The sequence below is a fragment of the Dendrobates tinctorius genome, unplaced genomic scaffold (genome assembly GCF_039654945.1).
Source record: "Dendrobates tinctorius isolate UK_male_01 unplaced genomic scaffold, ASM3965494v1 ptg000151l, whole genome shotgun sequence".
Classification (NCBI taxonomy): Eukaryota; Metazoa; Chordata; class Amphibia; order Anura; family Dendrobatidae; genus Dendrobates; species Dendrobates tinctorius.
Genome location: NW_027361818.1, coordinates 876,296 through 937,243, shown reverse-complemented (window position 1 = coordinate 937,243; position 60,948 = coordinate 876,296). Strand labels below are relative to the sequence as shown.

Here is a 60,948-nt window from a genome sequence, read left to right as displayed (position 1 = left end):
TTGAAAAGATTGGATTTTGCTTATCAAAGATTAGTGAAAAGAAAATATAGTAAAAGTTGGGAATAATAAAAAAAATGCAGATTAATTCCCTGGCAGTGCGCGGTGTCCAACCACAATTTTAACCATGAGAAACATGTGGTCAACAAAATCACTGCGTTTCTTATTATACAATCCATTTATCTCCTTCTACTCTTTGATCTCAGACCAATTCTTTCTCTTCAGTAAGTCAGTCTAGTTTTCATGCACATGGCTTTGTAGTTCAGTAGACATTCAGGTGAACTTAGACCAAAATCTTCTCACAGGCTCTCCCTATGTGCTCACATGGCAAAAACATCTGATAGATTATGCAACAGTTGGCTGTGATGGCCGAGTGGTTAAGGTGTTGGACTTGAAATCCAATGGGGTATCCCCGCACAGGTTCAAATCCTGTTCACAGCACAGTGTTTTACTTGGTCAAAACTTTGGACCTTCTCTAAAAGAGTAAAATAATATATACAGTATATTATTAAAACGGGCCAAGTGATATGAAAATGAGACAACTTAACATGTTTGACTCGAAATCTGCCTCAAGAATGAGATTTAGCAGTATGAAAACTCCAAGAAATATTACTCGATGTCTCCCATGATATTGATGACATCATTTGCAGATAATAGAAATCTATGTATTGGTTGCTGGAAATCCTCTACACCAAATTTCTTTCAGCAATAAAAAGTCAATGAAAGTATTTAAACTGGTTCCAAAAAGACAACTGAGAACCATCAGCAATGCCATATATTTTGATGGCTGCATTTTTAAGACGATGGACATGAAATCTTCATGTTGAATGAAATCGTGTTCACAGTTTATTGTTTTACCTTTGAAAAGATTGGATTTTGCACATGAAAGATTAGTGAAAAGAAAATATAGTAAAAGCTGGGAATAATAAAACAATACAGATTAATTCCCTGACAGTGTGCGGAAACCAAAGACAATTTTAACCATGAGAAACACGTGGTCAACAAAATCTCTGCGTTTCTCAATATACAATCCACTCATCTCCTTCTACTCTTTAATCTCAGACCACTCCTTTCTATTCAGTAAGTCAGTCAAGTTCTCTTGCTCATGGCTGTATCCTACAATAGATATTCATGCGAATTTAGGCCAAAATCTTTTCACAGGCTGTTCTCTGTGTTCACATGGCAAACACATCTGATAAGGTGAGCCTATAATTGGCTGTGATGGCCGCAAATCCCCACACAGGTTCAAATCCTGTTCACAGTGCAGTGTTTTACTTGGTCAAAACTTTGGACCTTCTCGAAAAGAGTAAAATAATATATACAGTATATTATTAAAATGGGCCAAGACATATGAAAATGGGACAATTAAATATATTTGAGTCGAAATCTGTCTCAAGAATGAAATTAACAAGTATGAAAACTTAAAGAAATATTACTATATGTTTCCCATGATATTGATGACATCATTTGCAGATAATAGAAATCTATGTATTGATAGCTGGAAATCCTCTACACCAAATTTCTTTCAGCAATAAAATGTCAATTAAAGTATTTAAACTGGTTCCAAAAAGACAACTGAGAACCATCAGCAATGCCATATATTTTGATGGCTGCATTTTTAAGACGATGGACTTGAATCTTGATGTTGGATGAAATCATGTTCAGTTTATTGTATCAGTTTTGAAAAGATTGCATTTTGCTTATGAAAGATTAGTGAAAAGAAAATATAGTAAAAGTTGGGAATAATAAAAAAATGCAGATTAATTCCCTGGCAGTGCGCGGTGTCCAACCACAATTTTAAGCATGAGAAACATGTGGTCAACAAAATCACTATTTTGATGGCTGCATTTTTAAGACGATGGACTTGAAATCTTCATGTTGGATGAAATCGTGTTCACAGTTTATTGTTTTACCTTTGAAAAGATTGGATTTTGCACATGAAAGATTAGTGAAAAGAAAATATAGTAGACGCTGGGAATAATAAAACAATGCAGATTAATTCCCTGACAGTGTGTGGAAACCAAAGACAATTTTAACCATGAGAAACATGTGGTCAACAAAATCTCTGCGTTTCTCAATATACAATCCATTCATCTCCTTCTACTCTTTGATCTCAGACCACTCCTTTCTCTTCAGTAAGTCAGTCAAGTTCTCTTGCTCATGGCTGTATCCTAAATAGATATTCATGCGAACTTAGGCCAAAATCTTCTCACAGGCTGTTGTATGTGTTCACATGGCAAACACATCTGATAAAGTGAGCCTATAATTGGCTGTGATGGCCGCAAATCCCCACACACGTTCAAATCCTGATCAAAGTGCAATGTTTTACTTGGTCAAAACTTTGGACCTTCTCGAAAAGAGTAAAATAATATATACAGTATATTATTAAAATGGGCCAAGACATATGAAAATGGGACAACTAAATATGTTTGAGTCGAAATCTGTCTCAAGAATGAAATTAACAAGTATGAAAACTTAAAGAAATATTACTAGATGTTTACCATGATATTGATGACATCATTTGCAGATAATAGAAATCTATGTATTGATAGCTGGAAATCCTCTACACCAAATATCTTTCAGCAATAAAATGTCAATTAAAGTATTTAAACTGGTTCCAAAAAGACAACTGAGAACCATCAGCAATGCCATATATTTTGATGGCTGCATTTTTAAGACGATGGACTTGAAATCTTCATGTTGGATGAAATCATGTTCAGTTTATTGTATTAGTTTTGAAAAGATTGGATTTTGCTTATGAAAGATTAGTGAAAAGAAAATATAGTAAAAGTTGGGAATAATAAAAAAAATGCAGATTATTTCCCTGGCAGTGCGCGGTGTCCAACCACAATTTTAAGCATGAGAAACACGTGGTCAACAAAATCTCTGCGTTTCTCAATATACAATCCATTCATCTCCTTCTACTCTTTGATCTCAGACCACTTCTTTCTCTTCAGTAAGTCAGTCTAGTTTTCATGCTCATGGCTGTGTAGTTCAGTAGAGATTCAGGTGAACTTAGACCAAAATCTTCTCACTGGCTCTCCCTCTTTGCTCACATGGCAAAAACATCTGATAAATTATACAACAGATGGCTGTGATGGCCGAGTGGTTAAGGCGTTGGACTTGAAATCCAATGCACAGGTTCAAATCCTGTTCACAGCGCAGTGTTTTACTTGGTCAAAACTTTGGACCTTCTCGAAAAGAGTAAAATAATATATACAGTATATTATTAAAACGGGCCAAGTGATATGAAAATGGGACAACTTAACATGTTTGACTCGAAATCTGCCTCAAGAATGAGATTTATCAGTATGAAAACTCCAAGAAATGTTACTCGATGTTTCCCATGATATTGATGACATCATTTGCAGATAATAGAAATCTATGTATTGGTTGCTGGAAATCCCCTACACCAAATTTTTTTCAGCAATAAAAAGTCAATGAAAGTATTTAAACTGGTTCCAAAAAGACAACTGAGAACCATCAGCAATGCCATATATTTTGATGGCTGCATTTTTAAGACGATGGACTTGAAATCTTCATGTTGGATGAAATCGTGTTCACAGTTTATTGTTTTACCTTTGAAAAGATTGGATTTTGCAAATGAAAGATTAGTGAAAAGAAAATATAGTAGAAGCTGGGAATAATAAAACAATGCAGATTAATTCTCTGACAGTGTGCGGAAACCAAAGACAATTTTAACCATGAGAAACACGTGGTCAACAAAATCTCTGCGTTTCTCAATATACAATCCATTCATCTCCTTCTACTCTTTAATCTCAGACCACTACTTTCTCTTCAGTAAGTCAGTCAAGTTCTCTTGCTCATGGCTGTATCCTACAATAGATATTCATGCGAATTTAGGCCAAAATGTTTTCACAGGCTGTTCTCTGTGTTCACATGGCAAACACATCTGATAAAGTGAGCCTATAATTGGCTGTGATGGCCGCAAATCAACACACAGGTTCAAATCCTGTTCACAGTGCAGTGTTTTACTTGGTCAAAACTTTGGACCTTCTCGAAAAGAGTAAAATAATATATACAGTATATTATTAAAATGGGCCAAGACATATGAAAATGGGACAACTAAATATATTTGAGTCGAAATCTGTGTCAAGAATGAAATTAACAAGTATGAAAACTTAAAGAAATATTACTAGATGTTTCCCATGATATTGATGACATCATTTGCAGATAATAGAAATCTATGTATTGATAGCTGGAAATCCTCTACACCAAATTTCTTTCAGCAATAAAATGTCAATTAAAGTATTTAAACTGGTTCCAAAAAGACAGCTGAGAACCATCAGTAATGCCATATATTTTGATGGCTGCATTTTTAAGACGATGGACTTGAAATCTTCATGTTGGATGAAATCGTGTTCACAGTTTATTGTTTTACCTTTGAAAAGATTGGATTTTGCACATGAAAGATTAGTGAAAAGAAAATATAGTAAAAGCTGGGAATAATAAAACAATACAGATTAATTCCCTGACAGTGTGCGGAAACCAAAGACAATTTTAACCATGAGAAACACGTGGTCAACAAAATCTCTGCGTTTCTCAATATACAATCCACTCATCTCCTTCTACTCTTTAATCTCAGACCACTCCTTTCTATTCAGTAAGTCAGTCAAGTTCTCTTGCTCATGGCTGTATCCTACAATAGATATTCATGCGAATTTAGGCCAAAATCTTTTCACAGGCTGTTCTCTGTGTTCACATGGCAAACACATCTGATAAGGTGAGCCTATAATTGGCTGTGATGGCCGTAAATCCCCACACAGGTTCAAATCCTGTTCACTGTGCAGTGTTTTACTTGGTCAAAACTTTGGACCTTCTCGAAAAGAGTAAAATAATATATACAGTATATTATTAAAATGGGCCAAGACATATGAAAATGGGACAATTAAATATATTTGAGTCGAAATCTGTCTCAAGAATGAAATTAACAAGTATGAAGACTTAAAGAAATATTACTAGATGTTTCCCTTGATATTGATGACATCATTTGCAGATAATAGAAATCTATGTATTGATAGCTGGAAATCCTCTACACCAAATTTCTTTCAGCAATAAAATGTCAATTAAAGTATTTAAACTGGTTCCAAAAAGACAACTGAGAACCATCAGCAATGCCATATATTTTGATGGCTGCATTTTTAAGACGATGGACTTGAAATCTTGATGTTGGATGAAATCATGTTCAGTTTATTGTATCAGTTTTGAAAAGATTGGATTTTGCTTATGAAAGAATAGTGAAAAGAAAATATAGTAAAAGTTGGGAATAATAAAAAAAATGCAGATTAATTCCCTGGCAGTGCGCGGTGTCCAACCACAATTTTAAGCATGAGAAACATGTGGTCAACAAAATCACTATTTTGATGGCTGCATTTTTAAGACGATGGACTTGAAATCTTCATGTTGCATGAAATCGTGTTCACAGTTTATTGTTTTACCTTTGAAAAGATTGGATTTTGCACATGAAAGATTAGTGAAAAGAAAATATAGTAGACGCTGGGAATAATAAAACAATGCAGATTAATTCCCTGACAGTGTGTGGAAACCAAAGACAATTTTAACCATGAGAAACATGTGGTCAACAAAATCTCTGCGTTTCTCAATATACAATCCATTCATCTCCTTCTACTCTTTGATCTCAGACCACTCCTTTCTCTTCAGTAAGTCAGTCAAGTTCTCTTGCTCATGGCTGTATCCTAAATAGATATTCATGTGAACTTAGGCCAAAATCTTCTCACAGGCTGTTCTCTGTGTTCACATGGCAAACACATCTGATAAAGTGAGCCTATAATTGGCTGTGATGGCCGCAAATCCCCACACAGGTTCAAATCCTGATCACAGTGCAATGTTTTACTTGGTCAAAACTTTGGACCTTCTCGAAAAGAGTAAAATAATATATACAGTATATTATTAAAATGGGCCAAGACATATGAAAATGGGACAAATAAATATGATTGACTCGAAATCTGTCTCAAGAATTAAATTAACAAGTATGAAAACTTAAAGAAATATTACTAGATGTTTCCCATGATATTGATGACATCATTTGCAGATAATAGAAATCTATGTATTGATAGCTGGAAATCCTATACACCAAATATCTTTCAGCAATAAAATGTCAATTAAAGTATTTAAACTGGTTCCAAAAAGACAACTGAGAACCATCAGCAATGCCATATATTTTGATGGCTGCATTTTTAAGACGATGGACTTGAAATCTTCATGTTGGATGAAATCATGTTCAGTTTATTGTATTAGTTTTGAAAAGATTGGATTTTGCTTATGAAAGATTAGTGAAAAGAAAATATAGTAAAAGTTGGGAATAATAAAAAAAAATGCAGATTAATTCCCTGGCAGTGCGCGGTGTCCAACCACAATTTTAAGCATGAGAAACATGTGGTCAACAAAATCATTATTTTGATGGCTGCATTTTTAAGACGATGGACTTGAAATCTTCATGTTGGATGAAATCGTGTTCACAGTTTATTGTTTTACCTTTGAAAAGATTGGATTTTGCACATGAAAGATTAGTGAAAAGAAAATATAGTAGACGCTGGGAATAATAAAACAATGCAGATTAATTCCCTGACAGTGTGTGGAAACCAAAGACAATTTTAACCATGAGAAACATGTGGTCAACAAAATCTCTGCGTTTCTCAATATACAATCCATTCATCTCCTTCTACTCTTTAATCTCAGACCACTCCTTTCTATTCAGTAAGTCAGTCAAGTTCTCTTGCTCATGGCTGTATCCTACAATAGATATTCATGCGAATTTAGGCCAAAATCTTTTCACAGGCTGTTCTCTGTGTTCACATGGCAAACACATCTGATAAGGTGAGCCTATAATTGGCTGAGATGGCCGCAAATCCCCACACAGGTTCAAATCCTGTTCACAGTGCAGTATTTTACTTGGTCAAAACTTTGGACCTTCTCGAAAAGAGTAAAATAATATATACAGTATATTATTAAAATGGGCCAAGACATATGAAAATGGGACAATTAAATATATTTGAGTCGAAATCTGTCTCAAGAATGAAATTAACAAGTATGAAAGCTTAAAGAAATATTACTAGATGTTTCCCATGATATTGATTACATCATTTGCAGATAATAGAAATCTATGTATTAATAGCTGGAAATCCTCTACACCAAATTTCTTTCAGCAATAAAATGTCAATTAAAGTATTTAAACTGGTTCCAAAAAGACAACTGAGAACCATCAGCAATGCCATATATTTTGATGGCTGCATTTTTAAGACGATGAACTTGAAATCTTCATGTTGGATGAAATCATGTTCAGTTTATTGTATTAGTTTTGAAAAGATTGGATTTTGCTTATGAAAGATTAGTGAAAAGAAAATATAGTAAAAGTTGGGAATAATAAAATGCAGATTAATTCCCTGGCAGTGCGCGGTGTCCAACCACAATTTTAAGCATAAGAAACATGTGGTCAACAAAATCACTGCGTTTCTTAATATACAATCCATTTATCTCCTTCTCCTCTGTGCTCACATGGCAAAAACATCTGATAGATTATTCAACAGTTGGCTGTGATGGCCAAGTGGTTAAGGCGTTGGACTCGAAATCCAATGTGGTATCCCTGCACAGGTTCAAATCCTGTTCACAGCGCAGTGTTTTACTTGGTCAAAACTTTGGACCTTCTCAAAAAGAGTTAAATAATATATACAGTATATTATTAAAACGGGCCAAGTGATATGAAAATGGGACAACTTAACATGTTTGAATCGAAATCTGCCTCAAGAATGAGATTAAGTAGTATGAAAACGCCAAGAAATATTACTCGATGTTTCCCATGATATTGATGACATCATTTGCAGATAATAGAAATCTATGTATTGGTTGCTGGAAATCCTCTACACCAAATTTCTTTCAGCAATAAAAAGTCAATGAAAGTATTTAAACTGGTTCCAAAAAGACAACTGAGAACCATCAGCAATGACATATATTTTGATGGCTGCATTTTTAAGACGATGGACTTGAAATCTTCATGTTGGATGAAACGTGTTCACAGTTTATTGTTTTACCTTTGAAAAGATTGGATTTTGCACATGAAAGATAAGTGAAAAGAAAATATAGTAAAAGCTGGGAATAATAAAACAATACAGATTAATTCCCTGACAGTGTGCGGAAACCAAAGACAATTTTAACCATGAGAAACATGTGGTCAACAAAATCTCTGCATTTCTCAATATACAATCCATTCATCTCCTTCTACTCTTTAATCTCAGACCACTCCTTTCTATTCAGTAAGTCAGTCTAGTTTTCATGCTCATGGCTGTATCCTACAATAGATATTCATGCGAATTTAGGCCAAAATCTTTTCACAGGCTGTTCTCTGTGTTCACATGGCAAACACATCTGATAAGGTGAGCCTATAATTGGCTGAGATGGCCGCAAATCCCCACACAGGTTCAAATCCTGTTCACAGTGCAGTATTTTACTTGGTCAAAACTTTGGACCTTCTCGAAAAGAGTAAAATAATATATACAGTATATTATTTAAATGGGCCAAGACATATGAAAATGGGACAATTAAATATATTTGAGTCGAAATCTGTCTCAAGAATGAAATTAACAAGTATGAAAACTTAAAGAAATATTACTAGATGTTTCCCATGATATTGATGACATCATTTGCAGACAATAGAAATTTATGTATTGATAGCTGGAAATCCTCTACACCAAATTTCTTTCAGCAATAAAATGTCAATTAAAGTATTTAAACTGGTTCCAAAAAGACAACTGAGAACCATCAGCAATGCCATATATTTTGATGGCTGCATTTTTAAGACGATGGACTTGAAATCTTCATGTTGGATGAAATCATGTTCAGTTTATTGTATTAGTTTTGAAAAGATTGGATTTTGCTTATGAAAGATTAGTGAAAAGAAAATATAGTAAAAGTTGGGAATAATAAAAAAAATGCAGATTAATTCCCTGGCAGTGCGCGGTGTCCAACCACAATTTTAAGCATGAGAAACATGTGGTCAACAAAATCACTGCGTTTCTTAATATACAATCCATTTATCTCCTTCTACTCTTTGATCTCAGACCACTTCTTTCTCTTCAGTAAGTCAGTCTAGTTTTCATGCTCATGGCTTTGTAGTTCAGTAGAGATTCAGGTGAACTTAGAGCAAAATCTTCTCACAGGCTCTCCCTCTGTGCTCACATGGCAAAAACATCTGATAGATTATTCAACAGTTGGCTGTGATGGCCGATTGGTTAAGGCGTTGGACGCGAAATCCAATGGGGTATCCCCGCACAGGTGCAAATCCTGTTCACAGCGCAGTGTTTTACTTGGTCAAAACTTTGGACCTTCTCGAAAAGAGTAAAATAATATATACAGTATATTATTAAAACGGGCCAAGTGATATGAAAATGGGACAACTTAACATGTTTGAATCGAAATCTGCCTCAAGAATGAGATTTAGTAGTATGAAAACGCCAAGAAATATTACTCGATGTTTCCCATGATATTGATGACATCATTTGCAGATAATAGAAATCTATGTATTGGTTGCTGGAAATCCTCTACACCAAATTTCTTTCAGCAATAAAAAGTCAATGAAAGTATTTAAACTGGTTCCAAAAAGACAACTGAGAACCATCAGCAATGCCATATATTTTGATGGCTGCATTTTTAAGACGATGGACTTGAAATCTTCATGTTGGATGAAATCGTGTTCACAGTTTATTGTTTTACCTTTGAAAAGATTGGATTTTGCACATGAAAGATTAGTGAAAAGAAAATATAGTAAAAGCTGGGAATAATAAAACAATACAGATTAATTCCCTGACAGTGTGCGGAAACCAAAGACAATTTTAACCATGAGAAACACGTGGTCAACAAAATCTCTGCATTTCTCAATATACAATCCATTCATCTCCTTCTACTCTTTAATCTCAGACCACTCCTTTCTATTCAGTAAGTCAGTCAAGTTCTCTTGCTCATGGCTGTATCCTACAATAGATATTCATGCGAATTTAGGCCAAAATCTTTTCACAGGCTGTTCTCTGTGTTCACATGGCAAACACATCTGATAAGGTGAGCCTATAATTGGCTTTGATGGCCGCAAATCCCCACACAGGTTCAAATCCTGTTCACAGTGCAGTATTTTACTTGGTCAAATCTTTGGACCTTCTCGAAAAGAGTAAAATAATATATACAGTATATTATTAAAATGGGACAAGACATATGAAAATGGGACAACTAAATATATTTGAGTCGAAATCTGTCTCAAGAATGAAATTAACAAGTATGAAAGCTTAAAGAAATATTACTAGATGTTTCCCATGATATTGATGACATCATTTGCAGATAATAGAAATCTATGTATTGATAGCTGGAAATCCTCTACACCAAATTTCTTTCAGCAATAAAATGTCAATTAAAGTATTTAAACTGGTTCCAAAAAGACAACTGAGAACCATCAGCAATGCCATATATTTTGATGGCTGCATTTTTAAGACGATGGACTTGAAATCTTCATGTTGGATGAAATCATGTTCAGTTTATTGTATTAGTTTTGAAAAGATTGGATTTTGCTTATGAAAGATTAGTGAAAAGAAAATATAGTAAAAGTTGGGAATAATAAAAAAAATGCAGATTAATTCCCTGGCAGTGCGCGGTGTCCAACCACAATTTTAAGCATTATAAACATGTGGTCAACAAAATCACTGCGTTTCTTAATATACAATCCATTTATCTCCTTCTACTCTTTGATCTCAGACCACTTCTTTCTCTTCAGTAAGTCAGTCTAGTTTTCATGCTCATGGCTGTATCCTACAATAGATATTCATGCGAATTTAGGCCAAAATCTTTTCACAGGCTGTTCTCTGTGTTCACATGGCAAACGCATCTGATAAGGTGAGCCTATAATTGGCTGTGATGGCCGCAAATCCCCACACAGGTTCAAATCCTGTTCACAGTGCAGTATTTTACTTGGTCAAAACTTTGGACCTTCTCGAAAAGAGTAAAATAATATATACAGTATATTATTAAAATGGGCCAAGACATATGAAAATGGGACAACTAAATATATTTGAGTCGAAATCTGTCTCAAGAATGAAATCAACAAGTATGAAAACTTAAAGAAATATTACTAGATGTTTCCCATGATATTGATTACATCATTTGCAGATAATAGAAATCTATGTATTGATAGCTGGAAATCCTCTACACCAAATTTCTTTCAGCAATAAAATGTCAATTAAAGTATTTAAACTGGTTCCAAAAAGACAACTGAGAACCATCAGCAATGCCATATATTTTGATGGCTGCATTTTTAAGACGATGGACTTGAAATCTTCATGTTGGATGAAATCATGTTCAGTTTATTGTATTAGTTTTGAAAAGATTGGATTTTGCTTATGAAAGATTAGTGAAAAGAAAATATAGTAAAAGTTGGGAATAATAAAAAAAATGCAGATTAATTCCCTGGCAGTGCGCGGTGTCCAACCACAATTTTAAGCATGAGAAACATGTGGTCAACAAAATCACTGCGTTTCTTAATATACAATCCATTTATCTCCTTCTACTCTTTGATCTCAGACCACTTCTTTCTCTTCAGTAAGTCAGTCTAGTTTTCATGCTCATGGCTTTGTAGTTCAGTAGAGATTCAGGTGAACTTAGAGCAAAATCTTCTCACAGGCTCTCCCTCTGTGCTCACATGGCAAAAACATCTGATAGATTATTCAACAGTTGGCTGTGATGGCCGAGTGGTTAAGGCGTTGGACTCGAAATCCAATGGGGTATCCCCGCACAGGTTCAAATCCTGTTCACAGCGCAGTGTTTTACTTGGTCAAAACTTTGGACCTTCTCGAAAAGAGTAAAATAATATATACAGTATATTATTAAAACGGGCCAAGTGATATGAAAATGGGACAACTTAACATGTTTGAATCGAAATCTGCCTCAAGAATGACATTTAGCAGTATGAAAACGCCAAGAAATATTACTAGATGTTTCCCATGATATTGATGACATCATTTGCAGATAATAGAAATCTATGTATTGATAGCTGGAAATCCTCTACAACAAATTTCTTTCAGCAATAAAATGTCAATTAAAGTATTTAAACTGGTTCCAAAAAGACAACTGAGAACCATCAGCAATGCCATATATTTTGATGGCTGCATTTTTAAGACGATGGACTTGAAATCTTCATGTTGGATGAAATCATGTTCAGCTTATTGTATTAGTTTTGAAAAGATTGGATTTTGCTTATGAAAGATTAGTGAAAAGAAAATATAGTAAAAGTTGGGAATAATAAAAAAAATGCAGATTAATTCCCTGGCAGTGCGCGGTGTCCATCCACAATTTTAAGCATGAGAAACATGTGGTCAACAAAATCACTGCGTTTCTTAATATACAATCCATTTATCTCCTTCTACTCTTTGATCTCAGACCACTTCTTTCTCTTCAGTAAGTCAGTCTAGTTTTCATGCTCATGGCTTTGTAGTTCAGTAGAGATTCAGGTGAACTTAGACCAAAATCTTCTCACAGGCTCTCCCTCTGTGCTCACATGGCAAAAACATCTGATAGTTTATTCAACAGTTGGCTGTGATGGCCGAGTGGTTAAGGCGTTGGACTCGAAATCCAATGGGGTATCCCCGCACAGGTTCAAATCCTGTTCACAGCTCAGTGTTTTACTTGTTCAAAACTTTGGACCTTCTCGAAAACAGTAAAATAATATATACAGTATATTATTAAAATGGGCCAAGACATATGAAAATGGGACAACTAAATATATTTGAGTCGAAATCTGTCTCAAGAATGAAATCAACAAGTATGAAAACTTAAAGAAATATTACTAGATGTTTCCCATGATATTGATGACATCATTTGCAGATAACAGAAATCTATGTATTGATAGCTGGAAATCCTCTACACCAAATTTCTTTCAGCAATAAAATGTCAATTAAAGTATTTAAACTGGTTCCAAAAAGACAACTGAGAACCATCAGCAATGCCATATATTTTGATGGCTGCATTTTTAAGACGATGGACTTGAAATCTTCATGTTGGATGAAATCATGTTCAGTTTATTGTATTAGTTTTGAAAAGATTGGATTTTGCTTATGAAAGATTAGTGAAAAGAAAATATAGTAAAAGTTGGGAATAATAAAAAAAATGCAGGTTAATTCCCTGGCAGTGCACGGTGTCCAACCACAATTTTAAGCATGAGAAACATGTGGTCAACAAAATCACTGCGTTTCTTAATATACAATCCATTTATCTCCTTCTACTCTTTGATCTCAGACCACTTCTTTCTCTTCAGTAAGTCAGTCTAGTTTTCATGCTCATGGCTGTATCCTACAATAGATATTCATGCGAATTTAGGCCAAAATCTTTTCACAGGCTGTTCTCTGTGTTCACATAGCAAACACATCTGATAAGGTGAGCCTATAATTGGCTGTGATGGCCGCAAATCCCCACACAGGTTCAAATCCTGTTCACAGCGCAGTGTTTTACTTGGTCAAAACTTTGGACCTTCTTGAAAAGAGTAAAATAATATATACAGTATATTATTAAAATGGGCCAAGTGATATGAAAATGAGACAACTTAACATGTTTGACTCGAAATCTGCCTCAAGAATAAGATTTAGCAGTATGAAAACGCCAAGAAATATTACTCGATGTTTCCCATGATATTGATTACATCATTTGCAGATAATAGAAATCTATGTATTGGTTGCTGGAAATCCTCTACACCAAATTTCTTTCAGCAATAAAAAGTCAATGAAAGTATTTAAACTGGTTCCAAAAAGACAACTGAGAACCATCAGCAATGCCATATATTTTGATGGCTGCATTTTTAAGACGATGGACTTGAAATCTTCATGTTGGATGAAATCGTGTTCACAGTTTATTGTTTTACCTTTGAAAAGATTGGATTTTGCACATGAAAGATTAGTGAAAAGAAAATATAGTAAAAGCTGGGAATAATAAAACAATACAGATTAATTCCCTGACAGTGTGCGGAAACCAAAGACAATTTTAACCATGAGAAACACGTGGTCAACAAAATCTCTGCGTTTCTCAATATACAATCCATTCATCTCCTTCTATTCTTTGATCTCAGACCACTTCTTTCTCTTCAGTAAGTCAGTCTAGTTTTCATGCTCATGGCTGTGTAGTTCAGTAGAGATTCAGGTGAACTTAGACCAAAATCTTCTCACTGGCTCTCCCTCTTTGCTCACATGGCAAAAACATCTGAAAAATTATCCAACAGATGGCTGTGATGGCCGAGTGGTAAAGGCGTTGGACTTGAAATCCAATGCACAGGTTCAAATCCTGTTCACAGCGCAGTGTTTTACTTGGTCAAAACTTTGGACCTTCTCGAAAAGAGTAAAATAATATATACAGTATATTATTAAAACGGGCCAAGTGATATGAAAATGGGACAACTTAACATGTTTGACTCGAAATCTGCCTCAAGAATGAGATTTAGCAGTATGAAAACTCCAAGAAATCTTACTCGATGTTTCCCATGATATTGATGACATCATTTGCAGATAATAGAAATCTATGTATTGGTTGCTGGAAATCCCCTACACCAAATTTGTTTCAGCAATAAAAAGTCAATGAAAGTATTTAAACTGGTTCCAAAAAGACAACTGAGAACCATCAGCAATGCCATATATTTTGATGGCTGCATTTTTAAGACGATGGACTTGAAATCTTCATGTTGGATGAAATCGTGTTCACAGTTTATTGTTTTACCTTTGAAAAGATTGGATTTTGCACATGAAAGATTAGTGAAAAGAAAATATAGTAGAAGCTGGGAATAATAAAACAATGCAGATTAATTCTCTGACAGTGTGCGGAAACCAAAGACAATTTTAACCATGAGAAACACGTGGTCAACAAAATCTCTGCGTTTCTCAATATACAATCCATTCATCTCCTTCTACTCTTTAATCTCAGACCACTACTTTCTCTTCAGTAAGTCAGTCAAGTTCTCTTGCTCATGGCTGTATCCTACAATAGATATTCATGCGAATTTAGGCCAATATGTTTTCACAGGCTGTTCTCTGTGTTCACATGGCAAACACATCTGATAAAGTGAGCCTATAATTGGCTGTGATGGCCGCAAATCCACACACAGGTTCAAATCCTGTTCACAGTGCAGTGTTTTACTTGGTCAAAACTTTGGACCTTCTCAAAAAGAGTAAAATAATATATACAGTATATTATTAAAATGGGCCAAGACATATGAAAATGGGACAACTAAATATATTTGAGTCGAAATCTGTCTCAAGAATGAAATTAACAAGTATGAAAACTTAAAGAAATATTACTAGATGTTTCCCATGATATTGATGACATCATTTGCAGATAATAGAAATCTATGTATTGATAGCTGGAAATCCTCTACACCAAATTTCTTTCAGCAATAAAATGTCAATTGAAGTTTTTAAACTCGTTCCAAAAAGACAACTGAGAACCATCAGCAATGCCATATATTTTGATGGCTGCATTTTTAAGACGATGGACTTGAAATCTTCATGTTGGATGAAATCATGTTCAGTTTATTGTATTAGTTTTGAAAAGATTGGATTTTGCTTATGAAAGATTAGTGAAAAGAAAATATAGTAAAAGTTGGGAATAATAAAAAAAATGCAGATTAATTCCCTGGCAGTGCGCGGTGTCCAACCACAATTTTAAGCATGAGAAACATGTGGTCAACAAAATCACTGCGTTTCTTAATATACAATCCATTTATCTCCTTCTACTCTTTGATCTCAGACCACTTCTTTCTCTTCAGTAAGTCAGTCTAGTTTTCATGCTCATGGCTTTATAGTTCAGTAGAGATTCAGGTGAACTTAGACCAAAATCTTCTCACAGGCTCTCCCTCTGTGCTCACATGGCAAAAACATCTGATAAAGTATTCAACAGTTGGCTGTGATGGCCGAGTGGTTAAGGCATTGGACTCGAAATCCAATGGGGTATCCCCGCACAGGTTCAAATCCTGTTCACAGCGCAGTGTTTTACTTGGTCAAAACTTTGGACCTTCTCGAAAAGAGTAAAATAATATATACAGCATATTATTAAAACGGGCCAAGTGATATGAAAATGGGACAAATTAACATGTTTGACTCGAAATCTGCCTCAAGAATGAGATTGAGCAGTATGAAAACGCCAAGAAATATTACTCGATGTTTCCCATGATATTGATGACATCATTTGCAGATAATAGAAATCTATGTATTGGTTGCTGGAAATCCTCTACACCAAATTTCTTTCAGCAATAAAAAGTCAATGAAAGTATTTAAACTGGTTCCAAAAAGACAACTGAGAACCATCAGCAATGCCATATATTTTGATGGCTGCATTTTTAAGACGATGGACTTGAAATCTTCATGTTGGATGAAATCCTGTTCACAGTTTATTGTTTTACCTTTGAAAAGATTGGATTTTGCACATGAAAGATTAGTGAAAAGAAAATATAGTAAAAGCTGGGAATAATAAAACAATACAGATTAATTCCCTGACAGTGTGCGGAAACCAAAGACAATTTTAACCATGAGAAACACGTGGTCAACAAAATCTCTGCGTTTCTCAATATACAATCCATTCATCTCCTTCTACTCTTTAATCTCAGACCACTCCTTTCTATTCAGTAAGTCAGTCAAGTTCTCTTGCTCATGGCTGTATCCTACAATAGATATTCATGCGAATTTAGGCCAAAATCTTTTCACAGGCTGTTCTCTGTGTTCACATGGCAAACACATCTGATAAGGTGAGCCTATAATTGGCTGTGATGGCCGCAAATCCCCACACAGGTTCAAATCCTGTTCACAGTGCAGTATTTTACTTGGTCAAAACTTTGGACCTTCTCGAAAAGAGTAAAATAATATATACGGTATATTATTAAAATGGGCCAAGACATATGAAAATGGGACAACTAAATATATTTGAGTCGAAATCTGTCTCAAGAATGAAATCAAAAAGTATGAAAACTTAAAGAAATATTACTAGATGTTTCCCATGATATTGATGACATCATTTGCAGATAATAGAAATCTATGTATTGAAAGCTGGAAATCCTCTACACCAAATTTCTTTCAGCAATAAAATGTCAATTAAAGTATTTAAACTGGTTCCAAAAAGACAACTGAGAACCATCAGCAATGCCATATATTTTGATGGCTGCATTTTTAAGACGATGGACTTGAAATCTTCATGTTGGATGAAATCATGTTCAGTTTATTGTATTAGTTTTGAAAAGATTGGATTTTGCTTATGAAAGATTAGTGAAAAGAAAATATAGTAAAAGTTGGGAATAATAAAAAAATGCAGATTAATTCCCTGGCAGTGCGCGGTGTCCAAACACAATTTTAAGCATGAGAAACATGTGGTCAACAAAATCACTGCGTTTCTTAATATACAATCCATTTATCTCCTTCTACTCTTTGATCTCAGACCACTTCTTTCTCTTCAGTAAGTCAGTCTAGTTTTCATGCTCATGGCTTTGTAGTTCAGTAGAGATTCAGGTGAACTTAGACCAAAATCTTCTCACAGGCTCTCCCTCTGTGCTCACATGGCAAAAACATCTGATAGATTACTCGAAATCCAATAGGGTATCCCAGCACAGGTTCAAATCCTGTTCACAGCGCAGTGTTTTACTTGGTCAAAACTTTGGACCTTCTCGAAAAGAGTAAAATAATATATACAGTATATTATTAAAACGGGCCAAGTGATATGAAAATGGGACAACTTAACATGTTTGACTCGAAATCTGCCTCAAGAATGAGATTTAGCAGTATGAAAACGCCAAGAAATATTACTCAATGTTTCCCATGATATTGATGACATCATTTGCAGATAATAGAAATCTGTGTATTGGTTGCTGAAAATCCTCTACACCAAATTTCTTTCAGCAATAAAAAGTCAATGAAAGTATTTAAACTGGTTCCAAAAAGACAACTGAGAACCATCAGCAATGCCATATATTTTGATGGCTGCATTTTTAAGACGATGGACTTGAAATCTTCATGTTGGATGAAATCGTGTTCACAGTTTATTGTTTTACCTTTGAAAAGATTGGATTTTGCACATGAAAGATTAGTGAAAAGAAAATATAGTAAAAGCTGGGAATAATAAAACAATACAGATTAATTCCCTGACAGTGTGCGGAAACCAAAGACAATTTTAACCATGAGAAACACGTGGTCAACAAAATCTCTGCGTTTCTCAATATACAATCCATTCATCTCCTTCTATTCTTTGATCTCAGACCACTTCTTTCTCTTCAGTAAGTCAGTCTAGTTTTCATGCTCATGGCTGTGTAGTTCAGTAGAGATTCAGGTGAACTTAGACCAAAATCTTCTCACTGGCTCTCCCTCTTTGCTCACATGGCAAAAACATCTGATAAATTATCCAACAGATGGCTGTGATGGCCGAGTGGTTAACGCGTTGGACTTGAAATCCAATGCACAGGTTCAAATCCTGTTCACAGCGCAGTGTTTTACTTGGTCAAAACTTTGGACCTTCTCGAAAAGAGTAAAATAATATATACAGTATATTATTAAAACGGGCCAAGTGATATGAAAATGGGACAACTTAACATGTTTGACTCGAAATCTGCCTCAAGAATGAGATTTAGCAGTATGAAAACTCCAAGAAATCTTACTCGATGTTTCCCATGATATTGATGACATCATTTGCAGATAATAGAAATCTATGTATTGGTTGCTGGAAATCCCCTACACCAAATTTGTTTCAGCAATAAAAAGTCAATGAAAGTATTTAAACTGGTTCCAAAAAGACAACTGAGAACCATCAGCAATGCCATATATTTTGATGGCTGCATTTTTAAGATGATGGACTTGAAATCTTCATGTTGGATGAAATCGTGTTCACAGTTTATTGTTTTACCTTTGAAAAGATTGGATTTTGCACATGAAAGATTAGTGAAAAGAAAATATAGTAGAAGCTGGGAATAATAAAACAATGCAGATTAATTCTCTGACAGTGTGCGGAAACCAAAGACAATTTTAACCATGAGAAACACGTGGTCAACAAAATCTCTGCGTTTCTCAATATACAATCCATTCATCTCCTTCTACTCTTTAATCTCAGACCACTACTTTCTCTTCAGTAAGTCAGTCAAGTTCTCTTGCTCATGGCTGTATCCTACAATAGATATTCATGCGAATTTAGGCCAATATGTTTTCACAGCCTGTTCTCTGTGTTCACATGGCAAACACATCTGATAAGGTGAGCCTATAATTGGCTGTGATGGCCGCAAATCCACACACAGGTTCAAATCCTGTTCACAGTGCAGTATTTTACTTGGTCAAATCTTTGGACCTTCTCGAAAAGAGTAAAATAATATATACAGTATATTATTAAAATGGGACAAGACATATGAAAATGGGACAACTAAATATATTTGAGTCGAAATCTGTCTCAAGAATGAAATTAACAAGTATGAAAGCTTAAAGAAATATTACTAGATGTTTCCCATGATATTGATGACATCATTTGCAGATAATAGAAATCTATGTATTGATAGCTGGAAATCCTCTACACCAAATTTCTTTCAGCAATAAAATGTCAATTAAAGTATTTAAACTGGTTCCAAAAAGACAACTGAGAACCATCAGCAATGCCATATATTTTGATGGCTGCATTTTTAAGACGATGGACTTGAAATCTTCATGTTGGATGAAATCATGTTCAGTTTATTGTATTAGTTTTGAAAAGATTGGATTTTGCTTATGAAAGATTAGTGAAAAGAAAATATAGTAAAAGTTGGGAATAATAAAAAAAATGCAGATTAATTCCCTGGCAGTGCGCGGTGTCCAACCACAATTTTAAGCATTATAAACATGTGGTCAACAAAATCACTGCGTTTCTTAATATACAATCCATTTATCTCCTTCTACTCTTTGATCTCAGACCACTTCTTTCTCTTCAGTAAGTCAGTCTAGTTTTCATGCTCATGGCTGTATCCTACAATAGATATTCATGCGAATTTAGGCCAAAATCTTTTCACAGGCTGTTCTCTGTGTTCACATGGCAAACGCATCTGATAAGGTGAGCCTATAATTGGCTGTGATGGCCGCAAATCCCCACACAGGTTCAAATCCTGTTCACAGTGCAGTATTTTACTTGGTCAAAACTTTGGACCTTCTCGAAAAGAGTAAAATAATATATACAGTATATTATTAAAATGGGCCAAGACATATGAAAATGGGACAACTAAATATATTTGAGTCGAAATCTGTCTCAAGAATGAAATCAACAAGTATGAAAACTTAAAGAAATATTACTAGATGTTTCCCATGATATTGATTACATCATTTGCAGATAATAGAAATCTATGTATTGATAGCTGGAAATCCTCTACACCAAATTTCTTTCAGCAATAAAATGTCAATTAAAGTATTTAAACTGGTTCCAAAAAGACAACTGAGAACCATCAGCAATGCCATATATTTTGATGGCTGCATTTTTAAGACGATGGACTTGAAATCTTCATGTTGGATGAAATCATGTTCAGTTTATTGTATTAGTTTTGAAAAGATTGGATTTTGCTTATGAAAGATTAGTGAAAAGAAAATATAGTAAAAGTTGGGAATAATAAAAAAAATGCAGATTAATTCCCTGGCAGTGCGCGGTGTCCAACCACAATTTTAAGCATGAGAAACATGTGGTCAACAAAATCACTGCGTTTCTTAATATACAATCCATTTATCTCCTTCTACTCTTTGATCTCAGACCACTTCTTTCTCTTCAGTAAGTCAGTCTAGTTTTCATGCTCATGGCTTTGTAGTTCAGTAGAGATTCAGGTGAACTTAGAGCAAAATCTTCTCACAGGCTCTCCCTCTGTGCTCACATGGCAAAAACATCTGATAGATTATTCAACAGTTGGCTGTGATGGCCGAGTGGTTAAGGCGTTGGACTCGAAATCCAATGGGGTATCCCCGCACAGGTTCAAATCCTGTTCACAGCGCAGTGTTTTACTTGGTCAAAACTTTGGACCTTCTCGAAAAGAGTAAAATAATATATACAGTATATTATTAAAACGGGCCAAGTGATATGAAAATGGGACAACTTAACATGTTTGAATCGAAATCTGCCTCAAGAATGACATTTAGCAGTATGAAAACGCCAAGAAATATTACTAGATGTTTCCCATGATATTGATGACATCATTTGCAGATAATAGAAATCTATGTATTGATAGCTGGAAATCCTCTACAACAAATTTCTTTCAGCAATAAAATGTCAATTAAAGTATTTAAACTGGTTCCAAAAAGACAACTGAGAACCATCAGCAATGCCATATATTTTGATGGCTGCATTTTTAAGACGATGGACTTGAAATCTTCATGTTGGATGAAATCATGTTCAGCTTATTGTATTAGTTTTGAAAAGATTGGATTTTGCTTATGAAAGATTAGTGAAAAGAAAATATAGTAAAAGTTGGGAATAATAAAAAAAATGCAGATTAATTCCCTGGCAGTGCGCGGTGTCCATCCACAATTTTAAGCATGAGAAACATGTGGTCAACAAAATCACTGCGTTTCTTAATATACAATCCATTTATCTCCTTCTACTCTTTGATCTCAGACCACTTCTTTCTCTTCAGTAAGTCAGTCTAGTTTTCATGCTCATGGCTTTGTAGTTCAGTAGAGATTCAGGTGAACTTAGACCAAAATCTTCTCACAGGCTCTCCCTCTGTGCTCACATGGCAAAAACATCTGATAGTTTATTCAACAGTTGGCTGTGATGGCCGAGTGGTTAAGGCGTTGGACTCGAAATCCAATGGGGTATCCCCGCACAGGTTCAAATCCTGTTCACAGCTCAGTGTTTTACTTGTTCAAAACTTTGGACCTTCTCGAAAACAGTAAAATAATATATACAGTATATTATTAAAATGGGCCAAGACATATGAAAATGGGACAACTAAATATATTTGAGTCGAAATCTGTCTCAAGAATGAAATCAACAAGTATGAAAACTTAAAGAAATATTACTAGATGTTTCCCATGATATTGATGACATCATTTGCAGATAACAGAAATCTATGTATTGATAGCTGGAAATCCTCTACACCAAATTTCTTTCAGCAATAAAATGTCAATTAAAGTATTTAAACTGGTTCCAAAAAGACAACTGAGAACCATCAGCAATGCCATATATTTTGATGGCTGCATTTTTAAGACGATGGACTTGAAATCTTCATGTTGGATGAAATCATGTTCAGTTTATTGTATTAGTTTTGAAAAGATTGGATTTTGCTTATGAAAGATTAGTGAAAAGAAAATATAGTAAAAGTTGGGAATAATAAAAAAAATGCAGGTTAATTCCCTGGCAGTGCACGGTGTCCAACCACAATTTTAAGCATGAGAAACATGTGGTCAACAAAATCACTGCGTTTCTTAATATACAATCCATTTATCTCCTTCTACTCTTTGATCTCAGACCACTTCTTTCTCTTCAGTAAGTCAGTCTAGTTTTCATGCTCATGGCTGTATCCTACAATAGATATTCATGCGAATTTAGGCCAAAATCTTTTCACAGGCTGTTCTCTGTGTTCACATAGCAAACACATCTGATAAGGTGAGCCTATAATTGGCTGTGATGGCCGCAAATCCCCACACAGGTTCAAATCCTGTTCACAGCGCAGTGTTTTACTTGGTCAAAACTTTGGACCTTCTTGAAAAGAGTAAAATAATATATACAGTATATTATTAAAATGGGCCAAGTGATATGAAAATGAGACAACTTAACATGTTTGACTCGAAATCTGCCTCAAGAATAAGATTTAGCAGTATGAAAACGCCAAGAAATATTACTCGATGTTTCCCATGATATTGATTACATCATTTGCAGATAATAGAAATCTATGTATTGGTTGCTGGAAATCCTCTACACCAAATTTCTTTCAGCAATAAAAAGTCAATGAAAGTATTTAAACTGGTTCCAAAAAGACAACTGAGAACCATCAGCAATGCCATATATTTTGATGGCTGCATTTTTAAGACGATGGACTTGAAATCTTCATGTTGGATGAAATCGTGTTCACAGTTTATTGTTTTACCTTTGAAAAGATTGGATTTTGCACATGAAAGATTAGTGAAAAGAAAATATAGTAAAAGCTGGGAATAATAAAACAATACAGATTAATTCCCTGACAGTGTGCGGAAACCAAAGACAATTTTAACCATGAGAAACACGTGGTCAACAAAATCTCTGCGTTTCTCAATATACAATCCATTCATCTCCTTCTATTCTTTGATCTCAGACCACTTCTTTCTCTTCAGTAAGTCAGTCTAGTTTTCATGCTCATGGCTGTGTAGTTCAGTAGAGATTCAGGTGAACTTAGACCAAAATCTTCTCACTGGCTCTCCCTCTTTGCTCACATGGCAAAAACATCTGAAAAATTATCCAACAGATGGCTGTGATGGCCGAGTGGTAAAGGCGTTGGACTTGAAATCCAATGCACAGGTTCAAATCCTGTTCACAGCGCAGTGTTTTACTTGGTCAAAACTTTGGACCTTCTCGAAAAGAGTAAAATAATATATACAGTATATTATTAAAACGGGCCAAGTGATATGAAAATGGGACAACTTAACATGTTTGACTCGAAATCTGCCTCAAGAATGAGATTTAGCAGTATGAAAACTCCAAGAAATCTTACTCGATGTTTCCCATGATATTGATGACATCATTTGCAGATAATAGAAATCTATGTATTGGTTGCTGGAAATCCCCTACACCAAATTTGTTTCAGCAATAAAAAGTCAATGAAAGTATTTAAACTGGTTCCAAAAAGACAACTGAGAACCATCAGCAATGCCATATATTTTGATGGCTGCATTTTTAAGACGATGGACTTGAAATCTTCATGTTGGATGAAATCGTGTTCACAGTTTATTGTTTTACCTTTGAAAAGATTGGATTTTGCACATGAAAGATTAGTGAAAAGAAAATATAGTAGAAGCTGGGAATAATAAAACAATGCAGATTAATTCTCTGACAGTGTGCGGAAACCAAAGACAATTTTAACCATGAGAAACACGTGGTCAACAAAATCTCTGCGTTTCTCAATATACAATCCATTCATCTCCTTCTACTCTTTAATCTCAGACCACTACTTTCTCTTCAGTAAGTCAGTCAAGTTCTCTTGCTCATGGCTGTATCCTACAATAGATATTCATGCGAATTTAGGCCAATATGTTTTCACAGGCTGTTCTCTGTGTTCACATGGCAAACACATCTGATAAAGTGAGCCTATAATTGGCTGTGATGGCCACAAATCCACACACAGGTTCAAATCCTGTTCACAGTGCAGTGTTTTACTTGGTCAAAACTTTGGACCTTCTCAAAAAGAGTAAAATAATATATACAGTATATTATTAAAATGGGCCAAGACATATGAAAATGGGACAACTAAATATATTTGAGTCGAAATCTGTCTCAAGAATGAAATTAACAAGTATGAAAACTTAAAGAAATATTACTAGATGTTTCCCATGATATTGATGACATCATTTGCAGATAATAGAAATCTATGTATTGATAGCTGGAAATCCTCTACACCAAATTTCTTTCAGCAATAAAATGTCAATTGAAGTTTTTAAACTCGTTCCAAAAAGACAACTGAGAACCATCAGCAATGCCATATATTTTGATGGCTGCATTTTTAAGACGATGGACTTGAAATCTTCATGTTGGATGAAATCATGTTCAGTTTATTGTATTAGTTTTGAAAAGATTGGATTTTGCTTATGAAAGATTAGTGAAAAGAAAATATAGTAAAAGTTGGGAATAATAAAAAAAATGCAGATTAATTCCCTGGCAGTGCGCGGTGTCCAACCACAATTTTAAGCATGAGAAACATGTGGTCAACAAAATCACTGCGTTTCTTAATATACAATCCATTTATCTCCTTCTACTCTTTGATCTCAGACCACTTCTTTCTCTTCAGTAAGTCAGTCTAGTTTTCATGCTCATGGCTTTATAGTTCAGTAGAGATTCAGGTGAACTTAGACCAAAATCTTCTCACAGGCTCTCCCTCTGTGCTCACATGGCAAAAACATCTGATAAAGTATTCAACAGTTGGCTGTGATGGCCGAGTGGTTAAGGCATTGGACTCGAAATCCAATGGGGTATCCCCGCACAGGTTCAAATCCTGTTCACAGCGCAGTGTTTTACTTGGTCAAAACTTTGGACCTTCTCGAAAAGAGTAAAATAATATATACAGCATATTATTAAAACGGGCCAAGTGATATGAAAATGGGACAAATTAACATGTTTGACTCGAAATCTGCCTCAAGAATGAGATTGAGCAGTATGAAAACGCCAAGAAATATTACTCGATGTTTCCCATGATATTGATGACATCATTTGCAGATAATAGAAATCTATGTATTGGTTGCTGGAAATCCTCTACACCAAATTTCTTTCAGCAATAAAAAGTCAATGAAAGTATTTAAACTGGTTCCAAAAAGACAACTGAGAACCATCAGCAATGCCATATATTTTGATGGCTGCATTTTTAAGACGATGGACTTGAAATCTTCATGTTGGATGAAATCCTGTTCACAGTTTATTGTTTTACCTTTGAAAAGATTGGATTTTGCACATGAAAGATTAGTGAAAAGAAAATATAGTAAAAGCTGGGAATAATAAAACAATACAGATTAATTCCCTGACAGTGTGCGGAAACCAAAGACAATTTTAACCATGAGAAACACGTGGTCAACAAAATCTCTGCGTTTCTCAATATACAATCCATTCATCTCCTTCTACTCTTTAATCTCAGACCACTCCTTTCTATTCAGTAAGTCAGTCAAGTTCTCTTGCTCATGGCTGTATCCTACAATAGATATTCATGCGAATTTAGGCCAAAATCTTTTCACAGGCTGTTCTCTGTGTTCACATGGCAAACACATCTGATAAGGTGAGCCTATAATTGGCTGTGATGGCCGCAAATCCCCACACAGGTTCAAATCCTGTTCACAGTGCAGTATTTTACTTGGTCAAAACTTTGGACCTTCTCGAAAAGAGTAAAATAATATATACGGTATATTATTAAAATGGGCCAAGACATATGAAAATGTGACAACTAAATATATTTGAGTCGAAATCTGTCTCAAGAATGAAATCAAAAAGTATGAAAACTTAAAGAAATATTACTAGATGTTTCCCATGATATTGATGACATCATTTGCAGATAATAGAAATCTATGTATTGAAAGCTGGAAATCCTCTACACCAAATTTCTTTCAGCAATAAAATGTCAATTAAAGTATTTAAACTGGTTCCAAAAAGACAACTGAGAACCATCAGCAATGCCATATATTTTGATGGCTGCATTTTTAAGACGATGGACTTGAAATCTTCATGTTGGATGAAATCATGTTCAGTTTATTGTATTAGTTTTGAAAAGATTGGATTTTGCTTATGAAAGATTAGTGAAAAGAAAATATAGTAAAAGTTGGGAATAATAAAAAAATGCAGATTAATTCCCTGGCAGTGCGCGGTGTCCAAACACAATTTTAAGCATGAGAAACATGTGGTCAACAAAATCACTGCGTTTCTTAATATACAATCCATTTATCTCCTTCTACTCTTTGATCTCAGACCACTTCTTTCTCTTCAGTAAGTCAGTCTAGTTTTCATGCTCATGGCTTTGTAGTTCAGTAGAGATTCAGGTGAACTTAGACCAAAATCTTCTCACAGGCTCTCCCTCTGTGCTCACATGGCAAAAACATCTGATAGATTACTCGAAATCCAATAGGGTATCCCAGCACAGGTTCAAATCCTGTTCACAGCGCAGTGTTTTACTTGGTCAAAACTTTGGACCTTCTCGAAAAGAGTAAAATAATATATACAGTATATTATTAAAACGGGCCAAGTGATATGAAAATGGGACAACTTAACATGTTTGACTCGAAATCTGCCTCAAGAATGAGATTTAGCAGTATGAAAACGCCAAGAAATATTACTCAATGTTTCCCATGATATTGATGACATCATTTGCAGATAATAGAAATCTGTGTATTGGTTGCTGAAAATCCTCTACACCAAATTTCTTTCAGCAATAAAAAGTCAATGAAAGTATTTAAACTGGTTCCAAAAAGACAACTGAGAACCATCAGCAATGCCATATATTTTGATGGCTGCATTTTTAAGACGATGGACTTGAAATCTTCATGTTGGATGAAATCGTGTTCACAGTTTATTGTTTTACCTTTGAAAAGATTGGATTTTGCACATGAAAGATTAGTGAAAAGAAAATATAGTAAAAGCTGGGAATAATAAAACAATACAGATTAATTCCCTGACAGTGTGCGGAAACCAAAGACAATTTTAACCATGAGAAACACGTGGTCAACAAAATCTCTGCGTTTCTCAATATACAATCCATTCATCTCCTTCTATTCTTTGATCTCAGACCACTTCTTTCTCTTCAGTAAGTCAGTCTAGTTTTCATGCTCATGGCTGTGTAGTTCAGTAGAGATTCAGGTGAACTTAGACCAAAATCTTCTCACTGGCTCTCCCTCTTTGCTCACATGGCAAAAACATCTGATAAATTATCCAACAGATGGCTGTGATGGCCGAGTGGTTAACGCGTTGGACTTGAAATCCAATGCACAGGTTCAAATCCTGTTCACAGCGCAGTGTTTTACTTGGTCAAAACTTTGGACCTTCTCGAAAAGAGTAAAATAATATATACAGTATATTATTAAAACGGGCCAAGTGATATGAAAATGGGACAACTTAACATGTTTGACTCGAAATCTGCCTCAAGAATGAGATTTAGCAGTATGAAAACTCCAAGAAATCTTACTCGATGTTTCCCATGATATTGATGACATCATTTGCAGATAATAGAAATCTATGTATTGGTTGCTGGAAATCCCCTACACCAAATTTGTTTCAGCAATAAAAAGTCAATGAAAGTATTTAAACTGGTTCCAAAAAGACAACTGAGAACCATCAGCAATGCCATATATTTTGATGGCTGCATTTTTAAGATGATGGACTTGAAATCTTCATGTTGGATGAAATCGTGTTCACAGTTTATTGTTTTACCTTTGAAAAGATTGGATTTTGCACATGAAAGATTAGTGAAAAGAAAATATAGTAGAAGCTGGGAATAATAAAACAATGCAGATTAATTCTCTGACAGTGTGCGGAAACCAAAGACAATTTTAACCATGAGAAACACGTGGTCAACAAAATCTCTGCGTTTCTCAATATACAATCCATTCATCTCCTTCTACTCTTTAATCTCAGACCACTACTTTCTCTTCAGTAAGTCAGTCAAGTTCTCTTGCTCATGGCTGTATCCTACAATAGATATTCATGCGAATTTAGGCCAATATGTTTTCACAGGCTGTTCTCTGTGTTCACATGGCAAACACATCTGATAAGGTGAGCCTATAATTGGCTGTGATGGCCGCAAATCCACACACAGGTTCAAATCCTGTTCACAGTGCAGTATTTTACTTGGTCAAATCTTTGGACCTTCTCGAAAAGAGTAAAATAATATATACAGTATATTATTAAAATGGGACAAGACATATGAAAATGGGACAACTAAATATATTTGAGTCGAAATCTGTCTCAAGAATGAAATTAACAAGTATGAAAGCTTAAAGAAATATTACTAGATGTTTCCCATGATATTGATGACATCATTTGCAGATAATAGAAATCTATGTATTGATAGCTGGAAATCCTCTACACCAAATTTTTTTCAGCAATAAAATGTCAATTAAAGTATTTAAACTGGTTCCAAAAAGACAACTGAGAACCATCAGCAATGCCATATATTTTGATGGCTGCATTTTTAAGACGATGGACTTGAAATCTTCATGTTGGATGAAATCATGTTCAGTTTATTGTATTAGTTTTGAAAAGATTGGATTTTGCTTATGAAAGATTAGTGAAAAGAAAATATAGTAAAAGTTGGGAATAATAAAAAAAATGCAGATTAATTCCCTGGCAGTGCGCGGTGTCCAACCACAATTTTAAGCATTATAAACATGTGGTCAACAAAATCACTGCGTTTCTTAATATACAATCCATTTATCTCCTTCTACTCTTTGATCTCAGACCACTTCTTTCTCTTCAGTAAGTCAGTCTAGTTTTCATGCTCATGGCTGTATCCTACAATAGATATTCATGCGAATTTAGGCCAAAATCTTTTCACAGGCTGTTCTCTGTGTTCACATGGCAAACGCATCTGATAAGGTGAGCCTATAATTGGCTGTGATGGCCGCAAATCCCCACACAGGTTCAAATCCTGTTCACAGTGCAGTATTTTACTTGGTCAAAACTTTGGACCTTCTCGAAAAGAGTAAAATAATATATACAGTATATTATTAAAATGGGCCAAGACATATGAAAATGGGACAACTAAATATATTTGAGTCGAAATCTGTCTCAAGAATGAAATCAACAAGTATGAAAACTTAAAGAAATATTACTAGATGTTTCCCATGATATTGATTACATCATTTGCAGATAATAGAAATCTATGTATTGATAGCTGGAAATCCTCTACACCAAATTTCTTTCAGCAATAAAATGTCAATTAAAGTATTTAAACTGGTTCCAAAAAGACAACTGAGAACCATCAGCAATGCCATATATTTTGATGGCTGCATTTTTAAGACGATGGACTTGAAATCTTCATGTTGGATGAAATCATGTTCAGTTTATTGTATTAGTTTTGAAAAGATTGGATTTTGCTTATGAAAGATTAGTGAAAAGAAAATATAGTAAAAGTTGGGAATAATAAAAAAAATGCAGATTAATTCCCTGGCAGTGCGCGGTGTCCAACCACAATTTTAAGCATGAGAAACATGTGGTCAACAAAATCACTGCGTTTCTTAATATACAATCCATTTATCTCCTTCTACTCTTTGATCTCAGACCACTTCTTTCTCTTCAGTAAGTCAGTCTAGTTTTCATGCTCATGGCTTTGTAGTTCAGTAGAGATTCAGGTGAACTTAGAGCAAAATCTTCTCACAGGCTCTCCCTCTGTGCTCACATGGCAAAAACATCTGATAGATTATTCAACAGTTGGCTGTGATAGCCGAGTGGTTAAGGCGTTGGACTCGAAATCCAATGGGGTATCCCCGCACAGGTTCAAATCCTGTTCACAGCGCAGTGTTTTACTTGGTCAAAACTTTGGACCTTCTCGAAAAGAGTAAAATAATATATACAGTATATTATTAAAACGGGCCAAGTGATATGAAAATGGGACAACTTAACATGTTTGAATCGAAATCTGCCTCAAGAATGACATTTAGCAGTATGAAAACGCCAAGAAATATTACTAGATGTTTCCCATGATATTGATGACATCATTTGCAGATAATCGAAATCTATGTATTGATAGCTGGAAATCCTCTACAACAAATTTCTTTCAGCAATAAAATGTCAATTAAAGTATTTAAACTGGTTCCAAAAAGACAACTGAGAACCATCAGCAATGCCATATATTTTGATGGCTGCATTTTTAAGACGATGGACTTGAAATCTTCATGTTGGATGAAATCATGTTCAGCTTATTGTATTAGTTTTGAAAAGATTGGATTTTGCTTATGAAAGATTAGTGAAAAGAAAATATAGTAAAAGTTGGGAATAATAAAAAAAATGCAGATTAATTCCCTGGCAGTGCGCGGTGTCCATCCACAATTTTAAGCATGAGAAACATGTGGTCAACAAAATCACTGCGTTTCTTAATATACAATCCATTTATCTCCTTCTACTCTTTGATCTCAGACCACTTCTTTCTCTTCAGTAAGTCAGTCTAGTTTTCATGCTCATGGCTTTGTAGTTCAGTAGAGATTCAGGTGAACTTAGACCAAAATCTTCTCACAGGCTCTCCCTCTGTGCTCACATGGCAAAAACATCTGATAGTTTATTCAACAGTTGGCTGTGATGGCCGAGTGGTTAAGGCGTTGGACTCGAAATCCAATGGGGTATCCCCGCACAGGTTCAAATCCTGTTCACAGCTCAGTGTTTTACTTGTTCAAAACTTTGGACCTTCTCGAAAACAGTAAAATAATATATACAGTATATTATTAAAATGGGCCAAGACATATGAAAATGGGACAACTAAATATATTTGAGTCTAAATCTGTCTCAAGAATGAAATCAACAAGTATGAAAACTTAAAGAAATATTACTAGATGTTTCCCATGATATTGATGACATCATTTGCAGATAACAGAAATCTATGTATTGATAGCTGGAAATCCTCTACACCAAATTTCTTTCAGCAATAAAATGTCAATTAAAGTATTTAAACTGGTTCCAAAAAGACAACTGAGAACCATCAGCAATGCCATATATTTTGATGGCTGCATTTTTAAGACGATGGACTTGAAATCTTCATGTTGGATGAAATCATGTTCAGTTTATTGTATTAGTTTTGAAAAGATTGGATTTTGCTTATGAAAGATTAGTGAAAAGAAAATATAGTAAAAGTTTGGAATAATAAAAAAAATGCAGGTTAATTCCCTGGCAGTGCACGGTGTCCAACCACAATTTTAAGCATGAGAAACATGTGGTCAACAAAATCACTGCGTTTCTTAATATACAATCCATTTATCTCCTTCTACTCTTTGATCTCAGACCACTTCTTTCTCTTCAGTAAGTCAGTCTAGTTTTCATGCTCATGGCTGTATCCTACAATAGATATTCATGCGAATTTAGGCCAAAATCTTTTCACAGGCTGTTCTCTGTGTTCACATAGCAAACACATCTGATAAGGTGAGCCTATAATTGGCTGTGATGGCCGCAAATCCCCACACAGGTTCAAATCCTGTTCACAGCGCAGTGTTTTACTTGGTCAAAACTTTGGACCTTCTTGAAAAGAGTAAAATAATATATACAGTATATTATTAAAATGGGCCAAGTGATATGAAAATGAGACAACTTAACATGTTTGACTCGAAATCTGCCTCAAGAATGAGATTTAGCAGTATGAAAACGCCAAGAAATATTACTCGATGTTTCCCATGATATTGATTACATCATTTGCAGATAATAGAAATCTATGTATTGGTTGCTGGAAATCCTCTACACCAAATTTCTTTCAGCAATAAAAAGTCAATGAAAGTATTTAAACTGGTTCCAAAAAGACAACTGAGAACCATCAGCAATGCCATATATTTTGATGGCTGCATTTTTAAGACGATGGACTTGAAATCTTCATGTTGGATGAAATCGTGTTCACAGTTTATTGTTTTACCTTTGAAAAGATTGGATTTTGCACATGAAAGATTAGTGAAAAGAAAATATAGTAAAAGCTGGGAATAATAAAACAATACAGATTAATTCCCTGACAGTGTGCGGAAACCAAAGACAATTTTAACCATGAGAAACACGTGGTCAACAAAATCTCTGCGTTTCTCAATATACAATCCATTCATCTCCTTCTATTCTTTGATCTCAGACCACTTCTTTCTCTTCAGTAAGTCAGTCTAGTTTTCATGCTCATGGCTGTGTAGTTCAGTAGAGATTCAGGTGAACTTAGACCAAAATCTTCTCACTGGCTCTCCCTCTTTGCTCACATGGCAAAAACATCTGAAAAATTATCCAACAGATGGCTGTGATGGCCGAGTGGTAAAGGCGTTGGACTTGAAATCCAACGCACAGGTTCAAATCCTGTTCACAGCGCAGTGTTTTACTTGGTCAAAACTTTGGACCTTCTCGAAAAGAGTAAAATAATATATACAGTATATTATTAAAACGGGCCAAGTGATATGAAAATGGGACAACTTAACATGTTTGACTCGAAATCTGCCTCAAGAATGAGATTTAGCAGTATGAAAACTCCAAGAAATCTTACTCGATGTTTCCCATGATATTGATGACATCATTTGCAGATAATAGAAATCTATGTATTGGTTGCTGGAAATCCCCTACACCAAATTTGTTTCAGCAATAAAAAGTCAATGAAAGTATTTAAACTGGTTCCAAAAAGACAACTGAGAACCATCAGCAATGCCATATATTTTGATGGCTGCATTTTTAAGACGATGGACTTGAAATCTTCATGTTGGATGAAATCGTGTTCACAGTTTATTGTTTTACCTTTGAAAAGATTGGATTTTGCACATGAAAGATTAGTGAAAAGAAAATATAGTAGAAGCTGGGAATAATAAAACAATGCAGATTAATTCTCTGACAGTGTGCGGAAACCAAAGACAATTTTAACCATGAGAAACACGTGGTCAACAAAATCTCTGCGTTTCTCAATATACAATCCATTCATCTCCTTCTACTCTTTAATCTCAGACCACTACTTTCTCTTCAGTAAGTCAGTCAAGTTCTCTTGCTCATGGCTGTATCCTACAATAGATATTCATGCGAATTTAGGCCAATATGTTTTCACAGGCTGTTCTCTGTGTTCACATGGCAAACACATCTGATAAAGTGAGCCTATAATTGGCTGTGATGGCCGCAAATCCACACACAGGTTCAAATCCTGTTCACAGTGCAGTGTTTTACTTGGTCAAAACTTTGGACCTTCTCAAAAAGAGTAAAATAATATATACAGTATATTATTAAAATGGGCCAAGACATATGAAAATGGGACAACTAAATATATTTGAGTCGAAATCTGTCTCAAGAATGAAATTAACAAGTATGAAAACTTAAAGAAATATTACTAGATGTTTCCCATGATATTGATGACATCATTTGCAGATAATAGAAATCTATGTATTGATAGCTGGAAATCCTCTACACCAAATTTCTTTCAGCAATAAAATGTCAATTGAAGTTTTTAAACTCGTTCCAAAAAGACAACTGAGAACCATCAGCAATGCCATATATTTTGATGGCTGCATTTTTAAGACGATGGACTTGAAATCTTCATGTTGGATGAAATCATGTTCAGTTTATTGTATTAGTTTTGAAAAGATTGGATTTTGCTTATGAAAGATTAGTGAAAAGAAAATATAGTAAAAGTTGGGAATAATAAAAAAAATGCAGATTAATTCCCTGGCAGTGCGCGGTGTCCAACCACAATTTTAAGCATGAGAAACATGTGGTCAACAAAATCACTGCGTTTCTTAATATACAATCCATTTATCTCCTTCTACTCTTTGATCTCAGACCACTTCTTTCTCTTCAGTAAGTCAGTCTAGTTTTCATGCTCATGGCTTTATAGTTCAGTAGAGATTCAGGTGAACTTAGACCAAAATCTTCTCACAGGCTCTCCCTCTGTGCTCACATGGCAAAAACATCTGATAAAGTATTCAACAGTTGGCTGTGATGGCCGAGTGGTTAAGGCATTGGACTCGAAATCCAATGGGGTATCCCCGCACAGGTTCAAATCCTGTTCACAGCGCAGTGTTTTACTTGGTCAAAACTTTGGACCTTCTCGAAAAGAGTAAAATAATATATACAGCATATTATTAAAACGGGCCAAGTGATATGAAAATGGGACAAATTAACATGTTTGACTCGAAATCTGCCTCAAGAATGAGATTGAGCAGTATGAAAACGCCAAGAAATATTACTCGATGTTTCCCATGATATTGATGACATCATTTGCAGATAATAGAAATCTATGTATTGGTTGCTGGAAATCCTCTACACCAAATTTCTTTCAGCAATAAAAAGTCAATGAAAGTATTTAAACTGGTTCCAAAAAGACAACTGAGAACCATCAGCAATGCCATATATTTTGATGGCTGCATTTTTAAGACGATGGACTTGAAATCTTCATGTTGGATGAAATCCTGTTCACAGTTTATTGTTTTACCTTTGAAAAGATTGGATTTTGCACATGAAAGATTAGTGAAAAGAAAATATAGTAAAAGCTGGGAATAATAAAACAATACAGATTAATTCCCTGACAGTGTGCGGAAACCAAAGACAATTTTAACCATGAGAAACACGTGGTCAACAAAATCTCTGCGTTTCTCAATATACAATCCATTCATCTCCTTCTACTGTTTAATCTCAGACCACTCCTTTCTATTCAGTAAGTCAGTCAAGTTCTCTTGCTCATGGCTGTATCCTACGATAGATATTCATGCGAATTTAGGCCAAAATCTTTTCACAGGCTGTTCTCTGTGTTCACATGGCAAACACATCTGATAAGGTGAGCCTATAATTGGCTGTGATGGCCGCAAATCCCCACACAGGTTCAAATCCTGTTCACAGTGCAGTATTTTACTTGGTCAAAACTTTGGACCTTCTCGAAAAGAGTAAAATAATATATACGGTATATTATTAAAATGGGCCAAGACATATGAAAATGGGACAACTAAATATATTTGAGTCGAAATCTGTCTCAAGAATGAAATCAAAAAGTATGAAAACTTAAAGAAATATTACTAGATGTTTCCCATGATATTGATGACATCATTTGCAGATAATAGAAATCTATGTATTGAAAGCTGGAAATCCTCTACACCAAATTTCTTTCAGCAATAAAATGTCAATTAAAGTATTTAAACTGGTTCCAAAAAGACAACTGAGAACCATCAGCAATGCCATATATTTTGATGGCTGCATTTTTAAGACGATGGACTTGAAATCTTCATGTTGGATGAAATCATGTTCAGTTTATTGTATTAGTTTTGAAAAGATTGGATTTTGCTTATGAAAGATTAGTGAAAAGAAAATATAGTAAAAGTTGGGAATAATAAAAAAATGCAGATTAATTCCCTGGCAGTGCGCGGTGTCCAAACACAATTTTAAGCATGAGAAACATGTGGTCAACAAAATCACTGCGTTTCTTAATATACAATCCATTTATCTCCTTCTACTCTTCGATCTCAGACCACTTCTTTCTCTTCAGTAAGTCAGTCTAGTTTTCATGCTCATGGCTTTGTAGTTCAGTAGAGATTCAGGTGAACTTAGACCAAAATCTTCTCACAGGCTCTCCCTCTGTGCTCACATGGCAAAAACATCTGATAGATTACTCGAAATCCAATAGGGTATCCCAGCACAGGTTCAAATCCTGTTCACAGCGCAGTGTTTTACTTGGTCAAAACTTTGGACCTTCTCGAAAAGAGTAAAATAATATATACAGTATATTATTAAAACGGGCCAAGTGATATGAAAATGGGACAACTTAACATGTTTGACTCGAAATCTGCCTCAAGAATGAGATTTAGCAGTATGAAAACGCCAAGAAATATTACTCAATGTTTCCCATGATATTGATGACATCATTTGCAGATAATAGAAATCTGTGTATTGGTTGCTGAAAATCCTCTACACCAAATTTCTTTCAGCAATAAAAAGTCAATGAAAGTATTTAAACTGGTTCCAAAAAGACAACTGAGAACCATCAGCAATGCCATATATTTTGATGGCTGCATTTTTAAGACGATGGACTTGAAATCTTCATGTTGGATGAAATCGTGTTCACAGTTTATTGTTTTACCTTTGAAAAGATTGGATTTTGCACATGAAAGATTAGTGAAAAGAAAATATAGTAAAAGCTGGGAATAATAAAACAATACAGATTAATTCCCTGACAGTGTGCGGAAACCAAAGACAATTTTAACCATGAGAAACACGTGGTCAACAAAATCTCTGCGTTTCTCAATATACAATCCATTCATCTCCTTCTATTCTTTGATCTCAGACCACTTCTTTCTCTTCAGTAAGTCAGTCTAGTTTTCATGCTCATGGCTGTGTAGTTCAGTAGAGATTCAGGTGAACTTAGACCAAAATCTTCTCACTGGCTCTCCCTCTTTGCTCACATGGCAAAAACATCTGATAAATTATCCAACAGATGGCTGTGATGGCCGAGTGGTTAACGCGTTGGACTTGAAATCCAATGCACAGGTTCAAATCCTGTTCACAGCGCAGTGTTTTACTTGGTCAAAACTTTGGACCTTCTCGAAAAGAGTAAAATAATATATACAGTATATTATTAAAACGGGCCAAGTGATATGAAAATGGGACAACTTAACATGTTTGACTCGAAATCTGCCTCAAGAATGAGATTTAGCAGTATGAAAACTCCAAGAAATCTTACTCGATGTTTCCCATGATATTGATGACATCATTTGCAGATAATAGAAATCTATGTATTGGTTGCTGGAAATCCCCTACACCAAATTTGTTTCAGCAATAAAAAGTCAATGAAAGTATTTAAACTGGTTCCAAAAAGACAACTGAGAACCATCAGCAATGCCATATATTTTGATGGCTGCATTTTTAAGATGATGGACTTGAAATCTTCATGTTGGATGAAATCGTGTTCACAGTTTATTGTTTTACCTTTGAAAAGATTGGATTTTGCACATGAAAGATTAGTGAAAAGAAAATATAGTAGAAGCTGGGAATAATAAAACAATGCAGATTAATTCTCTGACAGTGTGCGGAAACCAAAGACAATTTTAACCATGAGAAACACGTGGTCAACAAAATCTCTGCGTTTCTCAATATACAGTCCATTCATCTCCTTCTACTCTTTAATCTCAGACCACTACTTTCTCTTCAGTAAGTCAGTCAAGTTCTCTTGCTCATGGCTGTATCCTACAATAGATATTCATGCGAATTTAGGCCAATATGTTTTCACAGGCTGTTCTCTGTGTTCACATGGCAAACACATCTGATAAAGTGAGCCTATAATTGGCTGTGATGGCCGCAAATCCACACACAGGTTCAAATCCTGTTCACAGTGCAGTGTTTTACTTGGTCAAAACTTTGGACCTTCTCAAAAAGAGTAAAATAATATATACAGTATATTATTAAAATGGGCCAAGACATATGACAATGCGACAACTAAATATATTTGAGTCGAAATCTGTCTCAAGAATGAAATTAACAAGTATGAAAACTTAAAGAAATATTACTAGATGTTTCCCATGATATTGATGACATCATTTGCAAATAATAGAAATCTATGTATTGATAGCTGGAAATCCTCTACACCAAATTTCTTTCAGCAATAAAATGTCAATTAAAGTATTTAAACTGGTTCCAAAAAGACAACTGAGAACCATCAGCAATGCCATATATTTTGATGGCTGCATTTTTAAGACGATGGACTTGAAATCTTCATGTTGGATGAAATCATGTTCAGTTTATTGTATTAGTTTTGAAAAGATTGGATTTTGCTTATGAAAGATTAGTGAAAAGAAAATATAGTAAAAGTTGGGAATAATAAAAAAATGCAAATTAATTCCCTGGCAGTGCGCGGTGTCCAACCACAATTTTAAGCATGAGAAAGATGTGGTCAACAAAATCACTGCGTTTATTAATATACAATCCATTTATCTCCTTCTACTCTTTGATCTCAGACCACTTCTTTCTCTTCAGTAAGTCAGTCTAGTTTTTATGCTCATGGCTGTGTAGTTCAGTAGAGATTCAGGTGAACCAAGACCAAAATCTTCTCACTGGCTCTCCCTCTGTGCTCACATGGCAAAAACATCTGATAGATAATTCAACAGTTGGCTGTGATGGCCGAGTGGTAAAGGCGTTGGACTCGAAATCCAATGGGGTATCCCCGCACAGGTTCAAATCCTGTTCACAGCGCAGTGTTTTACTTGGTCAAAACTTTGGACCTTCTCGAAAAGAGTAAAATAATATATACAGTATATTATTAAAACGGGCCAAGTGATATGAAAATGGGACAACTCGAAATGTTTGACTCAAAATCTGCCTCAAGAATGAAATTAAGCAGTATGAAAACTTCAAGAAATATTACTCCGTGTTTCCCATGATATTGATGACATCATTTGCAGATAATAGAAATCTATGTATTGGTTGCTGGAAATCCTCTACACCAAATTTCTTTCAGCAATAAAAAGACAATGAAAGCATTTAAACTGGTTCCAAAAAGACAACTGAGAACCATCAGCAATGCCATATATTTTGATGGCTGCATTTTTAAGACGATGGACTTGAAATCTTCATGTTGGATGAAATCGTGTTCACAGTTTCTTGTTTTACCTTTGAAATGATTGGATTTTGCACATGAAAGATTAGTGAAAAGAAAATATAGTAAAGGCTGGGAATAATAAAACAATACAGATTAATTCCCTGACAGTGTGCGGAAACCAAAGACAATTTTAACCATGAGAAACATGTGGTCAACAAAATCTCTGCATTACCAATGATATTGGTGACATCATTTGCAGATAATAGAAATCTATGTATCGGTTGCTGGAAATCCTCTACACCAAATTTCTTTCAGCAATAAAAAGTCAATGAAAGTATTTAAACTCGCTCCAAAAAGACAACTGAGAACCATCAGCAATGCCATATATTTTGATGGCTGCATTTTTAAGACGATGGACTTGAAATCTTCATGTTGGATGAAATCATGTTCAGTTTATTGTATTAGTTTTGAAAAGATTGGATTTTGCTTATGAAAGATTATTGAAAAGAAAATATAGTAAAAGTTGGGAATAATAAAAAAATGCAGATTAATTCCCTTGCAGTGCGCGGTGTCCAGCCACAATTTTAAGCATGAGAAACATGTGGTCAACAAAATCACTGCGTTTCTTAATATACAATCCATTTATCTCCTTCTGCTCTTTGATCTCAGACCACTTCTTTCTCTTCAGTAAGTCAGTCTAGTTTTCATGCTCATGGCTGTGTAGTTCAGTAGAGATTCAGGTGAACCTAGACCAAAATCTTCTCACTGGCTCTCCCTCTGTGCTCACATGGCAAAAACATCTGATCGATTATTCAACAGTTGGCTGTGATGGCCGAGTGGTTAAGGCGTTGGACTCGAAATCCAATGGGTTATCCCCACACAGGTTCAAATCCTGTTCACAGGGCAGTGTTTTACTTGGTCAAACCTTTGGACCTTCTCGAAAAGAGTAAAATAATATACACAGTATATTAATAAAACGGGCCAAGTGATATGAAAATGGGACAACTTAACATGTTTGACTCGAAATCTGCATCAAGAATGAGATTTAGCAGTATGAAAACTCCAAGAAATATTACTCGATGTTTCCCATGATATTGATGACATCATTTGCAGATAATAGAAATCTATGTATTGGTTGCTGGAAATCCCCTACACCAAATTTCTTTCAGCAATAAAAAGTCAATGAAAGTATTTAAACTGGTTCCAAAAAGACAACTGAGAACCATCAGCAATGCCATATATTTTGATGACTGCATTTTTAAGACGATGGACTTGAAATCTACATGTTGGATGAAATCGTGTTCACAGTTTATTGTTTTACCTTTGAAAAGATTGGAATTTGCACATGAAAGATTAGTGAAAAGAAAATATAGTAAAAGCTGGGAATAATAAAACAATGCAGATTAATTCCCTGACAGTGTGCGGAAACCAAAGACAATTTTAACCATGAGAAACACGTGGTCAAAAAAATCTCTGCGTTTCTCAATATACAATTCATTCATCTCCTTCTACTCTTTAATCTCAGACCACTCCTTTCTCTTCAGTAAGTCAGTCAAGTTCTCTTGCTCATGGCTGTATCATACAATAGATATTCATGCGAATTTAGGCCAAAATCTTTTTACAGGCTGTTCTCTGTGTTCACATGGCAAACACATCTGATAAAGTGAGCCTATAATTGGCTGTGATGGCCGCAAATCCCCACACAGGTTCAAATCCTGTTCACAGTGCAGTGTTTTACTTGGTCAAAACTTTGGACCTTCTCGAAAAGAGTAAAATAATATATACAGTATATTATTAAAATGGGCCAAGACATATAAAAATGGGACAACTAAATATATTTGAGTCAAAATCTGTCTCAAGAATGAAATTAATAAGTATGAAAACTTAAAGAAATATTACTAGATGTTTCCCATGATATTGATGACATCATTTGCAGATAATAGAAATCTATGTATTGATAGCTGGAAATCCTCTACACCAAATTTCTTTCAGCAATAAAATGTCAATTGAAGTTTTTAAACTCGTTCCAAAAAGACAACTGAGAACCATCAGCAATGCCATATATTTTGATGGCTGCATTTTTAAGACGATGGACTTGAAATCTTCATGTTGGATGAAATCATGTTCAGTTTATTGTATTAGTTTTGAAAAGATTGGATTTTGCTTATGAAAGATTATTGAAAAGAAAATATAGTAAAAGTTGGGAATAATAAAAAAATGCAGATTAATTCCCTGGCAGTGCGCGGTGTCCAGCCACAATTTTAAGCATGAGAAACATGTGGTCAACAAAATCACTGCGTTTCTTAATATACAATCCATTTATCTCCTTCTACTCTTTGATCTCAGACCACTTCTTTCTCTTCAGTAAGTCAGTCTAGTTTTCATGCTCATGGCTGTGTAGTTCAGTAGAGATTCAGGTGAACCTAGACCAAAATCTTCTCACTGGCTCTCCCTCTGTGCTCACATGGCAAAAACATCTGATAGATTATTCAACAGTTGGCTGTGATGGCCGAGTGGTTAAGGCGTTGGACTCGAAATCCAATGGGTTATCCCCGCACAGGTTCAAATCTTGTTCACAGGGCAGTGTTTTACTTGGTCAAAACTTTGGACCTTCTCGAAAAGAGTAAAATAATAAATACAGTATATTATTAAAACGGGCCAAGTGATATGAAAATGGGACAACTCCAAATGTTTGACTCAAAATCTGCCTCAAGAATGAAATTAAGCAGTATGAAAACTTCAAGAAATTACTCCATGTTTCCCATGATATTGATGACATCATTTGCAGATAATAGAAATCTATGTATTGGTTGCTGGAAATCCTCTACACCAAATTTCTTTCAGCAATAAAAAGTCAATGAAAGTATTTAAACTGGTTCCAAAAAGACAACTGAGAACCATCAGCAATGCCATATATTTTGATGGCTGCATTTTTAAGACGATGGACTTGAAATCTTCATGTTGGATGAAATCGTGTTCACAGTTTATTGTTTTATCTTTGAAAAGATTGGATTTTGCACATGAAAGATTAGTGAAAAGAAAATATAGTAAAGGCTGGGAATAATAAAACAATACAGATTAATTCCCTGACAGTGTGCGGAAACCAAAGACAATTTTAACCATGAGAAACACGTGGTCAACAAAATCTCTGCGTTTCTCAATATACAATCCATTCATCTCCTTCTACTCTTTAATCTCAGACCACTCCTTTCTCTTCAGTAAGTCAGTCAAGTTCTCTTGCTCATGGCTGTATCCTACAATAGATATTCATGCGAACTTAGGCCAAAATCTTCTCACAGGCTGTTCTCTGTGTTCACATGGCAAACACATCTTATAAAGTGAGTGTATAAGTGGCTGTGATTGCCGCAAATCCCTACACAGGTTCAAATCCTGTTCACAGTGCGGTGTTTTACTTGGTCAAAACTTTGGACCTTCTCGAAAAGAGTAAAATAATATATACAGTATATTATTAAAATGGGCCAAGACATATGAAAATGGGACAACTAAATATGTTTGACTCGAAATCTGTCTCAAGAATGAAATTAACAAGTATGAAAACTTAAAGAAATATTCCTAGTTGTTTCCCATGATATTGATTACATCATTTGCAGATAATAGAAATCTATGTATTGATAGCTGGAAATCCTCTACACCAAATTTCTTTCAGCAATAAAATGTCAATTAAAGTATTTAAACTGGTTCCAAAAAGATAACTGAACCATCAGCAATGCCATATATTTTGATGACTGCATTTTTAAGACGATGGACTTGAAATCTTCATGTTGGATGAAATCATGTTCAGTTTATTGTATTAGTTTTGAAAAGATTGGATTTTGCTCATGAAAGATTAGTGAAAAGAAAATATAGTAAAAGTTGGGAATAATAAAAAAATGCAGATTAATTCCCTGGCAGTGTGCGGTGTCCAACCACAATTTTAAGCATGAGAAACATGTGGTCAACAAAATTATTTATCTCCTTCTAATCTTTGATCACAGACCACTTCTTTCTCTTCAGTAAGTCAGTCTAGTTTTCATGCTCATGGCTGTGTATTTCAGTAGAGATTCAGGTGAACTTAGGCCGGGGTCACACTGGCGAGGAATACGTCCAAGTGAGAGGCGCTAAAAGCAAGCATTACACATGGACCAATGATTCTCTATGGGGTCCCTTGCACCAGCTGTATATTTCTCATCCGTATTCTAGGCTCCGTGCCAATCGCAGCATGCTGCGATTGTCAGCGTACTACGGCCGTAGTACGCCAATGCAAGTCTATGGGTGCGCAAAAAATACTGATTAAACACGGACCACACATGTAACTTGCGAGAAATATGCACCCGGTGTCTTTTAGCAAAGCCGGCAATTCAGTGGGCTATACAGTAAACTCACACTGACAGGTTTAATAAAGAAACGAAAGAATAGATATATACACATAGAATATATATATATATGTGCTTTCTATGTGTCTATATCTATTCTTTTGTTTGTGTTATAAACTCTGTCATAGGGCTCCATTATATGTCCATTTTGCAAGCCTGCGAGAAAATCTCGCCATACGGATGCCATACGGATGACATACGGATGCTCACATGCGCAAAATACGCGACCACACCTTGTTTACTTATGACATACGGAGCACTGTTTAGGGGCCATTCATCCGTATTATGCATGTAAAACACTGACCGTATTTTGCGTTGATTAGTGTGACCCCGACCTTAGACCAAAATCTTCTCACAGGCTCTCCCTCTGTACTCACATGGCAAAAACATCTGATAAGTTATTCAACAGTTGGCTGTTGAAAAGAGTAAAATAATATATACAGTATATTATTAAAATGGGACAACTCAACATGTTTGACTCAAAATCTGCCTCAAGAATGAAATTAAGCAGTATGAAAACTTCAAGAAATATTACTCGATGTTTCCCATGATATTGATGACATCATTTAGAAATCTATGTGTTGGTTGCTGGAAATCCTCTACACTAAATTTCTTTCAGCAATAAAAAGTCAATGAAAGTATTTAAACTGGTTCCAAAAAGACAACTGAGAACCATCAGCAATGCCATATATTTTGATGGCTGCATTTTTAAGACGATGGACTTGAAATCTTCATGTTGGATGAAATCGTGTTCACAGTTTATTGTTTTACCATTGAAAAGATTGGATTTTGCACATGAAAGATTAGTGAAAAGAAAATATAGTAAAAGTTTGGAATTATAAAAAAAATGCAGATTAATTCCCTGGCAGTGTGCGGAAACAAAAGACAATTTTAACCATGAGAAACATGTGGTCAACAAAATCTCTGCGTTTCTCAATATACAATCCATTCATCTCCTTCTACTCTTTGATCTCAGACCACTCCTTTCTCTTCAGTAAGTCAGTCAAGTTCTCTTGCTCATGGCTGTGTCCTACAATAGATATTCATGCGAACTTAGGCCAAAATCTTCTCACAGGCTGTTCTCTGTTTTCACATGGCAAACACACCTGATAAAGTGAGCCTATAATTGGCTGTGATGGCTCTGATGGCCGCAAATCCCCACACAAGTTCAAATCCTGTTCACAGTGCCGTGTTTTACTTGGTCAAAACTTTGGACCTTCTCGAAAAGAGTAAAAAAATATATACACTATATTATTAAAATGGGCCAAGAGATATGAAAATGGGACAACAAAATATGTTTGAGTCGAAATCTGTCTCAAGAATGAAATTAAGCAGTATGAAAACTTCAAGAAATATTACTAGATGTTTCCCATGATATTGATGACATCATTTGCAGATAAAAGAAATCTATGTATTGGTTGCTGGAAATCCTCTACACCAAATTTCTTTCAGCAATAAAAAGTCAATGAAAGTATTTAAACTGGTTCCAAAAAGAAAACTGAGAACCATCAGCAATGTCATATATTTTGTTGGCTGCCTTATTAAGACGATGGACTTGAAATCTTCATGTTGGATGAAATCATGTTCAGTTTATTGTATTAGATTCGAAAAGATTGGATTTTGCTCATGAAAGATTAGTGAAAAGAAAATATAGCAAAAGTTGGGAATAATAAAAAAATTCAGATTAATTCCCTGGCAGTGCGCGTTGTCCAACCACAATTTTAACCATGAAAAACATGTGGTCAACAAAATCTCTGTGTTTCTTTATATACAATACATTTATCTCCTTCTACTCTTTGATCTCAGACCACTCCTTTCTCTTCAATAAGTCAGTCAAGTTTTAATGCTCATGGCCGTGTATTTCAGTAGATATTCAGGTGAACTTAGACCAAAATCTTCTTACAGGCTCTTCTTCTGTGTTCACATGGCAAAAAAATCTGATAAGTCATTCAACGGTTGGCTGTGATGGCCGAGTGGTTAAGGCGTTGGACTTGAAATCCAATGAGGTATCCCCGCGCAAATCCTGTTCACAGCGCACTGTTTTACTTGGTCAAAACTTTGGACCTTCTCGAAAAGAGTAAAATAATATATACATTATATTATTAAAACTGGCCAAGTGATATGAAAATGGGACAACTAAACATGTTTGACTCGAAATCTGCCTCAAGAATGAAATTAAGCAGTATGAAAACTTCAAGAAATATTACTCGATGTTTCCCATGATATTGATGACATCATTTGCAGATAATAGAAATCTATGTATTGGTTGCTGGAAATCCTCTACACCAAATTTCTTTTAGCAATAAAAAGTCAATGAAAGTGTTTAAACTGGTTCCAAAAAGACAACTGCGTACAATCAGCAATGCCATATATTTTGATGGCTGCATTTTTTAAGATGATGGGCTTGAAATCTTCATGTTGGATGAAATCATGTTCACAGTTTATTGTTTAACCTTTGAAAAGATTGGATTTTGCTCATGAAAGATTAGTGAAAGCAAAATATAGAATAAGTTGGGAATAATTAGAAAATGCATATTCATACCCTGGCAGTGTGCGGTGACAAACCACAATTTTAACCATGAGAAACATATGGTCAACAACATAGTAACATAGTAACATAGTTATTAAGGTTGAAGGGAGACTTTAAGTCCATCTAGTTCAACCCATATCCTATCCAAACTTGCCCTAACATGTTGATCCAGAGGAAGGCAAAAAAAACCCATGTGGCAACAGTAAGCTTCACATTGGGGAAAAAAAACTCCTTCCCGACTCCACATACGGCAATCAGACTAGCTCCCTGGATCAACGCAATATTAAGGAGACTAGTGTATATACCCTGTAATATTATACTTTTCAAGAAAGGCATCCAGTCCCTTCTTAAATTTTAGTAGTGAATCACTCATTACAACATCATATGGCAGAGAGTTCCATAGTCTCACTGCTCTTACAGTAAAGAATCCGCGTCTGTGAGTATGCTTAAACCTTCTTTCCTCCAGACGTAGAGGATGCCCCCTTGTCCCCGTCACAGGTCTAAGAGTAAAAAGATCATTAGAAAGGTCTTTGTATTGTCCCCACATATATTTATACATTGTAATAAGATCACCCCTAAGCCTTCGATTCTCCAAGCTAAATAACCCCAAGTGTAATAACCTGTCTTGGTATTGCAGACCCCCTAGTTCCCTAATAACCTTGGTCGCTCTTCTCTGCACCCGCTCCAGTTCAGCTATGTCTTTCTTATACACCGGAGACCAGAACTGTACACAGTATTCTAAGTGTGGTCGCACTAGTGACTTATATAGAGGTAAAATTATGTTCTCCTCATGAGCATCTATGCCTCTTTTAATGCATCCCATTATTTTATTTGCCTTTGCAGCAGCTGCTTGACTCTGGCCACTAAATGTGAGTTTGTCGTCCACCCATACACCCAGGTCTTTTTCAGTGACTGTTTTGCCCAGTGTTTTACAATTAAGCACATAATTATGCAACTTGTTCGTTCTACCCAAGTGCATGACCTTACATTTATCCCCATTAAAGCTCATTTGCCATTTATCAGCCCAAGCTTCTAGTTTACATAAATCCTCCTGTAATATAAAATTGTCCTCCTCTGTATTAATTACCCTGCAGAGTTTAGTGTCATCTGCAAATATTGAAAATCTACTCTCTATGCCCCCTACAAGGTCATTAATAAATATGTTAAAAAGAAGCGGGCCCAAAACTGAACCCTGTGGTACCCCACTGCTAACCGTGACCCATTCCGAGTGTGCTCCATTAATAACCACCCTTTGTTTCCTATCCCTGAGCCAGCTCTTAACCCACCTACACATATTTTCCCCTATCCCCATTGTTCTCATTTTATGTATCAACCTTTTGTGTGGCACCGTATCAAAAGCTTTTGAAAAGTCCATGTACACCACGTCTACTGCATTCCCTTGGTCCAGTCCGGAACTTACCACTTCATAAAAGCTTATCAGATTAGTCTGACAGGAACGGTCTCTTGTAAAGCCATGTTGATATTGGGTCATAAGGTTATTCTTCTCCAGATACTCCAGTATAGTATCTCTTAGAAAACCCTCCAGGATTTTACCCACAGTTGAGGTTATACTTACTGGCCTATAATTTCCAAGTTCAGTTTTTGTCCCCTTTTTGAATATTGGCACCACATTTGCTATACGCCAGTCCTGTGGTACAGACCCTGTTATTATGGAATCTTTAAAGATTAAAAATAGTGGTCTATCTATGACTGTGCTTAATTCCTGCAGTACTCGGGGGTGTATCCCATCCAGGCCCGGGGATTTGTCAATTTTAGTGATTTGTACACGCCGCCGTACTTCCTGCTGGGTTAAGCAGGTGACATTTAATGGAGAATTTTTATCCCTGATCATGTTATCCGTCATGGGATTTTCTTGTATAAATACTGTTGAAAAAAAGTTATTTAGCATATTGGCTTTTTCCTCATCCTCATCCACCATTTCACCCAGACTATTTTTAAGGGGACCAACACTATCATTTTTTAGCTTCTTACTATTTATGTAGTTAAAGAATATTTTGGGATTATTTTTACTTTCTCTGGCAATGAGTCTCTCTGTCTCAATCTTTGCTGTCTTGATTTGCTTTTTACAGAATTTATTTAATCTTCTGTATTTATTTAATGCCTCATCACTACCTACTTGCTTTAATTCTCTAAATGCTTAATTTTTATCTCTTATTGCGCCCCTTACAGCTCTATTTAGCCATAGTGGTTTCCTCCTATTTCTCGCATGTTTATTCCCATACGGTATATATTGTGCACAGGTCCTATTCAGGATGCTAATAAACGTCTCCCATTTTCTTTGTGTATTTTTATGTCTCAGGATATCATCCCAGTTAATTGCACCAAGATCATCTCTCATCCGTTGGAAATTTGCCTTCCTGAAGTTTAGTGTCCTTGTAACCCCTCTACTACACATCTTATTAATGGATACATGAAAACTTATTAATTTGTGATCACTATTACCCAAGTGACCCTCAACCCTTACATTTGATATGCGGTCTGGCCTGTTGGTTAATATTAGGTCTAGCAGTGCCCCCCCCTCTTGTTGGGTCCTGAACCAGTTGTGAAAGGTAATTGTCTCTCATCGTTGTCAGAAACCTATTACCCTTGATGGAACTGCAGGTTTCGGTTCCCCAATGTATTTCAGGGTAGTTGAAGTCCCCCATAATAATGACTTCTCCTTGAGTCGCTGCTTCATCTATTTGCTTTATGAGGATATTCTCTGTAGCTTCCATTATTGTTGGAGATTTATAACAAACCCCTATCAGTAATTTATTATTTTTCCCCCCTCCCCTTATCTCTACCCACAGGGACTCTACATTTTCATTAGATTCATATATATTATCACGAAGGATGGGTTTTAAGGATGATTTTACATATAAACACACGCCTCCCCCTCGCTTATTTGTTCGGTCATTTCTGAACAGACTATAGCCCTGTAAATTAACAGCCCAGTCATGGCTCTCGTCCAGCCATGTCTCAGATATCCCCACCATGTCATAATTATGTTCCAACAACATTAACTTCAATTCCTCCATTTTGTTGGTGAGACTTCTGGCATTAGTATACATGCACTTTATGTATCTCTCTGTACCTCTATTCTTTCTTAAATTATTAACTGTTCTAACCCCTCCCCCCATGCCACCTCCACCCCCAATGTCATTATTTGTGCCCAGGTCTCTATCTGCACTGTCTTCCCCTCCTATAAAAGGAATACCCGCCCCCCATCCCTAGTTTAAACACTCCTCCAACCTTCTAGCCATTTTCTCCCCCAGCACAGCGGCACCCTCCCCATTGAGGTGCAGCCCGTCCCTAGCGTAGAACCTGTAACCAACTTAGAAGTCGGCCCAGTTCTGCAGGAACCCAAACCCCTCCTTCCTACACCAATTCCTGAGCCACTTATTAACCTCCCTAATCTCCCATTGCCTCTCTGGCGTGGCACGTGGTACAGGAAGTATTTCCAAAAATACCACCTTGGAGGTCCTTGCTTTAAGCTTACAGCCTAATTCCCTGAAATCATCTTTAAGGACCTTCCACCTACCTCTAACTTTGTTATTTGTGCCAATGTGCACCATGACCGCTGGATCCTCTCCAGCCCCTCCCAGTAATCTGTCAACCCGATCAGCGATGTGTCGGACTCGAGCGCCAGGTAGGCAGCACACCGTTCGACGATCCCTGTCTTTGTGACAGATTGCCCTATCTGTTCCCCTAATAATTGAGTCTCCCACTACCAGAACCTGTCTGGCCTGCCCTGCTCTCCTATTTCCCCCCTTACTGGAGCAGACACTCCTCCGGCTTTCAGAGGACATGCCTTGCTGCAGCAGTGCTACTCCTGCACTAACACTCCCCTCATCTGCCAACTTAGCAAACTTATTGGGGTGTGCCAGATCAGGACTAGCCTCCCTGGTGCTCTTCCCTCTACCCCGCCTTCTAACTGTCACCCAGCTAGCTGCTTCATTGTCCTGCAGCTCCAACCTAGCATCCCCCCTCATCTATCCCATAGAGCGTCTGCTCAGTGAGCAGAAGACTCCTTTCCATATTGTCTATGGATCTCAGTGTTGCCAGCTGCACATTTAGATCCAGTATCTGGGCTTCCAAATGCACAACGTGCTCACATCTTGCACAGCAGTATGCACCCTCGACCGGCTGTTCAAGGATTTCATACATGCGGCAAGACGTGCATTGGATGGCATTGGCAATAGTGGAGCACATCCTAATGGGGATTGCACCAGACAATAAGATAAGCAAAAATAAATTAAAAAAAAAAAAAAAGTATTAATATAACAGCAATTCAGTAAGACCTCCCTTGGAAACTCCCTGAATCTAAAGTCACTGAATTTCAAGTCACACACTTACCACAGTTCGCACTTACGCTCAGGTCACACTCAGCTCGTTCACACTCGCTCAGGAAGAAGATTTAAAAGGGTTTTTTTTTTTTGTTTTTTTTCCCCTTTTCCCAGCACACCACCTTGCTGCTCAATGCACTTCCAAAAGGAGTTGAGCCCCAACCAGCTGCCCCTTATAAACCCTTAATTACTGTATGAACTCCCACCCTTAATTAACCCCTTGTGAATATAGTTACACCTCAAGATTTAAATGCAATATAGATTACCCTTAAAAACACAGATAGTAAAATAAGAGATTAACCCTGAAGAGAGAAAATATAGGTTAAACAAGCCCCCAAAGCCCCGCAAAAATTGAACAGGTAGAAAGCACTCAGCAACTTACAATACAGCAACTCACACAGGTATTTGTTAAAGGTTTTCCAAATACCTCTTCACTGAATTTCAAGTCACACACTTACCACAGTTCGCACTTACGCTCAGGAAGAAGATTTAAAAGAGTATTTTTTTTTGTTTTTTTTTCCCCTTTTACCAGCACACCACCTTGCTGCTCAATGCACTTCCAAAAGGATTCCTCAACATAGAATCAATTCATATCCTTCTACTCTTAGATCTCAGACCACTCCTTTCTCTTCAGTAAGTAAGTCAAGTTTTAATGCTCATGGCTGTGTATTTCAGTAGATATTCATGTGAACTTAGACCAAAACCTTCTCACAGGCTCTTCCTCTGTGTTCACATGGCAAAAACATCTGATAAATTGTTCAACAGTTGGTTGTGATTGCAGAGTGGTTAAGGTGTTGGTCATGAAATCCTATGTGGTATCCTCACACAGGTTCAAATCCTGTTTACAGCGCAGTGTTTTACTTGGTCAAAACTTTGGACCTTCTCAAAAAGAGTAAAATAATATATACAGTATATTATTAAAACAGGTCAAGTGATATGAAAATGGGACAACTAAACATGTTTGAGTCAAAATCTGTCTCAAGAATGAAATTAACAAGTATGAAAACTTAAAGAAATGTTACTAGATGTTTCCCATGATATTGATGACATTATTTGCAGATAATAGAAATCTATGTATTGGTTGCTGGAAATACTTTACACCAAATTTCTTTCAGCAATAAAAAATCAATTAAAGTATATAAATTGGTTCAAAAAAGACATCGGAGAACCATCAGCATTGGCAAATACTTTGATGGCTGCATAGTTAAGATGATGGACTTGAAATCTTCATGTTGGATAAAATCATGTTCCCCGTTTATTGTTTTACCTTTGAAAGATTGGAATTTGCTAATAAAAGATTATTGAAAACAAAATATAGAATAAGTTGGGAGTAATTAAAAAATGCAGATTAATATCCTGGCAGTGTGCGGTGTCCTACCACAATTTTACCAATGAGAAACATGTGATCAACAAAATCCTTGGGTTCCTCAAAATACAATCAATTCATATCCTTCTACACTTTGATCTCAGACCACTCCTTTCTCTTCAGTAAGTCAGTGAAGTTTTCATGCTCATAGCTGTGTCTTTCAGTAGAGATTCAGGTGAATTTGGACCAAAATCTTCTCACAGGCTCTCCCTCTGTGTTCACATGGCAAAAACATCTGATGAACACCTCAACATTTGGCTGTGATATCTGAGTGTTTAAGGCGTTAGACTCGAAATCCATTGGGGTATCCCTGCACAGGTTCAAATCCTTTTCACAGCGCATTGTTTTATTTGGACAAAAACTTTGGACATTCTCTAAAAGTTTAAAATAATACAGTATATTAGTAAAATGTTCAAAGTGATATGAAAATGGGACAACTAAACATGTTCCAAATCTGTCTCATGAATGAAATTAAGCAGTATGAAAACTTAAAGAAATATTACTATATGTTTCTCATGACATTGATGACATCATTTGCAGATACTAGGAATCTCTGATCAGAATCTCTGTATCGGTTGCTGAAAATCCTCTACACCAAATTTCTTTCAGCAATAAAATGTCAATTAATGTATATAAATTGGTTCAAAAAAGACATCGGAGAAGTATCAGCATTGGCAAATACTTTGATGGCTGCATAGTTAAGATGATGGACTTGAAATCTTCATGTTGGATGAAATCATGTTCCCAGTTTATTGTTTTACCTTTGAAAAGACTGGATTTTGCTTATGAAAGATTACTGAAAACAAAATATAGAATTAGTTGGGAATAATTAAAAAATGCAGATTAATACTCTGGCAGTGTGTGGTGTCCAACCACAATTTTAACCATGAGAAACATATGGTCAACAAAATCCCTGCGTTCCTCAATATACAATCCATTCATATCCTTCAACACTTTGATCTCAGACCACTCCTTTCTCTTCAGTAAGTCAGTCCAGTTTTCTTGTTCATGGCTGTGTCTTTCAAAAGATATTCATGTGAACTTAGGCCAAAATCATCTCCAAAGCTCTCCTCTGTGTTCACATGGCAAACACATCTGATAAAGTGAGCCTAAAATTGGCTGTGATGGCCGAGTATCCCTGCACAGGTTCATAATCCTGTTCACAGTGCAATTTTATCTTGGACAAAAACTTTGAACCTTCTCAAATAGAGTAAGGAAATATATTTTACTAAAGTAGGCCAAGTGGTATGAAAATGGGACAACTATTCATGTTCCAATCTTTGAGTCTAAATCTGTCTCATAAATGAAATTAGTCAGAATGAAAACTTAAAGAAATATTACTAGATGTTTCTCATGACATTGATGACATCATTCGCAGATATTAGGAATCTCTGATCTGAATCTCTGTATCGGTTGCTGAAAATCCTCCACACCAAATTTCTTTCAATAATAAAAAGTCAAATAAAGTATATAAATTGGTTCAAAAAAGACATCGGCGAACCATCAGCAGTGGCAAATACTTTGATGGCTGCATAGTTAAGATGATGGACTTGAAATCTTCATGTTGGATCAAATTATGTTCCCATTTTATTGTTTTACCTTTGAAAAGATTGAATTCCCCTCATGAAAGATTATTGAAAACAAAATAAAGAATAAGTTGAGAATTATTAAAAAATGCAGATTAATACCCTGGCAGTGTGCGGTGTCCAACCACAATTTTAACCATGAGAAATATATGGTCAACAAAATACCTGCATTCCTCAATATACAATCCATTCATATCCTTCTGCACTTTAATCTCAGACCACTCCTTTCTCTTCAGTAAGTCAGTCAAGCTTTCATGCTCATGGCTGTTTCTTTCAGTAGAGATTCAGGTGAACTAAGACCAAAATCTTCTCACAGGCTCTTCCTCTGTGTTCACATGGCAGAAACATCTGATGAATAACTCAACATTTGGCTGCGATGGCTGTGTGTTTAATGCATTGAACTTGAAATCCAATGGTGTATACCCACACAGGTTCAAATCCTGTTCACAGCGCCTTGTTTTACTTGGACAAAAACTTTGGTCCTTCTCGAAAAGACTGTAAGCTTGCGAGCAGGGCCCTCATTCCTCTTGGTATTTGTTATAATCTACTGTATGTGATTATTGTTATGCTGTAATGTCTATTGTCTGTACAAATCCCTTCTGAAATGTAAAGTGCTGCGGAATATGTCGGCGCTATAAAAATAAAATTTATTATTTATTATTATTATTCTCAAAAAGAGTAAAATAATAAATATAGTACAATAAATACAGTAAATTAGTATATTAGTAAAATGGGCAAAGTGATATGAAAATGAGACAACTGTACATTTTCCAATCTTTGAGTCTAAATCTGTCTCATGAATGAAATTAAGGAGTATGAAAACTAAAAGAAATATTACTAGATGTTTCTCATGACATTGAAGGCATATTAAGAATCTGTGTATCGGTTGCTGAAAATCCTCTACATCAAATTTCTTTCAGCAATAAAAATTCAATTAAAGTATAAATTGGTTCAAAAAAAGACATCGGAGAACCATCAGCATTGGCAAATATTTTGATGGCTGCATTTTTAAGACGATGGACTTGAAATCTTCATGATGGATGAAATAATGTTGCCAGTTTATTGTTTTACCTTTGAAAAGATTGGATTTTGCTCATGGAAGATTACTGAAACAAAATATAGAATAAGTTGGGAATATTTAAAAACGCAGATTAATACCTTGGCAGTGTGCGGTGTCCAACCACAATTTTAACCATGAGAAACATATGGTTAACAAAATCCCAGCATTCCTCAATATACAATCCATTCATATCCTTCTACTCTTTGATCTCAGACCACTCCTTTCTCTTCAGTAAGTCAGTCAAGATTTCATGCTAATGGCTGTGTCTTTCAGTAGAGATTCAGGTGAATTTGGACAAAAATCTTCTCACAGGTTCTCCATCTGTGTTCACATGGCAAAAGCGTCTGATGAATAGCTCAACATTTGGCTGTGATCCTGAGTGTTTAAGGCGTTCGATTCGAAATCCAATGGGGTATCCTTGTACAGTTTCAAATCCTGTTGGCAGCGCAGTGTTTTACTTCGACAAGTACATTGGACCTTATCAAAAAGAATAAAGTAATTTATATCGGTAAAATAGGCCAAATGGTATGAAAATAGAAACATAATTCATGTTCCAATCTTTGAGTCTGAATCTGTCTCAAAATTAAAATTAAGCAGCATGGAAACTTAAGAAAATAATACTGGATGTTTCCTATGAAATTTATATAATTCGCAGATTTCAGGAACCTCTGATCAGACATGTATCGGTTGCCGAAAATGCTCTACACCAAATTTCTTTCTGCCATCAAAAGTCAATTAAAGTATATAAACTGGTTCCAAAAAGACAACAGAAAACCATGAGCATACCCATATATTTTGATGGCTGCATTTTTAAGTTGATGGACTTGAAATCTTTATGATGGATGAAATCATGTTGCCAGTTTATTGTTTTACCTTTGAAAAGATTGGATTTTGCTCATGAAAGATTAGTGAAAAGAAAATATAGTAAAAGTTGGGAATAATAAAAAAATGCAGATTAATTCCCTGGCAGTGTGCAGTGTCTAAACACAATTTTAACCTTGAGAAACATGTGGTCAACAAAATCTCTGCATTTCTCAATAAACAATCCATTCATCTCCTTCTACTCTTTGATCTCAGACCACTCCTTTCTCTTCAGTAAGTCAGTCAAGTTCTCTTGCTCATGGCTGTGTCTTTCAATAGATATTCATGCAAACTTAGGCCAGAATCTTCTCACAGGCTGTCCTCTGTGTTCACATGGCAAACACATCTGATAAAGTGAGCCTATAATTGGCTGTGATGGCTGTGATAACTGAGAATCCCGGCACAGTTTCTTAGTCCTGTTCACAGTGCAGTGTTTTACTTGGACAAAAACTTTAAACTTTCTCGAAAAGAGTAAAGTAATGTAATTTAGTAACGTAGGCCAAGTGGTATGAAAATGGAAAAATAATTCGTGTTCCAAGCTTTGAGTATATATCTGTCTCAAAAATGAAATTAAGCAGTATCAAAACTTAAGGAAATATTACTGAATGTTTCCCATGACATTGATATCATTCACAGATGCCAGTCACCTCTGATAAGACTTGTATCGGTTGACGATAATGCTATACAACAAGTTTCTTTAAGCAATCAAAAGTCAATTAAAGTTTATAAACCGGTTCCAAAAAGACATCAGAGAACTATGAGCATTGGCAAATATTTTGATGGCTTCATAGTCAAGACGATGGACTTGAAATCTTCATGATGGATGAAATCATGTTCCCAGTTTATTGTTTTACTTTTGAAAAGATTGGATTTTGCTCATGAAAGATTAGTGAAAACAAAATATAGAATAAGTGCGGAATAATTAAACATGCAAATTAATACCCTGGCAGTGTGCTGTGTCCAACCACAATTTTAGCCATCAGAAACATGTGGTCAACAAAATCCCTGCGTTCCTCAATATACAATCCATTCATGTCCTTCTACACTTTGATCTCAGAGCACTCCTTTCTCTTTAGTAAGTCAGTCAAGTTTTCAGGCTCATGGCTGTGTCTTTCAGAAGATAGTCAGGTGAATTTGGACCAAAATCTTCTCACAGGCTCTCCCTCTGTGTTCACATGGCAAAAACATCTGATAAATAACTCAACATTTGGCTGTGATGGCCGAGTGGTTAAGGCGTTGGACTCAAAATCCAATGTGGTATGTAAACTGGTTTCAAAAAGACATCAGAGAACCATGAGCATAGCCATATATTTTGATGGCTGCATTTTTAAGACGATAGACTTGAAATCTTCATATTGGGGGCGTGGCTTGGGCTCTGAGCATGTAGGCAGCAAGAGCTCTTAACTCCCACAGTCACATTCTAAAGCTGCAAAATAAGCGTGCACAGGGTTAGCCAAAATAACCTTGCTGGACCCTATTTTATTTATGAAGTTTGGGTGTCCATTTTGAGACAAAAAACAGGACTCTGGTCCAAAGAGGACTGAAGAGATAAGCTTTTACAAGTCTGGATGGCTGCGGTGCAGCAGAAGCTGAGGGACATCACCCCACATCATCTTCCCTCCTTTGAAGAGACCAGAGTGCCACTGCAGGCTTTACTGAAGCCAGGATTGATCTGGAGGATCACTATTGGCACTGAGGACTTTATTTGGATCCCCCAGTAAGGCACAATGTAAATCCAGCTGTCTGCACGGCTTTCTGTCTGTTGTGTGTGGAGGATAACAGTGTTGCTGTGGTGGAGGGATACAGTCTCCTGCATGTTCATCCCTGCTGATTACACCTGAATGCTGCTGAATTCTGACTGCTGTAACATCAGGGTGAGGTTAGCGGGGACAGAGGACCTTCCCTTGACATATTCTAGCATGGCACGCTGAACAGGAAAGCAAATACACCGGCGGGGACTCTTTCTTTGCCAAGGAGCTGAAGGGCGGAGGGATACCACCGGACTTCTAGGACCAGACCCCGGAATCAGCCAAGAACAGCGCTATACAGCCTGATAAAGGACTGGATCAGAGGCGACTAGCACCGGGGGAGCCACTAAAAACTGCTGAGGTGAGGCACAACTGAAATCCGGTCACTAGAACTGGACGCTGCACACTGATCACAGCTGCAATAGAGCTCAATGGGAAGTAGTTCTGGCTGTGTCCAGCCTGTCAGCATTGCAGAAACCTGACATCACAGGCCCTGCAGCACACAGCAAGTGGCTCTCAGTACTACAGGCTCAGCTATACCCCAGAACTGTGTGGCGCAGCAGGTAGTCATCCCCAAGAGTACTGAGGAGAAGGATATAGATTGCGGGGAGGGCCCTCACTATCCCCACACAATAAAGGAATACTGACTATTCTGCACTTACCAGCAGCGCAGACTTATAACACAATAGTGACCGCAGTTTCTGGATGGTGGCCCCGGTGCCCTATACTCATCTGTGCAGCGCACCATAATAGAGGATTATCCACTCTTCAAGCAAGGATCAGAGCTACAGTGGACTGCTTGCATTATTATTGAGGAATTGTGTGACTTTTGGCGCTCTTACTGAGGGTTTCTCAGCTGACTCCTTTTCTGAAACTTGTTTTTAGACCATTTTACTTAACTTGTCTGATTGATCAAGCTAAAAGGGTCATAAATCTGAGGCCAGGGAAGGCTGCGTGGCAAATTAAGATTCAGTCAGGCAGGGGCAGAATTAATAATAGCTCACACAGGGTGACGAGGCACAATTTGGGGGCATATTCAAAATCCTATAAGGATATCCCTAATGTGTTAAGCCCCACAAAATCTAAGTCACCTTTGAAAAGAAGTGAGCCCAAAACGCCTTATATAAAACAATCCCATAACCCTGCACCTGTGAAAGCTGCAAAAGGGGGATCAGGTATCAATAACCCATTGACCAAAACACTGCCTAAAACACAACCTGAAACACTTCAAAAAAAGAAAAATTTGGGGGGACACATTAAAACTCCTGCAAATCAGCTACTCATGGAGGAAATGGACACTTCAAAATCAAACAAAAGGAAGGGCCCAGACGATCAGGAAAACTCAGAGAGTCTTTCTTCTGAGAACTCCGACAGCGTCTCAGCTGACTATACTCCAAACACAAGCTCTGAAAGGCAGAGGCCTAGAAGGGACACTGGAGGTCCATTTCCTTCATTTGAGGTACCTCCACCATCCATCAACCTGGGGGAATACAAGGGGTCCAATAAACAAGCCACCGAAGGATTCATGGCGGATCTCTTCCAGTCTTTCAGTGATGCCCTAAAAATAGGGTTTGAGACTCAGGCTAAGGCCCTACAGGAAACTTGCAGGTATCTTAGCCAAAAGGTTGAGAAATATGAGGTAAAGATGGTACGGGCAGAGAGGGACATAGTCTACCTCTCAAAGGAAAATTCTCTACTCAAAACTGAGGTTATTTCCCTTAAAAACAAATTAACGGATCTGGAGGACCGAAGCAGGAGAAATAACTTAAAAATACGAGGTATTCCTGAGTCTGTCTCCCAGGCAGATCTTTCAGATTTCACTAAAAATTTATTCAAAAAATTATCGCCAAAATTTACAGAATAAGAAGTAAATATTGATCATATACACTGCCTCCCACGTCCAAAAGTGGTCCCACAGGAAAAGCCTAGGGACACTATCCTCAGAGTCCATTTGTTTGAAACAAAGGAGAAGGTTCTAAAATCTCTGAAAGAGAGGTTCACCTCCAGAGCCATATAAAGATTTAAAGATTTTCCAAGACTTCTCCAAAGAAACAATGGACGCAAGAAGGTCCTTCAGAGATTTAACCTCTAAACTTAGAGAGCTCAGACTGTCATATAGGGTTTCCCTACTAAGCTATTAGTCTGGTATAATGACAAAAACTACCCCATCTGCACTCCACACGAGGGTCAGAAGTTCCATAAATTTCTGATGGATGACCCAGCATTTAGGGATAGGGATTAGGACTGATTTGAATCTTATGTTCGAATTTACATGGTGTATAATATTAATTTACTTTTCATGAATATGAATATCTTATGACCTGTATTTACGGTTTATTGATGTCACTGTGGGAACTTGCCACTTAATTTTTTCTCACTTTTTCCCCCACACTAAGGTGAGACACCAACCGGTTTGGAGTCCTCCAGGAGAACGCTCAAGTTCCTAATTTTTTTTCTGTATTTCACTGTTTTGCTTGTTTCCATTTTTCTGTTTTGATATTGCACTCTAATGATGAAAATCTTATCATACAATGTTAGGGGGCTCAACAGTCCAAATAAGAGGTATGCGGTATGAAAGGAGATCAACCAAATCCGTGCCGAATTGGTATGCCTCCAGGAGGTTAATCTGGCCTCAGGTGAACACCCGATCTTCCAGCACAAGAACTTTCCACACATGTACAAGTCACTTTCCGCAAAGAAAAAGGCTGGGGTCATTACACTGGTAGGTGGCACCGTTCCTTTTCAGCTCATCAAAAAGATACCACACTTGTTGGGCAGGTTTCATATACACATATGCTTACTCAATGAAAGGCCATGCACAATATTGAATGTATACGCACCTAACAAGGGACACATTCGATTCTTGAACAAGCTAATCAAAAAAATAGACAAAGTCAAAACAGGTGATCTGATCTTACTAGGCAATTTTAATATTGTCCCAGATAGTAGCATGGATTCATCCTCGTTAGTTCGCCACAAGGTTCCAGCTTTGAAAAACTGGTTAATTCAAAATGAGCTTTATGTTGCTTTTCGTTGCTTGAACACATCGTCTCGTGAGTATTCTCACTTTTCAGATGTATGTTAGACAGCATCTAGAATCGATCTACTACTTACTAATATATTTACTTTAACTAGTGTTGAGCGATACCATCCGATACTTAAAAGTATCGGATCGGATGGTATCGGCCGATCTAAAAAAAAATATTGGGTATCGCCGTTTCCGATACCGGAAGTCCCATTCAAGTCTATGTGACTTCCGGTATCGGAATAAGAAAAACCCTATTTTTGCCTTGTACAGCCTCTCTGTGGTCTGTACGGGCCTTTCGGGGGGCTGTGCAGGCTCCGGTGGTCTGTGCCAGCCTGCCGGGGGGCTGTGCCGGCCTGCCGGTGGTCTGTGCAGGCTCTGGTGGTCTGTGCCGGCCTGCCGGGGGGCTGTGCCGGCCTGCCGGTGGTCTGTGCAGATTCCGGTGGTCTGTGCCGGCCTGCCGGGGGGCTGTGCCAGCCTGCCGGGAGTCTGTGCAGGCTCCGGTGGTCTGTGCCGGCCTGCCGGGGGGCTGTGCCGGCCTGCCGGTGGTCTGTGCAGGCTCTGGTGGTCTGTGCCGGCCTGCCGGGGGGCTGTGCCGGCCTGCCGGTGGTCTGTGCAGGCTCCGGGGGGCTGTGCCGGCCTGCCGGGGGGCTGTGCCGGCCTGCCGGTGGTCTGTGCAGGCTCTGGTAGTCTGTGCAGGCATCGTCCGATGGGACTACAAGTCCCATCGGGCAATGCCTGCTACCATGACAGTGATTGACACATTAGCCAATGATGGGACAGTAGTAGTCCCATCATCCGGCTAATGTGTTGAATGTTAAAAAAAAAAAAAAAATTACATGCTACATACATGCTACATACATGCTACATACATGTAACATACATACTACATACATGCTACATACTACATGCATGCTACATACTACATACATGCTACATACATACTACATACATAATACATATATACTACATGCATGCAACATACATACAACATATATACTACATGCATGCAACATGCACTCTATATATATTTATTATATATACTACATGTAACATACATACATACTACATATATACTACATGCAACATGCATACTACATACATGCTACATACATGCTACATACATACTACATACATAATACAATATACTACATGCATGCAGC

At 36.4% G+C, this 60,948-nt stretch overlaps 22 non-coding genes across 22 annotated transcripts; all 22 read left to right on the top strand.

Moving 5' to 3' along the window:
* The first annotated feature begins 356 nt into the window (after nt 1–356).
* On the top strand, nt 357–438 carry TRNAS-UGA (transfer RNA serine (anticodon UGA)). Its single transcript has one exon. It is a non-coding gene; the product is annotated as a tRNA-Ser (tRNA).
* A 2,650-nt stretch (nt 439–3,088) lies between these two features.
* On the top strand, nt 3,089–3,159 carry TRNAS-UGA (transfer RNA serine (anticodon UGA)). Its single transcript has one exon. It is a non-coding gene; the product is annotated as a tRNA-Ser (tRNA).
* Nucleotides 3,160–7,568: 4,409 nt separating this feature from the next.
* On the top strand, nt 7,569–7,650 carry TRNAS-CGA (transfer RNA serine (anticodon CGA)). Its single transcript has one exon. It is a non-coding gene; the product is annotated as a tRNA-Ser (tRNA).
* Nucleotides 7,651–9,245: 1,595 nt separating this feature from the next.
* TRNAS-CGA (transfer RNA serine (anticodon CGA)) lies at nt 9,246–9,327 on the top strand. The gene has a single exon. It is a non-coding gene; the product is annotated as a tRNA-Ser (tRNA).
* Nucleotides 9,328–11,745: 2,418 nt separating this feature from the next.
* Nucleotides 11,746–11,827, top strand: TRNAS-CGA (transfer RNA serine (anticodon CGA)). Its single transcript has one exon. It is a non-coding gene; the product is annotated as a tRNA-Ser (tRNA).
* A 773-nt stretch (nt 11,828–12,600) lies between these two features.
* On the top strand, nt 12,601–12,682 carry TRNAS-CGA (transfer RNA serine (anticodon CGA)). Its single transcript has one exon. It is a non-coding gene; the product is annotated as a tRNA-Ser (tRNA).
* A 1,596-nt stretch (nt 12,683–14,278) lies between these two features.
* On the top strand, nt 14,279–14,349 carry TRNAS-UGA (transfer RNA serine (anticodon UGA)). Its single transcript has one exon. It is a non-coding gene; the product is annotated as a tRNA-Ser (tRNA).
* A 1,596-nt stretch (nt 14,350–15,945) lies between these two features.
* TRNAS-CGA (transfer RNA serine (anticodon CGA)) lies at nt 15,946–16,027 on the top strand. The gene has a single exon. It is a non-coding gene; the product is annotated as a tRNA-Ser (tRNA).
* A 2,409-nt stretch (nt 16,028–18,436) lies between these two features.
* On the top strand, nt 18,437–18,507 carry TRNAS-UGA (transfer RNA serine (anticodon UGA)). Its single transcript has one exon. It is a non-coding gene; the product is annotated as a tRNA-Ser (tRNA).
* A 2,418-nt stretch (nt 18,508–20,925) lies between these two features.
* Nucleotides 20,926–21,007, top strand: TRNAS-CGA (transfer RNA serine (anticodon CGA)). The gene has a single exon. It is a non-coding gene; the product is annotated as a tRNA-Ser (tRNA).
* Nucleotides 21,008–21,780: 773 nt separating this feature from the next.
* Nucleotides 21,781–21,862, top strand: TRNAS-CGA (transfer RNA serine (anticodon CGA)). The gene has a single exon. It is a non-coding gene; the product is annotated as a tRNA-Ser (tRNA).
* A 1,596-nt stretch (nt 21,863–23,458) lies between these two features.
* TRNAS-UGA (transfer RNA serine (anticodon UGA)) lies at nt 23,459–23,529 on the top strand. The gene has a single exon. It is a non-coding gene; the product is annotated as a tRNA-Ser (tRNA).
* Nucleotides 23,530–25,125: 1,596 nt separating this feature from the next.
* Nucleotides 25,126–25,207, top strand: TRNAS-CGA (transfer RNA serine (anticodon CGA)). The gene has a single exon. It is a non-coding gene; the product is annotated as a tRNA-Ser (tRNA).
* A 2,409-nt stretch (nt 25,208–27,616) lies between these two features.
* TRNAS-UGA (transfer RNA serine (anticodon UGA)) lies at nt 27,617–27,687 on the top strand. Its single transcript has one exon. It is a non-coding gene; the product is annotated as a tRNA-Ser (tRNA).
* Nucleotides 27,688–30,105: 2,418 nt separating this feature from the next.
* Nucleotides 30,106–30,187, top strand: TRNAS-CGA (transfer RNA serine (anticodon CGA)). The gene has a single exon. It is a non-coding gene; the product is annotated as a tRNA-Ser (tRNA).
* Nucleotides 30,188–30,960: 773 nt separating this feature from the next.
* Nucleotides 30,961–31,042, top strand: TRNAS-CGA (transfer RNA serine (anticodon CGA)). The gene has a single exon. It is a non-coding gene; the product is annotated as a tRNA-Ser (tRNA).
* Nucleotides 31,043–32,638: 1,596 nt separating this feature from the next.
* Nucleotides 32,639–32,709, top strand: TRNAS-UGA (transfer RNA serine (anticodon UGA)). Its single transcript has one exon. It is a non-coding gene; the product is annotated as a tRNA-Ser (tRNA).
* Nucleotides 32,710–34,305: 1,596 nt separating this feature from the next.
* Nucleotides 34,306–34,387, top strand: TRNAS-CGA (transfer RNA serine (anticodon CGA)). The gene has a single exon. It is a non-coding gene; the product is annotated as a tRNA-Ser (tRNA).
* Nucleotides 34,388–36,796: 2,409 nt separating this feature from the next.
* On the top strand, nt 36,797–36,867 carry TRNAS-UGA (transfer RNA serine (anticodon UGA)). Its single transcript has one exon. It is a non-coding gene; the product is annotated as a tRNA-Ser (tRNA).
* A 1,595-nt stretch (nt 36,868–38,462) lies between these two features.
* Nucleotides 38,463–38,544, top strand: TRNAS-CGA (transfer RNA serine (anticodon CGA)). Its single transcript has one exon. It is a non-coding gene; the product is annotated as a tRNA-Ser (tRNA).
* Nucleotides 38,545–39,712: 1,168 nt separating this feature from the next.
* Nucleotides 39,713–39,796, top strand: TRNAS-CGA (transfer RNA serine (anticodon CGA)). Its single transcript has one exon. It is a non-coding gene; the product is annotated as a tRNA-Ser (tRNA).
* Nucleotides 39,797–41,389: 1,593 nt separating this feature from the next.
* TRNAS-CGA (transfer RNA serine (anticodon CGA)) lies at nt 41,390–41,473 on the top strand. The gene has a single exon. It is a non-coding gene; the product is annotated as a tRNA-Ser (tRNA).
* The last annotated feature ends 19,475 nt before the right edge of the window (nt 41,474–60,948 follow it).